Genomic DNA, 70,308 nt, shown 5'->3' on the forward strand with positions numbered 1-70,308 from the left:
CTCCCAGCCTAAGGTCATGCATATTTGGGAAATCCTCAGTCATCTTGCAAAAGATTGTGGATTAATGGTTCAGGTATTAGATTCATTAAATTATATCAAGCATGTAGCCAGCAAATGAGCTGGATGTATAGAACAGCTAAGGGAGAAAGGAAGGGGGCGGGGGGGTGGCATTTAACTGAAGAAAAGCCTGAGCTGATCTGTCCTGGCTGCTGACAGAAGCTACCTGCTGCTTCCACGTAGCCCTCCAGCAGTCCCCTCTATCTGCTTCAGGCGTACCCAGCTCGATTATCTAACAACTTTGCTCTTTCCTTAGCTATGCAGTGGTGACCTGGTGCCATTCTTCATGTACAAATGTCCTTCTTGCCACCTGCTCCTATGGCTTTTTGTATTTATTTTTAACATGAAACGTTTTTCTTCTTTGGAGAAATTATCCAAAGGACCGCTTGCTTAGCTTTCAGGTAAATCAGTGGAAATAGCAGAATTCAGTTTCACAGCGGGTTTTGCTGTAAAGAGACCGGAACCAGCTGCCTTGCTGTCGTCTGTGAAATCTGCTTGCCTGCGTCCCCTTATCCCCGAGAGTGGGGAGGGGAAGCTCAGGGTGGGATTTCTCCCTCTTCGGTTTGCGCCGCAAGACCCCTCCTGGGTGAGCCTGCTGCTGGCCTTCCCTTTAGAAAGAAACTGAATAAAACACGACGTGATGATTCTTGTTAAATAATGCATGCCTCCCTGGGTGCAGGGCGGGCCGGGCCGGCGCGGGGCCCCGGCTATTGTCCCGCCTCCCCCATTGTTGCGGCGCAGAGGCTTTGTGACGTAGGGTGGGGTTCGGCTTCTCTCGCCACTTCAGCTCCCAGCGTGCACTGGGGCTGCGGGGCGGGCTCTGCCGCAGGGCATTGTGGAACTTGTGGTTTTGCCCGCGTAGTCTGTGGTAGGGCATGGCGCCGTGGGGCATGCGTTCCCAGGATGCACCTGGAGCCGCGAGGCATGCTGGGACTGGTAGTCATTCCGTCCATTTGCGCCAGGCGCCCGGCTGGAGGGGAGGGGCGGGGCGCACTGTCTTTCCCAGAGCACCTCGCGGCGGCGTGGGCGGGGAGGTGGCTGTTATAGGGCGGCGCTGTGGGGGCGGCGACTTCAGTGCCGAGTCGGTGGCCGGGCGGGCGGAGAGCGGCTCGCTCCGTGTGTCCCTGCCTCGGCATGTCTGACTCGGGGGGCGGCGGGGGCGGCGGCCCCGGCGGCGAGGAGGGCGGCATGGAGGTGTCGGGCTCCGCCGTGCAGAACGTGGCCGACGTGTCGGTGCTGCAGAAGCACCTGCGCAAGCTGGTGCCGTTGCTGCTGGAGGATGGCGGGGAAGCGCCGGCGGCGCTGGAGGCGGCGCTGGAGGAGAAAGGCGCCGTGGAGCATATGCGCAAGTTCCTCTCCGACCCGCAGGTCCACACGGTCCTGGTGGAGCGCTCCACCCTCAAAGGTGAGGTGAGAGCCGGGTGCCGCCCGGCCCGGCGGGGGGCGCTGTCAAAATGGCGGCGGCGGCCGTTGTCTGCCTGCCGCGGTGGGAGGGGCGCGCTGCTGCCGCCGCCACGCTGTCGCCGCGCCCTCCCGTCCTGCCTCCGCCGCCTCCCCGCGTTCCCGGGGGAGGGGGGCGCCCCCAGGCCTGCGCGGGGAGCTACAGCCGCCGCCCGCCGCACTGCGGCGTGCCCGCCTGCCCTGCCCTGCCCTGCCCTGCCCGCCGCTGCCGCCGCCCGTTTAATGGCAGTCAGCGCCTGGGAAAACCGGCGGCCGCGGTGCCGCCGCTGCTCCGGCCGGTGTCAGCAGCCGGGCTGCTGCGCCGGCCGTTGCGGACTGGGCTGGTCTCTGCAGACGCTGAAGGTCCTTGTGTTTGTTTTCCGAGTCTGGTGCTTTTAAAGTTCAGCTGCTCGGAAGCGGCAGGGCAAACGCATGCTGTGTCTCTAGGCGGGCTGCGAGTGCGGTTGCTGTGTTCGCCGCATCTGTGTAGCGTGTTCTTCTTGCAATAGCACTGAAAGCGCTTCTTCAGCGTGCTGTAGCCGCTCCTTGATACTGCTTCCTTTCTGCTGTGGAAATAACCTACTTCTTGGCAAGACGCATAACTTGCCAGGAACTAAAAAAAAATGAACTGGGCTATAAAAAGTGCTGTTTCATGGTTAAATTGCAAGACTGCAAATTCATAAATCAAACAGTAGAGTGTCTGCAGTGTCTTTGTTAGCTAGCAAAGTCTGGTGACCAGACTGCTCATAAACAGTTCTAGGAAACCTTGTCAAGGGGTGCTTTAAATACTACAGCTAAGCTGACTCTGATTTGAGAAACACTTTTTTATCATTTACGTGCTGCTGTTACAGACTGTATTTTTTGGGAACATCTTTTTACTGAGTTTGTAAACAAATCTATCGCTGAACAGGTATTTCTTGTGACAGAATCTAGCCTAATGAACGATAATAAAATAGAACTACGCTTCATTAATAGCACAGACTTTTAAGCAAGATTTTTAATCTGCGTGTGCATAACCGTCTGTCAGTTTGAGCTTTCAGAACTTTAGTGCTAAACTGAATCTCTATGCCCCGTGGCTGTTGGTTCAGCCCTGGTAGATGCACATCAAATGTCAATATAGTCAAACTTCAAATTGCATTTTCTGACCCGTCATCGGCCACAGTGTAAGTTACTGGCTCAGTTCCTGCACACGAAGAGAAGCTTAAAGAAGGTTCTCGCACTTGCTTACCTCTCCTCTCGCTGTAAACTTGAAGCATCCTGCCTTTGTTTGTCTTATTCCTGTTTCCACTGATTATTCTCCTTCTTCCCCTCCCAAAGTCTGAAACTTATTTTTCAGTGGGGATAATGCTAGAATTTCTAAAAGGAGGGAAAAAAAAATCTTTCTGAATTCATGATGCAATGTTTGGCAAGATTTAAAGGAATGCTTTGGATATTATTAGGCTATGCAAATGATTTCTAAAGTTCTTCCTCTCTTTCAAGAGGTTAATTGTCTTTAGTTCAGATTGAAAATGATAATGGGGGCAACGGTGATCTGTTAGCTCTAAGCTTGTGGGTTGTATTATCACATGTGTGTGATTAAAATCAAAGTGAGACACTTATTATATGTTTTATAAGTGAAATACTAATTTATTAAGGGCTAAAGCCATTTCCATCAGTGTCATCTAGTTTAATAGTAGTTATTTGGGGAAAGTGGGTTTCCTGACTGACAGGAACCCTTCTAACTTAGCTTATTAGGAACGTACAGCTGGGGTGTCCAGTTGGGGTGTGTCCCTCAACAGGCAGTAACCTGCACTGAAATCACTGCACTGCAGCACAAGTGCGAGCATCCCCAGCAGTTACGTCATCGTACAATAGCTGTGTTAATGCCTGAATGCTTCCCATGGGCTTTTATTCTGGTTCAGAGACTTTTATTTTCAGACTTTCTCTTTAAAATTGAAAGAAACCTCTAAAAGAAAAAAGCAGCCGCTTCATGTTCTCACTGAAGCGTAGTTAATCCTGGTAGCATATCTTTACAAATGCATTCTCTGTATTGCAGAAATTTTCGTTCTGCTTCACAGGCAGCATGTGGGCTACGTTTAGGTTGTTGTAGTGCTTTTTATTTATAAGTTCTTTATAATAACATAGAAAAGATAATGGAATTGTGCTAGAAAACCAATGAACCCACCTGGGTTTGAGAGGTATTGCAAAGCTCAGTTTAACTTCGGCTATTTTGTATAATAAGTTGGTATAGAAATTAAAGGTTAGATAATCTGGTTGTAACAGAAAACGGTCAAAAGAGGGCAGGGTGACGGATGCCTTAAAATATTTCTTACATAGCTTTTTTTTTTTTTTTTTTTTTTTTTTTTTTTTAAACAGAGGACGTGGGAGATGAAGGGGAAGAGGAAAAAGAGTTCATTTCCTACAATATTAACACTGACATTCATTATGGAGTAAAATCAAACAGGTGAATTATTAAAACAGATAGTAGCATTTTTGTCTTATGAAAGTGAAAGCTACTGTAGTTATTGACACAGTCAGCCTGATAATTAGTGTTTACCTAATGCTTCATATAGTGTTTTTATTCAGGTGGTCAATAGCTTTTCGGGGTGGAGGCCCTGATAAAGTAAGGATGTATCCTGAGACTGAAAGGAATAGACTTTAGGACTTCAAGCTCTGAGGTTAAATAAAAGAAACAAAGGCTTGTTTGTAACATACCTACAACTAAAGTTCAATAATCTTCTGTTATTGTTTGACCACTGCATGTTTGTCACTTTCCTGAATGCATATTTGACTTCCTGAAGCGTCATGAGAAATGGTATGCCTCCTTACTGTCCCCATAATGCAGAGTGCTTATTGATAGCTCAGTTCAGCTGAATGCTGAAGTATAAAGATGTATTTATTAGAAGTGTTGTTTTTTTAAGCCCCTCAAAATCAAGATTACAAACGACGATGGTACAGCTTAGCCTGTGACTCCTATGAGCTAAATCTGCAGTCAGATTAAAGCTATTCTGATTGTCCTTAAGTTTCAAATGTCTGTTTGGTAACTCTCTTCTCTAATCTTTCTACAGCCTGGCATTCATTAAGCGAACACCAGTGATCGATGCTGACAAGCCAGTGTCTTCCCAACTGAGAGTGCTCACTCTCAGTGAAGATTCTCCTTATGAAACATTACACTCTTTCATTAGCAATGCTGTTGCTCCCTTTTTCAAGTCCTATATCAGAGAATCTGGCAAAGCAGACAGGTAGTTCCATATAAATACTTCACTTCTCTGCTGGCAAATTAAAGTAGATGTTCAGTGAAAGAATAAAATAGTGACTATTCAATGCAAGTCCTGTGTGAAAGTCTTTAAGCCAACAGTTTTGTATAAAGCTGTTGCTGATTCTGGGGAGGTAGTTTGGATGGCTTGAATGTTTCATATATGGTTTTTGTTTTGGCTTCTTATATGGGAACATCTGTGCTCTTTCAGAGATGGGGATAAGATGGCTCCTTCAGTTGAGAAAAAGATTGCAGAACTTGAAATGGGCCTGTTGCACCTGCAGCAGAACATTGAAATTCCAGAGATTAGTCTGCCAATTCATCCGATCATTACTAACGTTGCCAAGCAGTGTTATGAACGTGGAGAAAAACCAAAGGTTACAGATTTTGGTGAGAAGGTTGAGGATCCAACTTTTCTCAATCAGCTCCAATCTGGAGTCAATCGCTGGATTAGAGAAATACAAAAGGTAAAAGACACAAGTACCAGACTAGGTGGTAAGAACTTCTCTGTAGTAACATGAAAAATTCCTTTGCGTATCTTCTTTGCAGTTTAACAGATAAAATACTGCATGGATATGCTGGGGATCTGAGACCAGTTTCTGAGCCACCAGAGATTTTAGGCTAACCTGATTTGCAGGTAGCTGAGAACATGACTAGCTTATCTCTGCTGGAACAGACTCAATTTGCACTCTGCATTGCACTGAGAAACTTGTGAAGTTGGTAACAATTTTTAAAATTGGTGCAGCAGATTGAGACACAGGTCTTGGGGTTTGGGGCTTTTTTCCCCTCATGCTACAGCTTGTTACTTCCCAAATCGTTTGGTTTTCCTGTGGAAGATTATGACTTTTAATAGTTAAGTCGAAGATAAACAGTTCTCTTAAACGGTTGTTCCACTCCTAGTTCATATTCTCGTATACTCCTGGCTGTTACTTTTCAGAAAAACCCTGCTGTTCTACTCTCACTTAGAAACAGCATCCCAAATAGCATTATTATTTTTCTCCGTGGATACAGTAAACGCCTGTTGCTCGTGGACAAGTAGTTCCTCTTACTCCAGAGGATGAAACACTTGATATCCTTGCCTGGCTCATCTCTCATTCAAAATCCAAATAAGACAGTGATCAGGAAAGTGGAGAGAGAGCTTTCGGCTGTGGTGAAGGTATTACACGAAGGTCCTGCGACTGACTTTCCAGACATACTGGAATTGAACCTTGACTCTTGTTGCACTGTTAATTCCTATACTTCTGGCAGAATGATTGCCAAAGCTGTTAGGTTTTAATACTCCAACATCAATTAGGTATTTTGTATCTCAACTGTATTTAATAGTAGAGCGAGCTCTTACAGTGGAAGCGTGTAAATTAAATGCTTGGGTTTTTTTTTTTTGTTTTGTTTTTTTTTCTTCCTTTAAGGTGACCAAACTAGATCGAGATCCTGCATCAGGCACTGCGTTACAGGAGATAAGCTTCTGGCTTAACTTGGAACGTGCTCTGTATCGCATTCAAGAGAAACGCGAAAGTCCAGAAGTTCTTCTAACTCTGGATATTCTAAAGCATGGCAAACGTTTTCATGCAACGGTCAGCTTTGATACAGACACAGGTAAAACAGCGGTTCAGTACAAGTTCTTGCTACATCCAACAGAACTTAACAGGTTATCGGCGTTAACACTGTAGAACAAAGAGTGCTTTTTAGAGTAGCCTTAGTCAAGTTAAAGCTATTGTCTTGTACGGATTGGATTAACAAAACGATAAACTAAGTCAAAATCTCCTCTGTTGCATTTAGGTCTTAAACAGGCTCTGGAAACCGTAAATGACTATAATCCACTGATGAAGGACTTTCCTCTGAATGACTTGCTATCCGCTACTGAGTTGGACAAAATAAGGCAGGCCCTTGTTGCAATATTTACCCATTTGAGAAAAATTCGAAACACAAAATACCCAATCCAAAGGGCGTTGCGTTTAGTGGAGGCTATTTCAAGAGATCTGAGCTCTCAGCTGCTTAAAGTGCTGGGAACCAGAAAACTGATGCATGTTGCCTATGAGGAGTTTGAAAAGGTATGTTCATGGGTGTCGCGACATGAACAGGCTGTGTTTTTGCGTCGAATAGTGACTTTAAGGAAGCCTTTCACTTGTGAGCTAGAGTTCCTTTTCTAAAATTCTTTTCAGGTAATGGTTGCATGTTTTGAAGTTTTCCAAACCTGGGATGATGAATATGAGAAGCTGCAAGTTCTGTTGAGAGACATTGTAAAAAGAAAAAGGGAAGAGAACCTGAAGATGGTGTGGCGTATCAATCCTGCTCATAGGAAGCTCCAAGCTCGTCTTGATCAAATGAGGAAATTCAGGCGTCAGCATGAGCAGCTGAGGGCAGTTATTGTGAGAGTCTTGCGACCTCAGGTAATACTCTTAGTATTTATCAGAGAGAAGAGCAGTGCAGCCTCTTGTCTCTTACGCGCTTCTTTCCTCTGCATCATTAAGTATTGCCTGTATTATATTGAATCAAGTGACTGCAAATGCATAATCTGAGGTTCCTGGCGTGAAGTGTTCAGTTTTCCTCACCTCTAGTGATTTTTATTGGTGTGCGAATACTTGAGCTTGGCTAAACGGCAGTGGAAAATGAGATTATGCCACACAGTAGTGGAAGTTTATACGGTAACTGTTTTGCCCCGTTCCTAGTTGAACTTCAATCTGAAATGGAGCTAAAACTTTGTTTCAGTACGAATTTGCACATTTTTGCAATGCCTGTTAGAACAGGCTGTGTTCAGCTATTTGTAACTAAAATTTTAAGCATCCAACTCACTCAGCTGTGGTTTTAATCCAGGTGACTGCTGTTGCCCAGCAAAATCAAGGAGAGGTACCTGAACCTCAGGATATGAAAGTAGCAGAAGTCCTTTTTGATGCTGCAGATGCTAATGCAATTGAAGAAGTAAATCTTGCTTATGAGAACGTTAAAGAAGTAGATGGTTTAGATGTTTCGAAAGAAGGTACAGAAGCATGGGAGGCAGCAATGAAACGATACGATGAAAGAATTGATAGGGTTGAAACAAGAATCACTGCCCGTCTGAGAGACCAGCTTGGTACAGCAAAGAATGCCAATGAAATGTTCAGGATCTTCTCTCGGTTCAATGCCTTGTTTGTCAGACCTCATATTCGAGGTGCCATTCGTGAATATCAAACACAATTGATCCAGCGCGTAAAAGATGACATTGAGTCTCTTCATGACAAATTTAAGGTGCAGTACCCCCAAAGTCAAGCTTGTAAAATGAGTCACGTTCGTGACTTACCTCCTGTGTCTGGGTCTATAATTTGGGCAAAACAGATTGACAGACAGCTCACCGCTTACATGAAGCGTGTTGAAGATGTCCTTGGCAAAGGCTGGGAGAACCATGTCGAGGGTCAGAAGCTAAAGCAAGATGGAGATAGCTTTCGCATGAAGCTTAACACTCAGGAGATCTTTGATGACTGGGCAAGAAAAGTTCAGCAACGCAATCTCGGTGTGTCTGGCCGTATCTTCACCATTGAGAGCACTCGTGTTAGAGGTCGAACTGGAAACGTCTTGAAACTGAAAGTCAACTTCCTTCCAGAAATAATTACACTTTCCAAAGAAGTCCGAAACCTGAAGTGGCTGGGTTTCCGTGTTCCCCTAGCAATTGTCAACAAAGCTCACCAAGCAAACCAGCTCTACCCGTTTGCTATTTCGCTCATTGAAAGCGTCCGTACGTATGAGCGAACGTGTGAGAAAGTAGAAGAGCGTAATACTATCTCACTTCTGGTTGCTGGCTTGAAGAAAGAGGTGCAGGCTTTGATTGCAGAAGGAATTGCGCTTGTGTGGGAGTCATACAAACTTGATCCGTATGTGCAACGCTTAGCAGAGACTGTCTTCAGCTTCCAGGAAAAGGTTTGTTTTACCGTTTATCTTTCAAACTCAAATTTTTCAAACTCAAACTGCAAATTTTTTACGTTCTCACTTCAGTAACGTGTGGTTAATCACAGGTAAAATTTGATAGCTGATGCCCTGATCTGTGTTGTCTCTGAAGCCCTTCATTTAAGTAGTTTGTGGAGATAGCGCAAATTGTCCAACTCGGTGGATATTTTAGCCCCACTTCTCAAACTGGTGAACTTGCTGCTTCTAAATAAAGAGAATTGACTAACCACGTCTCCACAGATATTGTTACTTTTGTCGAACGTGTCAAACTGAGCTTTCCCCTTTTCCTAAACTACTTCTTTAGGTGGATGATCTGCTCATAATTGAAGAGAAAATAGATCTGGAAGTGCGATCACTGGAAACGTGCATGTATGATCACAAGACCTTCTCTGAAATCTTGAATAGGGTTCAGAAAGCTGTGGATGACTTAAATCTTCATTCATATTCCAACTTGCCAATCTGGGTCAATAAGCTGGATATGGAGGTAAGTTTCAGACCAAGGAGTGAGTAGTATGTTTTGAGAGGAAGCACTTTCTTCAGGCGCGGATTAGTTGGTGTGCTCCTCTCCGGAGTCACCTAAGGAAACTTCTGTCTGTCCATTGTCGGGGGACAAGTCACTGGAACTTTCTTCATTTTTTTGGTGTGCAGAAGATGCAGCTACTGTTTGTTTTCAGCTGTCGACTTTTGGGATCAGTGAATTCAAGGAGGGTTTCTTACCTTTTGAAGAAAAAGATTTGATATAGCTTGAATGTCTGGAAAGATAGACAAGGGGTAGGTAAGGGGTGGTGCAGATTTGCTACGCAAACAAGCCTTGTCTTAATGGTGGTTTGGTACTGCCTGTTAACTTTCGTGTTGTTTGACGCTTTAGACCGTTTTCAGAGCAATTAAAATTGCTTAACTCTGTTAAAGTCTATGAGAATGGGAGAAGCTTTGAATGGATATTGGGTGGAAAATCTACCAAAATTCTTAAATCTCTTTGCCGACTTAACAAAGATGACCTTGGCTCTTTGAAGAGCCATAGTCAGTCTTCCTGATGTCAGAGTATGTTGATAGTGGGAATCCTTATGCAGCCCTTTCCCCAAATGTTTGTCGTTTCCCTTAGATTGAGAGAATCCTAGGTGTTCGTCTACAAGCTGGGCTTAGGGCCTGGACCCAAGTTCTTCTTGGACAAGCAGATGACAAAGCAGAAGTGGATATGGATACGGATGCTCCTCAAGTGAGCCACAAGCCTGGTGGAGAACCCAAGATCAAAGTAAATTCCTTTTTCCTTTGTTGCCAGTTATTCAACGCAAGAATTTAACGCATTATATCTGAGGCTAATAAGGCTAATGTGGAAGGTAAAAATAGTAACTGTTTTGTCTGCATCTGGTTTTGAAGAAATACTTGCCTCCCTCATTAAGTGCCAGTTACCTTTCAAAAGACTACTACTTGAGGTCCAAAACTCTTGGTCAGAAGTGTGGGTTGTGGTAGTATCTGTCAGTAGAACTGAACGTATTGACTGTTTCTGCAGAACATTGTACATGAACTAAGGATAACCAACCAGGTGATATACTTGAATCCTCCAATTGAAGAGTGTAGATACAAGCTTTATCAAGAAATGTTTTCTTGGAAGATGGTAATATTGTCACTGCCAAGAATTCAAAGTCAGAGATATCAAGTGAGTGTCTTTCCATTTAACTGCGCTTAAATATCTTAGTATGTTGCTCTAGGATTGAATCTGAGTGCACTAGAAACTCAGGTGTAAATCACATGTACAATTGTGGCTCTCAGGTGGGAGTGCATTATGAGCTGTCGGAGGAAGAGAAGTTCTATCGCAACGCATTAACGCGGATGCCTGATGGCCCTGCAGCCCTGGAGGAGTCGTACTCTGCTGTCATGGGAATTGTAACTGAAGTGGAGCAATATGTCAAGGTAGGAGGCCACGTGATGCTATGGCAAAGCTGAACATGGACTTTTATCTCAGTTTCCCTTTATTAAGGATGTTCTAGGGAACAAGAAAGCGTGTTTTTTAGAATACGCTGGAAAAGTTCTGAGCGTTGTTTTGTGAAATATCTTAATTAGGTTTGGCTGCAGTACCAGTGTCTGTGGGATATGCAAGCTGAAAACATATACAACCGTCTTGGAGAAGACCTAAATAAGTGGCAAGCCCTCTTAGTTCAGATAAGAAAGGCGAGAGGAACATTTGACAATGCAGAAACCAGAAAGGAATTTGGGCCTGTTGTCATAGACTATGGCAAGGTAAGAAATGGAAATTACTGTTTCTGTGAAAAATATTAAATTTCAGCATGGAGGTATAACAGAAAATAATAAAGCAAACAAACTGCTATTGCATAACTTTTCCTCAATTGTAGGTACAGTCAAAGGTGAACTTGAAGTATGACTCCTGGCACAAGGAAGTACTCAGCAAATTTGGCCAAATGCTCGGTCAGAACATGACGGAGTTTCATTCACAAATTTCTAAGGTAAGATCAGTCCGGACTCCCAATTTTTCACTTCCGGATCAACTTATAACTTCTAAAACGCTTGTTTGTTTCCCCGCAAACAGTCACGTCAAGAACTGGAGCAGCATTCAGTGGACACAGCCAGCACATCAGATGCGGTAACGTTCATCACATACGTGCAGTCCCTGAAACGTAAAATCAAGCAGTTTGAAAAGCAAGTTGAGGTATGTTTTAAAATAGGTTGAGTGTTTGGCTTGTGGCTTAAGTTAGTTTTTTATCTTTTTAACTTGCAATCCCTGTCTCCTGTAGCTGTATCGCAATGGTCAGCGCTTGCTTGAGAAACAGAGGTTCCAGTTTCCGTCCTCTTGGCTATACATTGATAACATTGAAGGAGAATGGGGTGCCTTTAACGATATCATGCGTAGAAAGGATTCTGCCATTCAACAGCAAGTAGCAAACTTGCAGATGAAGATTGTTCAAGAGGATCGGGCAGTGGAAAGCCGAACGATTGACTTGTTGACAGACTGGGAGAAGACAAAGCCTGTGACAGTAAGTGGTGACTATTTAGTGTTCATTCAGCAAGTGAAGCGGTTGCTGTGCGTGCAGCTAGGAGCAAGAGTTTGTTTTGATGCTTTTGTGCCCCTTCATTATCCATAACGTTAAAGGTTTTTGAGGGTTTTCTTGTAACTCGCCAGAATTGTTATTTGTTTTTTGGGCGGTTGTGTGGGGGAGTTTACCCTTAAAACCTAGGACTCTGCCAGGTGCAAAAAGCAAGGCAGCTTCAGTTACTTAACAAACCTTTGACTGAAACAATCTGTAGAAGGATGCAGAAGAAAGCAAGCTGCCCTTTTGTGGGGGGGGAGGGGGGAACCATGTTCGGTAAAGCCAAAAACTCCATCCGAATTTGGGATAAGACTTTTTTCTGGATAAGTATACAGCCTTATTGTCAGCCTATTGGAAATAGGAAATAACGGGACTGATAAACCAACACTTAGTACTTAGTCCTTACTTTTAGCATAATTCCAACTTGATTGTAGGATGTTGGAATTGATGTATCCCATGCAAACTTTAGGGAAACTTGCGTCCAGAAGAGGCTCTTCAAGCTCTTACCATTTACGAAGGAAAATTTGGTAGGCTGAAGGATGATCGTGAGAAGTGTGCAAAGGCCAAGGAAGCTCTGGAACTAACAGATACGGGACTACTCAGTGGCAGCGAAGAACGTGTTCAGGTAACAACCTGCTCATACAACTTGTTGATTTCACCAGGAAACGTTTTCAAGGCAAAAAACGCGTTTCACATCTGTCTCCCTTTTACTTAAGGGAGTTCCTCGTAGCTTGTGAGTTACTAGTTCCAACACGCAGTCTGCACACCTGTTGAGTTTTGGCCTTAAGAGACTGTCCATGGTCTTTTCAGTGACTGGCTTATTTTCACAAAGCTATTACGTGACCTGAGGTGCAAGAATTTCATCAGGGTCTCTGACTATTGCAGTTCTGTTCTACTGGCAAGATAACCGAAGGCTTTGGATGCATTAGAAGTACTCTGTTTAACACACGCTTTCCCCCGTCCTGCCCCCCCTTCTGCTTATGATTGAAGAAGTTAGGACTTAATGCTAATGGTTGACACGTTCTTTGCTTACAGGTAGCTCTCGAAGAGTTGCAAGATCTCAAAGGGGTTTGGTCTGAACTCTCCAAGGTCTGGGAACAGATTGACCAAATGAAAGAACAACCCTGGGTTTCAGTACAGCCTCGCAAGGTACTTCACTTCTGTGTAGATAAACAGCATAACTGCAGCAAGTGTACGTGAGTAAGAATTAGACTTCTTGTAGTAGACAGGCTCAGTTGTGCCGCACGTTCCAGATCACTTTCTGTGCGTAGGTACCCTCTTCAATTTCTCATGAGCACGTTTCTTTTAATGCTAAAGCTGAAAAAAAATGCACCGGTCTCTATCACAGCTTAAGTAATTCTCCAGGGAAGTTGGACTGTTGGAGTAGTTTCGAAATTGAGATTGGACTGTTTCTACAGAGAAGGAATTGTACTGTTTCTACATAGGCTATTAGACTTCAGTAGGGAAACCTCATGATATGGCTGGATGAACAGCATCGATATTAGCTCAGTGCTCAGAGTGACGTAGAGAGCGATAGGAACATCAAGCCTTCGACAATCCTGTCTCATAAATCCTAATCGGACAGAGAAAACCTGCATCTCCAGCTATAAACCAGCTGCATCTTACGCAAATAAATGTAAGGTTAAACGCAAGTGTAGAGCCATACAGTAGTTAGTATCTCATTTGAGAAAAATTTCTGTGAAAAATTATGGATGAGTGTGAACTTCTTAGTACAGCTGTGTGTACCGCACTTAAAGAAATACTTAATTACTTTTATCTCACTGGCAGCTTCGACAGAACTTAGATGGCTTGCTGAACCAGCTGAAAAACTTCCCTGCGCGCCTGCGACAGTATGCCTCCTATGAGTATGTTCAGAGACTTCTGAAGGGCTATATGAAGGTAAGTTACGCTAATTTCTAAAATCAGTGCATTTTAAAGTTCAAGGACGTAACTTGCTTTCTTGTCTGCTATAGATAAACATGTTGGTCATTGAACTGAAATCTGAGGCACTTAAAGATCGTCACTGGAAACAGCTAATGAAAAGGCTTCATGTTAACTGGGTTGTCTCAGAATTGACCCTGGGTCAGATTTGGGATGTCGACTTGCAGAGAAATGAAGCAATTGTCAAAGATGTACTGCTTGTGGCTCAAGGAGAGATGGCTTTGGAAGAGTTCTTGAAACAGGCTAGTATCACCTCTTGCGTGCAATAGGAAATCACAGTCTTTCCATCAGGTGGCTGATACTTGTATAGTAAACTTGTTAATCTGAGCTGTTGATGAAAGTCCTGAGACTCCATGGAGCTCTGTCTCTGTTTTTGGAAACAGCTTTAAGTTTGTCCAAACTTCCTCAGATGTAACTTGCGTTTTTTGGAAGCGCAGTCTTCAGTAATGACCACAAAACCCCCAGCGTGTAGAAGTTTTACCTGGTTGCATCGTATCCTTAATCTTTGTAACAAAAACTTGAGCATAAAACCAGAATCTTTGGGTAAAAAAAAAAAAAGTAAAAATGAAATTATTATAATACATTTGTACTATGTTAACTGTCTTGGACCAAAAATGATTGATGTCATATTTTAACGACCCTTTCCTTCAGATAAGGGAAGTATGGAACACTTATGAACTGGATTTGGTCAATTACCAGAACAAATGTCGTTTGATTCGTGGATGGGATGACCTTTTCAACAAAGTAAAAGAGCACATTAACAGTGTGTCTGCTATGAAGCTGTCGCCATATTACAAGGTAAAATGGGTAACAAAACTAAACAAATTCTTTACTTAATAAAATTTTTACTTCAAAATCTTCACTCAACTCTACCTTCCTCCCTTGTTTAGAATGTGTATTTGTCAGCACGTTTAGACCGACAAACAACTATAACTGCATATGCTTTTTTTTTTTTTTTTTTTGGTAACTCTTAAATGACAGTTTTTTCTAGTAACAATTATTAGCAAGTAAACTCCTGACACCCTCAAACTGAGTGCTAATATGGCATTTAAACTTCAGGTGTTTGAGGAAGATGCCCTTAGCTGGGAAGATAAACTGAACCGTATCATGGCACTCTTTGATGTCTGGATAGATGTCCAAAGACGATGGGTCTACCTGGAGGGTATCTTTACCGGTAGTGCTGACATCAAGCACTTGCTGCCTGTGGAGACCCAACGGTTTCAAAGGTAAGTTTTTTTAACTGCTTTGTTTTCCTCTTACCTCCCTTCTAGCACGTTATGGACAAGCCTACAACTTTGCAGCTTTAGTGTAGTGCTAAGTTGAAATATTAACTGTCGTCTTGCCTAGTTTGGCCGGATTTCAGCCCTGCTGTTAGATGTAAGTCCGTCCAGCAAACAAATGTGCTGAGATGCCTATAGACAACTAGGAGAGTAAAAGGCTTATAAAACAGGCTGACATACAATTTTTAGATGATGATTGTGGTTCAGGTGGTGATTCCCCGCTCTGCTCGCTAGTTCCTACCTCAGGGCTTCTCCAGCACTGTGGCTGTACAAAACAGGCTTAGCTCTGTTGCCTCAGCTTTTATTCTCACCATCAAATGGCATTTTTTTTGTTCTGCTTTTAAGTACCTCTGTTCATCCTCATTTGTTCCAGTGTCTTCCGTTCGGCTCAGAGAATCAGATTTGTGTTACTTTTAAGGAAACGAAGAAAGGCAGATCTTCAGAAGTGGAACTGATAGATTGAACATTGGAAAGAAGTTAGATTATTGTTGTCTTGAAGGTAGATGGAGCTACTGTGGGAATTTAGCCCTCCATTCCCTAGGACAGTCACAACAATTAGAGGGCTAGTGGTAATTTAGAGATGACTTTGGAGTTCGGTAGACTTCTGGTTACTCAGTTTGCGCTAATGGACTGTGTCATTTCATTTGCAGCATCAGTACTGAATTTCTGGCACTCATGAAAAAAGTGTCCAAATCTCCACTTGTGATGGATGTTCTTAACATTCAAGGTGTGCAGAGGTCCCTAGAGAGACTGGCAGACTTGCTTGGGAAGATCCAGAAGGCGCTGGGAGAATACTTGGAAAGGGAGAGGTCCTCCTTCCCTCGGTAAGAAGCTGACTTCCGTTGGCTCCTGTGCAGAAACATCAAATTATTTTACTTCAGGAATAGCGTATTATTTTGTAAAGCCTCTGCCAATTTGTATATGCATACGTATATTTAAATATATGAGCATAGCTATAAGTGTGTGTGTGTGTGTGTATACACACACGCGCACATATATATAAAAGATGCCATGACCGTATAAATCCCTGTTCTCTAAATACAGAATTCAGTCATCGCTACTTCTCAGGAATTGGAACTAAAACTTCTGTACTCGATCGTTCATGGCTGGTTGTGACTCAAAAGTTACTCGAGGAACTATTTTGGCTGTTTTCCGTAAACTTACGGATTAGATTTTTAACTGTTAAATTCTTGCATTTTGTTGAAAGACAGTGTCTAAACTGTCACAATCCAGTATGTGCATCATTGGTTCCAACTTCTGACTGTAGCACTTAGCTATTTGTCTCTCAGCGTCAGAGAGTGTAAGTATATAACTGCACGTGAGGCGGTACCATGTTCTCCCTACCTGATACGCTCAGTTCAATCCCAAGCACTGCTATGGGTCTTTCGGGGGCGGATAGGTATGGAAAGTGGCTCCGTAGTATGGAGCATGTATGCATCTTTTGCTATATAGCACAGCCCACTAGAGCTGAGACTTAAGCTTAGAACTGAGCTTTAACTTCTAGCGTATTTATGGTTCTTGAGCTCTAACAACATTGGGGAAAGGAGCATCAATTATCCCCAGATGATGGCCATCTAGGAAGCATCAATAAATAATAATTGATAGTTGCAGTTGTGATACTGATCTTATTTTATCTAATTAATAGGTTTTATTTTGTTGGTGATGAAGACTTGCTTGAAATCATTGGAAACAGCAAAAATGTTGCCAAGCTGCAGAAACACTTTAAGAAAATGTTTGCTGGCGTTTCTAGCATAATTCTCAATGAGGATAATTCAGTGGTTCTGGGGATCTCCTCACGTGAAGGAGAAGAGGTATAGCTGCAGTTGTTTTGCAGCAGTTTTTGTTTTTGTTTTAAATAAAAATGTATAAGTAGGTGAGCAAGGATTGACTTAAATCCAACTCTTGCAGGTGCTGTTCAAAACACCTGTCTCCATCACAGAACATCCCAAGATCAATGAGTGGCTCACACTTGTTGAGAGAGAAATGAGAGTGACCCTAGCTAAACTGCTTGCAGAATCTGTTACTGAAGTAGAAATCTTTGGTAAAGCAACTTCAATTGATCCAGCAGTCTACATCTCTTGGATTGACAAGTATCAGGTATGAATATGGAACACTTAAACATATTATAGTTGGGTTACTGTAGTGAGAAAAACTATCTGATGAGGACTTTTGTTACACAGGCTCAGCTTGTTGTCCTGTCAGCCCAGATTGCGTGGTCTGAGAACGTTGAGTCAGCCCTCAGTGGTATGGGTGGAGGTGGGGACAGCAGTCCTCTCCACTCTGTGCTAGCCAATGTCGAGGTCACGCTTAATGTCCTAGCAGACTCTGTGCTGATGGAGCAGCCACCCCTTCGCAGAAGGAAACTGGAGCACTTGGTAAGTAATAACCTTCTTTCATCTTCTAGGTTAGCAGGTGACTTTTTTTAAAGGTTTAGTGAAGAGATCAGCTGGTCTAAGTTTTTATTATTATTATTTCAGGAAAAAATGTAAAGCATTTTATGCCACTTTATCAAGCCCCGGTCCTGTAGGTGGTAATAGCTGCTAACTCTAATCAACTTAATGCATGATAGCATATTAGAGACTAGATCACTAAATTGATAGTCAGACAAATGCAGTCAGCATCAGTCAGTCTGTCAAATGCAGAAGCCATCAACTGACTTCCTCATTCAAAGGTAAAACATCTCATTATCTGAAGTGTCTCAGCTGCCCTTACGTGCTTTCGTTTGTAGATAAGGATTGAGAGGGAAGAAGTAAACTCGTCCTGGGCTATTCCTTTACAATGTAAAAGAAAAAATTTGGTCTCTTTTAGGAGTTAGTTCATAATTTCTGACAAGAAAATATCTAGTTTAGTGACGTACTGGCTTAACAGGCTGACTATGGACAGGACTGCTTTGCTGAAGGCTAGGTAAGTCCTTAACAAGAACAGTTAGTATAATCTCAATTCCGCCTTCGTAGCGTAAGGCAGATGCTGCTGATAAGTCATGATTTCCGAGTGAAGGCAAGTCAGTATGCTGTTCTAAAAAGCAATAGAATCTCTGGCTTTATTGGCAACGGGTGGCGTTTCTGTGGTCTAAGGAGTTGCTTTGCTCTCCAGATTACTGAGCTGGTACACCAGAGAGATGTTACGAGATCACTGATCAGAAGCAAGATTGACAACTCCAAATCCTTCGAGTGGCTCAGCCAAATGCGGTTCTACTTTGATCCAAAACAAACAGATGTGTTGCAACAGCTCTCCATCCAGATGGCAAATGCCAAATTCAACTATGGTTTTGAGTACCTTGGCGTTCAGGATAAGCTAGTACAGACTCCTCTTACAGACCGTTGTTATCTGACAATGACGCAAGCCCTGGAGGCAAGACTTGGAGGATCACCATTTGGTAAGTTTGTACCCAAGTAAAATTAAAACTTCAGACAAGTACATAAGCTCCTGTCCTCTCTCACTTAAAGCTTTAATGCAAACGTTCAGAACTCTCGTAACTAAGGTACTGAAGAACAGTCTTTTGGAGGAGCAGTGTTCTGGAGCTGTCCTGTAAGGGACCACATAATCTGCCAGAATGCAGATTCTGATGAATGGGTAGTGTTACCTCAGACCGTAAATACTGAAACATGTCTATCCCGTTTCAAAAACAGGTCCTGCTGGTACCGGTAAAACAGAATCTGTTAAGGCTCTTGGACATCAGCTTGGCCGATTTGTGTTGGTTTTCAACTGTGATGAGACGTTTGACTTCCAGGTAAATCCGTTCATTTTTAAAAACGTAGTCTCCGCTGACAAGCGTTACCAGTCTCTTCAGAATTCTAAAACGGCCAACGCTATTCACTTTCAAAAATAATTATCTATAACATTTAGCTAAGTGTTCATCTGTCGGTTGTACAGATGCTCTATAACAAAAAATGCGTAAAGCAAAAGTGGAGCAGTAAGTTGGGGAGAGGTTTAGGAATTGCGGTTCTGTAGGAGCAAGCCAGAGGGAAGGGAAGTAGTAGTACAGGAGTGGGGCTTGAGGTTGGTTTTAGGAAAGTAACTTGACCTTAAACTGTTTAGTTTGCATTGGTAGTACTGGTTTAACGGAGCAAGGTTGAATGAGAGGACGGGATTATCTAAGTAGCTGCATGGCTACCAGATTATCCTTTTGAGACATAACTGTCGTGTTTGCCTCAGCATATGAAAGATTACTCAAGACTAGGAAGACTTATGCAGGTATTTCAGAATTAACATATTCAAACTGAGAACTGGATGAAATGCCACTGTCAACTGTAACATGGCAGACATCTCAAAAACCAAACCTCTGTCAGATGTAAATATATGAACAACCGTGTAAATATGGGCAAGGAGTCATGGTCCTTCCTGGACTCTGCCAGGATGCCCATCTGATTTTTCTGAACAGCTGTGTTTGGCTCAGACCAAGGGTGCATTTAGTACCCCTAGTACTAATTATCTAGTACTACTAGATATTTGGTATCTAGTAATGGCTGTAAGAAAATACATAGGGAGGAATAAGATCAGGGAGACTGCGTGATAGGACTGAGGGCCGGAAAGGACTCTTCCTGCCTGAGTGCTGTCAGGATCAGGAAGTCCCAAGAGCTGGAATGGGTTACTTGCTATTCATGCCCCAATGAATCATTCTCCAGATATTCCTCTCTCCCCTTGAATCAATATATGCTTGCTTCTGCAGCGTTCTCTAGCAAAGAGTTCCACTGCGTTACTGTGCCCTTCATGAAGGGCACCTTCTTTTGTCTTTGTTTTAACTGTCCCGTAGTTCTTGTACTGGAAAAAACAGTGAACAGTTGATTCCTATCCATCCTAAACCATTCTGGTTTTTAGACCTCCATTCCTTTAGACTGCCTTTTTGCGGAGCGTAACTGTTGTTTTTTAGGTGGAAGCTATACAATACTCTGGCCATCCGTTGTGCTGCTCCTAAATGCTTTTCACTTCTGATGTCCTTTTTGAGATGAAAGTACTAGAACTGTACCTGGTATCCCTTGTATGGACAAGCAACGGGTTATGCAGTGGACTTGACTGTTTTCTGAACATACTGTAGCATCCTACGTAGTAACAGAAAGCAGTAAAAATTTAAATGTCCGTTTGAAGCTTTGTTACAACTGGTATAGTGCTATAAAGATGGTAACTCATGTACAAATACAGGTGCTCCTTGCTTTGGGTGTGTTGCGTGAGGTGCTGTTCTCTGCTTCCTTTGCCTGTGCATAGACAGGAGTGATCTTGGAACTTCAGTTACCTTTTCCTCTCCACATGCAGGCAATGGGACGCATCTTTGTGGGACTTTGCCAAGTGGGCGCGTGGGGCTGCTTTGATGAGTTCAACAGACTGGAGGAGCGTATGCTCTCTGCTGTTTCACAGCAAGTTCAGTGCATCCAGGAAGCCTTGCGAGAGCATTCCAATCCCAACTATGACAAGAGTATGTAACTGTTAATTTCTAATAGGGTTATACAGCATCTCTAAACTGACCTTCGTGCTGCTCTGTTGCTCCGTTATGCTTCTCCCAAACAATGCAAGAATGAAACTGCTTTCCACTGAAACTTAAAATCTTGAAGTGGCTTTCAGCTGATAAAAATCAGACATTTCGGTCGCAGTATAAGAGAACTTGCTGTTCATTACAGTAGCAAACTGAAAGAGTCGTACCAAAAGTATGACTCCTTAGTCCAGGTGGTCACTGACTCGCTTGTAACTAAATGCACTATGTTTTCAGCTGCACCACCTATTACTTGTGAGCTGCTGAACAAACAAGTCAAAGTGAGCCCTGACATGGCTATCTTCATCACCATGAATCCTGGCTATGCAGGCAGATCAAACCTGCCGGACAATTTGAAGAAGTTGTTCCGTAGCTTGGCAATGACAAAACCAGACCGTCAGTTGATTGCCCAAGTCATGTTGTACTCGCAAGGTTTCCGTACGGCTGAAGTGCTCGCCAATAAGATTGTGCCGTTCTTCAAGTGAGTAGCAAGTTTGATTCCCGTCAGTAAAAACAGAGTTCGTTGTTCAAATCTGTGATGTTCTTTAACTCATTTAAGCATATTGTGCAGTATTCGTTTTTGAATAAACAATGACGTACACTTTTTTGAATATCGTGTCAGTCTCTACTGAGAATTGTATTTTATTTTCTCTTTTGATTCTTAGGCTTTGTGACGAACAGCTGTCCTCTCAAAGTCACTATGATTTTGGCTTGAGAGCACTGAAGAGTGTACTGGTCAGTGCAGGTAATGTGAAGAGGGAGAGGATTCAGAAGATAAAGCGGGAGAAAGAAGAGCGTGGAGAAGTTGTTGATGAGGGAGAAATCGCTGAGAACTTACCAGAACAAGAGGTGATGTGTGTGTGAACTCTTAACGTTTGTGACAGAGTACAGCATGCATACTAACCAGAGCACATGCTTGCAGAGCTCTTTAAGCGCTTTACTTTGCTCGCACGGCGTAACGTTATGTTAGTTATGGAGGGAGTGATTTGATAGCTTAGAAGCGCTAGGTTAAAGAAGAGTTGAATTTAGAAGGCTGTGAATCCACAGTAGTGAAGGACTTGTTCTTAGGAGGTGGTGCATTCTTAACTCTTACTGGTGCTCAGTTCCTCTGCAGTTAATACCATAAGTGTATCGAGAAGGTGTAAGCAGCTATAGTTGTTCCAGCTGAAAACCAGTAGCAGTTTATTGTGTAGTTTCAAAATTGAAGCCCATCAGTGGTTTTTATCAATACCACCTACTGCTGTTGAGGTTTGTAGTAGACAGCAGCCAATTTGTAGTCTGGCGCTCTATCAGTGAAGTATTTAGTCAAGTATTGCTTGTCAAACTCATTCACCAGCGTGAGCTGAACAAAAAATCTTAACCAAAATATGAATTTCTTTGCAGATCCTAATCCAGAGTGTGTGTGAAACTATGGTACCGAAACTGGTTGCGGAAGATATTCCCTTGCTGTTCAGTCTCCTATCTGATGTATTCCCTGGAGTGCAGTATCATCGCGGGGAGATGACAGCGTTGCGAGAGGAGCTTAAGAAAGTGTGTCAGGAAATGTACCTTACCTATGGTGATGGAGAAGAAGTTGGTGGCATGTGGGTTGAAAAGGTAAATTGTAAAACTGAAAATGTTCTTGTGGAACTGGAGTTAATGTATGTGTAAGTCTAAACTTACTTTTTCATTGTGAAAGGTGGAAAACTTCCCCCCCCTTCCCTTAAGCAAGCAATAGAGGCTCAGATTGACTGCAGAAGTTAAGTCTTAATTGGTACATCCCTCCTTCTGTCACAGGTTCTTCAGCTGTATCAAATTACACAGATAAATCATGGATTGATGATGGTTGGTCCATCTGGAAGTGGCAAGAGTATGGCTTGGAGAGTGCTTCTGAAAGCCCTGGAACGGCTGGAGGGTGTGGAAGGTGTTGCTCATATTATTGATCCAAAAGCAATCAGCAAAGATCACCTCTATGGTACTTTGGATCCAAATACCAGAGAATGGACGGATGGCTTGTTTACACATGTTCTGAGAAAGTGAGTATTTAATAGCACAAAGGAAAAATGGCCGGTAGGTTTGTGCCCCAGATATCCAGCCCTTACTGAGTCTTCCCTCTCTATTGCCGGTAAAACCGCAGTCAATATTTCCTTTAATATAGGATCATAGACAACGTGAGAGGTGAACTACAAAAACGTCAGTGGATTATCTTCGATGGTGATGTAGACCCTGAATGGGTTGAAAACTTGAACTCTGTTCTGGATGACAACAAACTGCTAACTCTGCCAAACGGAGAACGTCTCAGCCTTCCACCAAATGTAACGATACTTCTTTTACGCAGTATTTACGTATAAAATTTACTTTTACATACAAACTTAATTGCTTTTACCTTAATCCATACTAGTGCCATCTTTCTCATCAGAAGCAGGGTAATAGTGATTGTGGGTAGTTGAGCTTTGGGGGAAACAAGCACTTCATGCTATGATTAATATGATCCTGTAAGACAAAATCCATATGTTATAGTAAAATCTAGGGTAACAGTAATATCATGGTGACCTTAAGACAGTGTTATGCTGCTGATGACTCTTCAGAGGCTTAGTATAAACTATTTTAAAAGGTCTGCTGTTTGTTTTAACTTCAAATTCTGTTCTAAATTTCTGCTCCTTAGGTGCGTATCATGTTTGAGGTGCAGGATCTGAAGTATGCCACTTTGGCTACTGTGTCAAGGTGTGGCATGGTCTGGTTCAGTGAGGATGTTCTTAGTACAGACATGATATTCAATAACTTCCTAGCCAGACTAAGAAGCATTCCTCTGGATGAAGGTGAGGAGGAAGCTCAGCGAAGGCGAAAGGGCAAAGAAGACGAAGGAGAAGAAGCAGCATCCCCAATGCTGCAGGTATGGGGCGGTGTTTAGAACACAAGGAGTATAGCGTACTTCAAACGTATTACAGCCTATGATAGAAGAGCTAACTTTTTTTTTTTTTTTTTGGTGAGAATATTAAAACCTGAAGCGTTTCAAACCGTTAATTACTTCTTGCTGCCTAGTAACCAGATAAGAAGCAAGTGCTTCTGTTTGTCTCCCCCAACAGATTCAAAGAGATGCTGCAACTATAATGCAGCCGTATTTCACATCTAATGGCCTGGTGACTAAAGCACTTGAACATGCTTTCAAGTTGGAGCATATTATGGATCTCACTCGTTTGCGCTGTCTTGGATCTCTCTTCTCCATGTTGCATCAAGCTTGCCGCAACGTAGCCCAGTATAACGCCAATCATCCAGACTTTCCAATGCAGATAGATCAACTAGAACGTTATATCCAGGTACATTTAATAGTGACTTCTGTATTTGGTGTGTCAGTATAGCAGCTAGATTTGATTTATTATTCGTGAAGCTTCATTCCATTATTATTATCAAGTAATGGCTGCTTCTGCTTTCCACAGAGGTACTTGGTCTATGCAATACTCTGGTCTCTTTCTGGAGACAGTCGTCTGAAAATGAGAGCAGAGCTGGGAGAATACATTAGGAGAATCACCACAGTGCCACTGCCGACTGCACCCAACATACCTATAATTGACTATGAGGTAAAAACTTTCTTGTGCTAGAAGTATTGCTGTTTTGTGTTCTTAGAAGCTTACTTTGTATTTCAGAGGTAAAACTGGGAAGTAAAGCACTGAACTGTCTTAAATCTTGCAGTTTCTGGCTTGTCGCTGAACAGTGGCCTAAGCTCGCTGTTTAGCTGTTTAACTAATCACATCAAACTTAATGCCACGAACTGTTCTGAGTTTGAAAAGTCCTTTTCAACTAACACTGAGCTGCATTCCCATTCTAAACTGTCCGATCGTGTTTCCGTGCTCCTAGGTGTCCATTACAGGTGAATGGGTGCCATGGCAATCCAAGGTTCCTCAAATTGAAGTTGAGACGCACAAAGTTGCAGCTCCTGATGTTGTGGTACCAACCCTAGATACGGTTCGCCATGAAGCATTGCTGTATACTTGGCTGGCAGAACATAAACCTCTAGTGCTCTGTGGTCCACCAGGTTCTGGGAAGACCATGACCCTCTTCAGTGCTCTCAGAGCCCTGCCTGATATGGAGGTATGTTTGTATGTGCATGTGTGAATCAGAGAATAAGAAGTCTCTGGCCTTGTTAAAGATTAGAGCAGCTTTGGCCTAGCATCCAAGTGATTTGCTAACCAGCTCTTCAGCGGAGCAAAAATAAACAATGTTTAGCAGGATCTAAATTCATGACTCAAACCCCTTATCCAGAAAGCTACTTCTTTCCAGTCCAGCCTCAATACTAGAGGAGCGTTTGTCCAGCTGGCGCTTAAAAACGCGTACTGATGTGCAAGAATAGCTCTTCTGCTTCGCTGTGCTTAGATGGAATAACAGTGATACAAAGCTGTGATGCTGCGTGTACAGGGCTGAACAGGAGGGGTTGCTGCACAGTAAATGGAGACTGCAGTGGGAAGCATAAGAATGTGGACAGTATCCTGAGATACAGGTGAAATACATAGTTCCAGTGCAAAAGCCGAGTTACAACATACCTATTTCCAGGAATCTTAGTATCTTTTCTTTCAAGCTTTAGTGTATTGTAACTATTTCTTTTTTCTTTACTGTTCTTTAAGGTGGTTGGACTCAACTTTTCCAGTGCTACTACTCCAGAACTGCTCTTGAAAACTTTTGATCACTACTGTGAGTATAGGCGTACACCTAATGGAGTGGTGCTGGCTCCTGTGCAGTTAGGAAAGTGGCTGGTGCTGTTCTGTGATGAAATCAACTTGCCGGATATGGATAAGTATGGCACCCAGAGGGTCATATCCTTCATTAGACAGGTTTGTTCTCCTTTGAAATCACCTATTTCATAATACAGGTATCTCCAGGGAAAATTAATGTTACTCCAATTGGGATATTTATGTATTTATTTTTCAGATGGTGGAACATGGAGGATTCTATCGTACATCGGACCAGACGTGGGTGAAACTGGAGAGAATTCAGTTTGTTGGTGCATGTAACCCACCTACTGATCCTGGAAGAAAACCTCTCTCACACAGGTAATGTATCTAGTAAATGTTATATAGCTACAGAGCAGGGCTACAAAAACAAGAATTGGCTAAGGAGTGTGCTCTTAATACGCTTGTTTAATACCAGCTGTGTTGAAGCTGTGTTCTTTGCTTTTGAATTACTACTAGTAGGTTCTTACCTTGCCAGCCAGCCTGTGGACTAATGATTGTGTTTCTTAAATAACCTATCTAAAGTAGTGTGGATACTTTAGCACGCTTTGTGACCTCAGTCCAACACTAAGGATCAACCAAACCCACTGTACTTATTGCTGAGAATTTTGAATTGAGCAGTGATTTAGTTTTGGCAAAATAAATCCAGCAGTGATTTAGTCTTGGCGAAAATCGTTGAAATACCGTAGACCGTTACCTCATCTTTGGGAATATCTAATACGCCGATCTCTTAGATTTTTAAGACATGTTCCTGTGGTTTACGTGGACTACCCTGGACCAGCTTCACTTACTCAGATATATGGAACGTTCAATCGCGCAATGCTGCGGCTCATCCCATCCCTTCGCACGTATGCAGAACCTCTCACTGCTGCTATGGTAGAATTCTACACAATGTCTCAGGTAACTGTTGAATACAACCCCAAATTCTGATTAGTCTTCCTTGTTGCTGAATCACTTCATCGCTTCATATGTACTCTTTGCCTTAGATATAGGTAATATGTATAAGAACTCGACTCATTGCTTGAACTGTGGTGGAAAACCCCTGAATGAGGATAGCATAGTAATATCTTGCAATCCTGTAAAAATGTGGCACAACTTCTGGATTAAGTAAGTAACTAGTGGTATCTGAATTTTCAGGAGCGGTTCACTCAAGACACACAGCCACACTACATCTATTCACCTCGTGAAATGACTCGATGGGTGAGAGGTATATTTGAAGCGTTAAGACCACTAGAAACCTTACCAGTTGAAGGCCTTATCAGGATTTGGGCCCATGAAGCATTACGTCTCTTCCAAGACAGGTAAAATAAGCATAAGATGGTAAGAAATATGCAAAACGACCAAACTGAAGCATGCTTAGTGCTAAATAGCTGAAATGCAATTTGGACTGCTTCCCTTTATTTGAATGTCATGCTTTTGGAAGTAGTCCCAAAGCTAACTAGACACGTGCCGTAATGGTAGTACTGCCATGTGAGGTGACTTATCCTCCCTTTACAGAGGAGTCGTAGTCACTGACCTTTCTTCTTTATCCAGACTTGTGGAAGATGAGGAGAGGCGCTGGACTGATGAGAACATCGATATGGTTGCTCTGAAACACTTCCCCAACATTGACAAAGAAAAAGCTATGAGCAGACCCATCTTATACAGCAACTGGCTGTCAAAGGTGAAGGCAGGGAGGAGAGAATCTGGGAGATTCTGGGAGACCACTGACTGGTCCAGCTCTTATGACTATGTTAATTAAGTGAGGGGCAACGATTATCATATTAAACTAACCCCTAAGAAGTTCGTTCTTTGATTATTTGAAGTGGATGCTACCGTAAATTTAATAGGTATTATGCCAATGATGCTACTGTAAGAGCTGTTATTTTATACTATTCAGTATAAAATAACACTCCCCCGGAATAGAGAGGAAAACTCTCTATTTAAGTGTTGCTGACAGACGTTGCAAACGGAATCTGTTGGATAAGACAGTAATCCTTGGACAACTCTTACATTTTAAATTTTATGGCAGACTTTCTGGTAGCGTGCAGATATCCTGCTGGGTCGGGGCAAAGGCCCGTCTAGCCTGCTACCTATCTCCGTGACCAATAGCAAAGGCCTAGGAAAGACTTTTAAAATAAATGTAGGAGGGCAAGGCTGTAGTGCTGCTTCCTAGTCTCTCGGGTGACTGGCAGCTCGGGCTCAACCTACTGTAGCGTTAGTAGATACAATGTTAAAGCTGGTGCCACCATCTGTAGTGCTCTTAGCTGTAGACATGCTGCTGTGCTAATTAGATGCGCAAGCATTCCTAAGCTTTTGTGTGGGATTGCAACATTAGATGATGTTCTAATACTTCTGCTTTCACCTAGTCTAAATGGATTCCGAAGTAAACTCCCGTAATCTTAAATTCCATACTGTACTGATTGACTGTTCTAGGACTATATTCCAGTGGATCAAGAAGAGTTAAGAGACTACGTGAAAGCTAGGCTGAAAGTCTTTTATGAAGAAGAACTCGACGTACCACTTGTTCTGTTCAATGAAGTCTTGGATCACGTGTTAAGAATTGACCGGTCAGTTGAGACTTCAATTGCCGTTCATATTAACGGTATCTAAAGAGTTGCTCTTAACGGTATCTTAAGAGTTGCTCAGAGTAGCCTGAGTTCAGACTAAATAAGAATGGAGCGTAATCCCGTTCTTGTCTACAGATCATCTAGCTCCAGCCTGCAGATAATAGGATCCTAGCTGGAGAGAGATGCGTTATCAGTTTTAGTGCTAACTTAGAAGTCTAGGTGCTCAAGGAAAAAAAATTTTAGTAAGCTGATAACACTGTCAACCCAACGTACTTGGTTACGTTCTTTTTCAGAATTTTCCGTCAGCCCCAGGGCCACTTGCTGCTTATTGGAGTCAGTGGAGCAGGGAAAACAACCCTCTCGAGATTTGTTGCTTGGATGAACGGTTTGAGCGTCTACCAAATCAAGGTTGGCATGCTTGTTTCACTTAAAAATTGTTAGTCAAAACTCGCACTTTTTAATAGGATTGCTTAGAGGTAAACATTTTGAAGCTAAAATAAAATGTTAATAACCAGTGTTTAATCTTACCAGGTTCACAGAAAATATACAGGTGAAGATTTTGATGAGGACCTGAGGACAGTATTGAGACGTTCTGGCTGTAAAAATGAAAAAATAGCTTTTATAATGGATGAGTCCAATGTACTGGATTCTGGATTTCTGGAGAGAATGAACACTCTTCTAGCCAATGGAGAGGTGAGAAGCCTCAAGTGAATATGTCAAGCATCTTTTTACAGCTATAAGCTACTACAAAACTATCTTTTCCAATTAGGTCCCTGGTCTCTTTGAAGGGGATGAGTATGCCACTCTTATGACTCAGTGCAAAGAAGGGGCACAGAAGGAAGGCCTAATGCTAGATTCGCATGAAGAACTCTACAAATGGTTCACCAGCCAAGTTATTCGCAATCTCCATGTTGTGTTCACTATGAATCCATCTTCTGAGGGCCTGAAGGACAGGGCAGCTACTTCTCCTGCTCTCTTCAACAGGTAATTGCTGCATATTCAAAATACCTTACAAATATTTAAACCGTTCTTGTTGGAGAGGGGCTTAACAGATGCTTTGTATTTCAGGTGTGTCTTGAACTGGTTTGGAGACTGGTCAACTGAAGCACTATACCAAGTTGGCAAAGAGTTCACAAGCAAGATGGATCTTGAGAAACCAAATTATATTGTGCCTGACTACATGCCAGTAGTGTATGATAAGCTGCCACAACCACCATCGCACAGGGAAGCTATTGTTAATAGCTGTGTGTTTGTTCATCAGACTCTTCATCAGGTAAGTTTTACAACAGCGCTTAGCTGGGGTCGATATCCAGGCCAGAATATCATGTGCCGGTTTCAAAAACAGGAAAAAAAAAAAAAAAACCCGTTTGAATAGATTTAAAATCAATGCATAATTTACAATTTCTTCATTCCTAAAGGCTAATGCTCGTCTGGCAAAACGAGGGGGCAGAACCATGGCAATTACACCACGCCACTATTTGGATTTCATCAACCATTACGCCAACTTGTTCAATGAGAAACGAAGTGAATTAGAGGAACAGCAAATGCATTTGAATGTCGGCCTAAGAAAAATCAAGGAAACAGTTGATCAGGTACGTATCTTTACAACTTTGCCTTTTACAAGCCTGGCAGGGCTACTAAATAGGTCTCCGTTAAGTCTGAATTCTCCCGTCTTGCAATCCGTCTCAGGTGGAAGAATTACGGCGTGACCTAAGAATAAAGAGTCAGGAGCTGGAAGTGAAGAATGCAGCAGCCAATGACAAGCTGAAGAAGATGGTGAAAGATCAGCAGGAAGCTGAGAAGAAAAAGGTAAGGGTCTTTGTTAAATCGCTGTGAATAGTAAGTATTTTTACCGATAAGCATTACAGCCTGCAGAGCAAGTACTTGAGGAAGTTCAGCTTCTAAAAAGCGGCTCTTTGTGCAATTTTCTCCTAGGTCATGAGCCAGGAGATCCAGGAGCAGCTGCACAAACAGCAGGAGGTGATTGCAGACAAGCAGATGAGCGTGAAAGAAGATCTTGACAAAGTGGAGCCGGCTGTCATTGAAGCTCAGAACGGTATGTCAGCACCCGGAGAGAGAATGCTCCGGACCTAAAACCGAAGTGAATGGGAACGTGTTTTAGTGGGGTTTGAGTTTGTCCTTTCTAGCTAAAGTACATAGGCTAATACTTTAGATGCCTTTATGGTCGGCTGCTTCATCTCTGGCAAGCTAGCTTTAGTTATTCAGTCTATATTTTCATAAAGAAGGCTCACAGTATGGATGACTCTGCTGATACCTTATTACTGCACATGTAAGATAACGGTGAAGCTGTGCCCTCATAAAACTGCAGAGTAAACATCGCTTACAGAGAAGCTTCAAGAGAATCATTTCTAGGCGGTAGGAGAGGCTGCCCGTGGCTGGTTGGCAAGTTGACGTTCACAGAAGCTCGTCTTGTGATACGATAGGCTGAATGTTATCCGCTAGTATCTACTGCTTTAATGACTCCGAATTCCTTTGAGAAACTCGAAACCTTTTTACAAATTCAAGATACTTTAACAGACTGTGCTAATTGTATGTTTTCCTCCTCCACTCGTCGTCTTTCTGGCGCTGATTAGCTGTGAAATCGATAAAGAAACAGCACTTGGTAGAGGTGCGTTCTATGGCTAACCCACCTGCAGCAGTGAAGCTAGCGCTGGAGTCCATCTGCCTGCTGTTGGGTGAAAGTACAACTGACTGGAAACAAATACGTTCCATCATTATGAGAGAGAACTTCATTCCGACTATCGTTAACTTTTCTGCTGAAGAGATCAGGTAAAATGCAAGTGTGAGTTATGCGAATAAACTATTTGCAAAGATAAGGAAGGTCTTACTGGGCTTTTCCTCTGTCCAAGTAATTGCTTTAGTAAACTTTGGCTTCTTTCGAGACTCACTCCTGCATGTAGTGAATGTGCTGGTGAGACAGAAAACAGGCTACCGGGGCAAAGGCGTATCATGCAAATCAGGACAAAAGAGCCGATTTTGCCTAACTTTGGCATAATTGCAAATTGGTACGTTCCTGTCAAAGCACTGTTACTAGTTGAAAATAGTCTTGTGGCAGTAACGGACCGGGTTGCTCAGGGTCTAGGAGGTCATCCAGTCTGACCTCTTAGCCGACCCTGCCTTTGAGCAGGAGGCTGGACTAGAGACCTCCTCAGTTCCCTTCCAACCTGCATTATCCTATGATCATATGAGCAGAGCTAGTAATTTGTGAATGACTAATTCCAAAAGTTTGTTAAAGGCTTTTTATCACCCTTAATTTCTGAAACAACATCTTGAACAAATTAAAACATCCCAACGACTAGTCAGCAAAACTACTAGGAATTATTCTTGCCACCTGTGGAAGGGTAGACCAGGAATTATTCTTGCCACCTGTGGAAGGGTAGACCAGATAACGGGATGCTCAGCACCTTTATTGTTGGCATACTATGTGCTGATACTGTCTATAAAAACTTTTCCCTTGCAGTGATGCCATCCGGGAGAAGATGAAGAAGAACTATTTGTCAAATCCAAGTTACAATTACGAAATTGTAAACAGAGCATCATTGGCCTGTGGGCCTATGGTGAAATGGGCAATTGCACAGGTAAAGTCACTGAACGCAACCTGACTTTGATGCTCTCAGAGTCTGAAGGCTCTGAATTTGACAATATTCAACTAAATACTGCAGGCTATTTTGCTCGAAAATAATCGGTAGAAGGTTTAGGCGAATGCATACGGGTTCTGTAGTACTGTGCCAGAGAACTAATGGTGAGTTGTGATGCATGTTTTGCGATCGGAAGCTTAGGGTTACAGTGCGCATTAGCTGATGCTTCCTTGTATCTAGTGTCATCCTTTAATGGTACGGGACAATTCTTTTGAGTTCCTAGCAGAAAAATGCTGGAAAATACACTGCAGTCCCCTTAATGAAACTTTCACAGTTTCTGTCTTGCTTCGGAGTGGGGCACGTTCCCAGGCAGCTTTGTCAAGGACTTCTAGGTAGGTTTTTAAGAGCTTGACCTAGTTTTCTAAAGGAATAGTCTTTTGGGGAGGAGCCCCCATGCTGAGATACCTGTGGATGGGTTTACTCGCCTGAGAACAAGCCTGAGAACAAGCATGCCGTTAGGTTGAAAGGTTTTTGTTTGTTTGCTTCTAAAAAGCTGTGCCTGCTATGAATGGCAGTGATATGTAGAGGTTAGCTTAAGTCCTGCTAATTAAGTCCTATCCTGACTGCTGTGTAGCTTGGCTGTGCTAATTTCTTTACTAAGAAAGGCAGATTAGGTCAGTACCGGTATGGAGACCCAATTGAGTATGTATTCAAAAACAGTACCGTACCCTAATTTAGATCACGTTTATGGAGTCTAATGCCTTGCTGTGAGCCTACAGAGGAGTAAAACAATCTTGCAAAAAGAGCAGTTACTTTTATGTCTGGACTTGGCTTAAACTAACGTCTTAAGGAACCACAGACAATCTAAGTTTATGTTAAGTAGCTATTAATTCTTCTACAGGTTGTAAGCACTTAAGCTTGAAAAGGTGCAGTCGATAACGTATGCCTGAATTGTTCTTATTAACGCATTTTATTTTAGAAAGTATAAAGCCCCCATTTACTGTTTACAGCTGAACTATGCCGATATGTTGAAAAGAGTAGAACCTCTACGCAATGAACTGCAGAAACTGGAGGATGACGCTAAAGACAACCAACAGAAAGCAAATGAAGTGGAACAGATGATACGTGATCTTGAGGCCAGTATTGCCCGTTACAAAGAGGAATATGCAGTATTGATTTCGGAGGCGCAAGCCATTAAGGCAGACCTGGCTGCTGTAGAAGCAAAAGTAAGACTCTTTTGTATAATAGTAGCTTTTTATTCTTTCAGTTTTGATGGTCAGAAATTGAACTGTTTCTGAAACTTGCTTTCATTGAACAAACCGCGCTGCTTCTACCAGCACACCTGGGCTATCTGTTTCATCCCTGGGTCTCATGAAGCTTCTTAAGCTATTGAAACCTTGCTGGAGTTGGAAATACCAACTCATGTTGCCAGTTGGCCATCCCGACAGTGCACATCAGGCTTAAAATAAGTGGGAAGCCCTTAGAAGACAGAAATAGTCATGGATGTACTGTACTATCTTAACCGGACTTTACACTTTTAGAACTTCTCGATGTCCTTGATCTAATCATTAACGTGTTGTTATTATTACGCGGGTACTTGCACTTTAAGCTCTTCAAGACAGCAGCGGAATACCAACGTAATAAATTGACACTGAAGTGAAGAAGCACAGATTAATGCTGAGCTTTTCAGTTTAAGTCAAGCCTTGACTCAATGTAACTCTGCCCAGAGACATTAAATAATGTGACAGTGCATCATCTAAAGAGACTGTGTCACCACTTTTTTCTAGGTAAACCGTAGTACAGCTCTTCTGAAGAGTCTCTCCGCTGAACGTGAACGATGGGAGAAGACAAGTGAAACCTTCAAGAACCAAATGTCCACTATTGCAGGAGACTGCTTACTTTCAGGAGCTTTTATTGCCTATGCTGGTTACTTTGATCAGCAGATGCGTCAGAACTTGTTCACTACGTGGTCTCACCATTTACAGCAAGCGAATATTCAGGTAAAGATAGGGTCACCACGACAATGTAATCATAAATCAGATGACTGTAATGGTTTAAAGCTCCATTCTGTACTTAGAAGTGTTAAACTTTTATAAAAGGATATCTTGTAGAGCTGCGTTTACTCAGAATATCTTCACTAGCTAGTTGGAGAACCTTGAGTCAAATTCTGATGGTATGGCACTCTTCAGTTCCGTACAGACATTGCAAGGACCGAGTACCTTTCCAATGCAGATGAGCGGCTTCGCTGGCAAGCAAGTTCTCTACCTGCAGATGACCTGTGCACTGAGAACGCCATCATGCTCAAGCGATTTAATAGGTATTTCATTCTAAGATACAGAATTCTAAAACAGTGTTCTTGCAGCAGGCAGACTTTTGAACCTATCAAGGAATCACGGTAACTCCTTTAAAGCATGGAGTTTCACTGCTGTAAGGAGTTTTAATGTTCGTGAAAGTTACTCAGCTACTTGAAAGTAAGCACTCATCTCTGCTTGCGTTTTTACTGTGCCTAGCTGTTCAAGTAGCTTGGCTTAAACTGAAGCTGCTTTGTTGCCCAAATACAAACTGACCTTTGAAAACTCCAAAATGAAGTAAGCCATTGAACCTGGCCAACTTATTTCTGCAATATACAAGTCTTTACAGTTGAAACTAACTAACTTCATAAAACTGCTTAAAGATTGTCCCAACCCAAATGATGGAAGCGTTTTATTACTAACTTAGGTATCCGTTGATCATTGATCCCTCTGGACAAGCTACAGAGTTTATCATGAACGAATACAAAGACCGTAAGATAACTCGTACTAGTTTCTTGGATGACGCTTTCAGGAAGAACTTGGAAAGTGCACTGAGATTTGGCAACCCGCTTCTGGTACAGGTTAGCTGCGTGATCATGTAGAAACTGCTTATAAGTCTTAAATTCTGTCCCGTGTACTAGAACAGTTTGGAATTGCTTTGTTAATAACATGCAAGTAGTTTCATTTTCAAAGTGTAATTTAATGAGATAACCAATACTGAGTAGTAAGTGAGGTATTAGTCCCAAGACAACTATAATAAGCGAGGTAAGCAGTCAAAAGGAGATAAGTGCATTTCCCTTTTCCACCATTTTACGGTCGAATGCTGCTGTTCTTAAATGATCTGTCTGTGCCTCCAGTCTATAAAATGACTTAAAACCTGCATGTCTGTTCCTTTGTTCCCATATACTGTCTTTTCTTCTGTGGAGGACATCCTAGCTAAAATAGTGGCTAATATCACTAGTTACCCAGAATTAAATCTACTTCGAATAGCAGGAAGATGTTTCAGTAATAAAAGTAGTAGTCAGTCCTTCCTACAGTTGTTTATAATTTCTGAGATGAATTATTTTAGTTTCTTAGTACAGAAGTGGGAGAGAACAACTGGTTAGCTTGAAGATGAGGATCAGTAACTGTGTTGCTTGTGCTGCACACAGGACCTACTATACGTCAAAATCAACACAACTAGACCGTTAACCACACAGATCATTAACAGTCCTGTTACAGCCTAAACTCTGTTAAGATCCTGTATGGTCACGGCCTAAACTCTGTGCTTGTGTAGCTACACAACAAACCCAAAGTGGAAATACCTCCTGAATGTGGTCCATGTTCCCAGACGACTGCAAATGGACTAGTGCTTAAGCCTCAGTTGGATCAGGATTTTTAGCTTGAGGCGTTTGCAAAGGAGTACCAGACTAACGCGTTCCTGCTTTTAGGATGTGGAGAGCTATGATCCAGTTCTGAATCCTGTTCTGAATCGTGAAGTCCGGAGAACCGGAGGCAGAGTTCTGATTACCCTGGGAGACCAAGATATCGACTTGTCACCATCCTTTGTTATCTTCCTCTCCACCAGAGATCCGACAGTAAGTAAAACTCCGAGCTATCCTCTTTGTAGAAGGGGTATGTCAGAGAGCTGAAGAACATTTCTCATGTTTACTGTGATAGGTTGAATTCCCACCAGATCTCTGCTCTCGTGTTACATTTGTGAACTTCACAGTAACTCGCAGCAGCTTACAGAGCCAGTGTCTGAATGAGGTCCTGAAAGCTGAAAGACCAGATGTTGATGAAAAACGCTCTGATCTCCTCAAGCTTCAAGGTATGTTTCTCAAAACTAAAATAACTTCATCCTGTTACAAAAGAACGCAGTGATTTAGCTTTCATACAGCTGTGAAGTATCTTTATAGCTGATACACTTGCTTTTTTCAGGGGATCGAATGGCAAAGCATACATAATTCATATAATCCACGAAGACTAAAAGATCTGTACCATATGTAACCTAGCTTTTGTTCTAATTAAGGTGAATTTCAGCTGCGCTTGCGTCAGTTAGAAAAATCCCTGCTACAGGCACTCAATGAAGTGAAGGGACGTATCCTGGATGATGACACCATCATTACCACTCTTGAGAACCTAAAGAAGGAAGCAGCAGAGGTCACTAGAAAAGTAGAAGAGACTGATATTGTCATGCAAGAAGTAGAGACTGTCTCCCAGCAGTACTTGCCACTTTCTACAGCATGCAGCAGTATATACTTTACTATGGAGTCACTGAAACAGGTAGGATGAGTTCTTCTCCCTACCAGAAGCTTCATGCAGTTCCTGTTCAAAGGTAACTGTGTAATTGCAGCCCTGGCCGCAGCGTTGCACTTTTGCGGGCATAAGCTATTAACTGTCAAACGGCAGGACTCTTCAGAAAGGAAACTGAACTCAGCTCCCTTGTCTTTCAGATACACTTCCTGTACCAGTACTCTCTCCAGTTTTTCTTGGACATCTATCACAATGTCCTGTATGAGAACCCAAATCTCAAGGGAATTACAGACCATACTCAGCGTCTCTCAATCATTACGAAGGATCTCTTTCAGGTTCCGTATTCTATTTAGTAAACGTGATTCTTTAATCATTTTTAGAAGGTTAGTGTTCAAGCCGCCTTAGACTACTAACATTACTCTTCCGTTGGTAGGTGGCTTTCAATAGAGTGGCACGTGGCATGCTGCATCAAGATCATATAACGTTTGCGATGTTGCTGGCCCGGATTAAACTGAAAGGGACTATCGGGTAAACGTTTGTTTCCTCACTTCACTTTAGTTGAAAAAGCGAGGGATGTCTTGAAGTCAACACCTTGCTCAAGTCTTCTCTTCTCTTAACGTTAGGGAGCCTACATACGATGCAGAATTCCAGCACTTCTTGAGAGGGAAGGAGATAGTACTAAATACTGCATCTCTCCCAAAAATCAATGGTTTGACTGTAGAGCAAACAGAAGCAATGATGAGGTTGAACTGCCTTCCTGCGTTTAAGGACCTTGTTTCAAAGGTTCAAGCCGACGAGGTAAGTGTTGATTTTGGGTTTGCTTCTGTGCTGAAGCTGTGTTAGCTTTTTAGGTTTTCCCTTTGAGAGCTTTGTGATACACTGAGGTCATATCTTTGATAGAAGAGCAAATTGTCCTAAGAATACGTTTGTGTTCTAACTTGCAATACCGCGTCCTCGGAAACGTGTGCATATCCTTAAATAGTACACTTAACTTCGGTGCTCTGTCTAGTTTTTATGTTAAAAGTTGAATTCTCTTTGCTGCCTCTAATTTTTTCAACAGTCTAAAACCCTTCAGCCTGGAGGGAAAAATAATTTATGGCTTAAGCTGGGATTTGGTAGAAGTCTGTAGAATCGGGAGTGCTGGGGGCAACGCAAAATTAGAGGACAGCAGTGAAATGATTAGACAGATGCTTCGTCCGTTTTGCTCTTTAAATAATTTGAGTTTTAGAAGTGGATTTTGATTTAAAAAAAAAAACAAAAAACAAAAAAAACCAGAACTCGGGGGAGAAATTCACTGAAGAAAAATCAGTCAAGAACTACTAAATGTGAATGGCCCGAGCACAGCCTTGCTCAGTCTTACTCAGACCACTTCTGTCTAGAAGCCCGGGACAAGATGAGACTGTATTGACGGCTGGACAAGATGGGGGCTAAATTAATCTTTGACTTCAATTAGCATCATTTGACTAATGTTCTCCTATAACAGTGCTTCTGTTTAACAGTGTTAGCCCTGTCCTACTTCACAAGACTTACTTGTAGATGGAGGCTCAAACGCTACATCTGTTACTCAGTTTAAGTTGTTGTTCTAAAGGTGGCTGTTAGGACGTGGACATTAAAGGGTAAAAAACCTTACGAACTTGCGGATTTCATTGATTAAACACTTAACTACTTATTTGAATTTTTAAATTAATAAAGGGTTTGAACTTTGCCAAGTTCAGCCATACCCTGAGCAGCCTTTACTTCCGCCTGAAAGCTACTGTATAGCTGAGCATTTCTGCAGTACGTTATATAAAAATGCGAGATTTTAAAGCTGAGGTGGAGGACCTCTGTAGTATCAGGAGCGGGACCTGGACAGAAGGCTTCAGCTCTATTACCCTTGTACAGCATAGAGCCCTTGCAGCAGACTCTTAAAGCTGTTAAACTCCAAGTTTTGCAAAATCCAGTTTCAAAATTTGCATCTTCTTCCTTTACAGCAATTCTGCATCTGGCTGGATAGCAGCTCACCAGAGCAGACTGTACCATACCTTTGGACTGAAGAAAAACCTGCAAGTAAGTTGAGTTGCGCTATTGTCCACATCAATCCTAGCGACTTTTAATCTAAGAAAGAAGTACTTAGACGTTAAGGAAATTCTGAAGTAGACCTTAATGCCTGGGAAAATGATGACCTTGGGATTGTGGGAGAACCTCAATCTGCTGAAAACACTTCTGTAAGCCGCAGCCACTACGCTTAGTTCCTGCTCCTTATTCTGTGTTCTGATTTTCCACCGAGTATAACATGTCCTTCCACAATCTCATTAGATCCCATAATAGTTTGGATTAACCTTAGTCATTGCAAGAGTGTGGCTCAGTACTCTAAAAGGCTTCAGCTTTGACACAGGTTTTCTGAGGACTAGATCTACTAGAATATTTTCTTCTGCGGTTTTTGTATCTAAGCATGAAGTCTTAATTCTAGTTACATTAGTTGCTAGTGCTAATTTGTTAAGAGTTGCAACTGAAGGGTTTAACTACTGCCCTTCAGCTCTTCCCCAATCAGAAAGGTAACATAAGGAAATGGTTGCCGGTTGTGATTGATTATTCAAGGCTCGTTCCGGTAAGTGATTTTCTAAATTAAGCATTCCAAGCTTCGATTTAGTAGCTACTGTAAAGCATCTTGGCAGTAGACTCAAACTCTAGGTTATCTGTCGCATTTACGCAAGGCGAGCGTAAAATTTCAAAGATTAACAGAAGGCTAGATTTTTTGAATCAGTGAAAAGATATAAAGTGTTCTTTTGTCACTAGAACTTAATACCACTTTGTGGCAATGCAAAATCATTTCTTGGCGATACTTCTAGACTGTAGATTTTGTAAGACTGTCACGTTTCAGTAGACCCCCAAAAGCATCCTGTTAATACAGGCTTCTAAAGGGCTTGCAACACAAGAAATTGAACTGATAATTAAAACATCATAGCAACCAGCTGAAGACAGTAAGCTGCTGCTGACCGTCAAAATGAAAAGAGAATATGAGCACTCTGTTAAGAAGTTGCAGCAGATCTTTCAGAGGGATATTTTTTTCTCTAAACATCCAGTCTTCTGAACAAGATGCGAAACACTGAAAGAAGAATTGAAAAGAGGAAGGTTATTGGGTTGCTTTCTGACCTGTCCATTGAATGTTTCTCCCCTTTTCAGCTCCTATTGGACAGGCTATTCATCGCTTGCTGCTGATCCAGGCCTTCCGTCCGGATCGTTTGTTGGCAATGGCACATACCTTTGTTTCAACAAATCTTGGGGAGTCTTTCATGTCCATTATGGAGCAGCCTTTAGACCTGACACACATTGTAGATACTGAGGTAACCTGACTTTTTTTGAAAGGCTTAAATCCCGAGATAGACTTTGCGTGAATTGCGTCGTGAGTACGCTTATTCACTGGGATATTTCTTCCATTTATCTTTCTCTCCATGGTACAAGGAATAGACTGTGTTCCTATTTGTTCGTGCTACTTTGAGTTTACGTCATGTCTTTAGCTGGCAAAGGGAAGAAAGACTGAGCTTAATGCATTCTTGTATTTGTGTAGTGACTGCCTCTTATCTTATCGTTTTAAACTTCCTGGACTATAGGTGAAACCTAATACTCCTGTGTTGATGTGTTCTGTACCTGGCTATGATGCCAGTGGTCATGTTGAAGACCTTGCAGCTGAGCAGAACACACAGATTACTTCTATTGCTATTGGTAAGAGCCCACCTTGTTTCATCAGCTAAGCATAAATGGAATTGGTAGTGGTGAGACAGTTAGCTACTTTTTGTCTTCTAGGTTCTGCGGAAGGGTTTAACCAAGCAGATAAAGCAATAAACACAGCAGTAAAATCTGGAAGGTAAGTTCCGTCTCCTGTTTAGCTAGAATACTTCCTAGCAGAAAGATAAAATGTGTAGAATAATCTGTTGGCTAAACGGATAAAACCGTGAGGGGGGAAAAAAAAACACCCGGGACCATCTCCGTATTTCAGTTCAGAAACAATTTAAGCACAGCTATTCACAGCTTTTATTTGATTTAAATGCTTTCGGGAGGAAAGGTAGGTAGGTAGCATCTGCAAAACAGCAGAGTTGGCCCCTTTCCAGTAGGCATTCTATGTGGAAGACAGTTAAAAGAGGGAGGAAACCTGTAATATTAATATCAGATTCTGTTACTCTGTATGGTAATTATGGTCAGAATCCATAAGCTGTAAGCTCAAAAGCACTTGTTCTGTTTCAAAACATCACAGATGGGTAATGCTGAAGAATGTCCACCTGGCTCCTGGGTGGCTGATGCAACTAGAAAAGAAGCTGCATTCCCTACAACCCCATGCTTGCTTCAGACTCTTCCTTACAATGGAGATTAACCCCAAGGTAACGCTGATCTGAAATTTGATGCTCTGGTATTGTAACTTCCTACCTTTCTTTTAATTGCTTCCCCTACCCTCCCAAAGAAAAGCAGGACTTCACCGTGTGTGTGTGTGTGTGTGTGTGTGTGTGTGTGTGTGTGTGTGTGTGTGCTGACAATGAGGTTTTGAAGCTAGCACAAACTGTGCCGCTGAAGGATTGAATTTAGTGAAGGCTGAAGGAGTTGGGTTTGAGTTTATTGACCTTCTGTCTTTCAGGTGCCAGTGAATTTGTTACGTGCTGGCCGGATCTTTGTGTTTGAACCTCCTCCTGGTGTGAAGGCCAACATGTTGAGGACTTTCAGTAGCATTCCAGTTTCAAGAATGTGCAAGGTAAGGCTCAGGCTTGTGTGGGTGAAGGGAGGAAATACCTGAATGTGTTCATGAAGATCTTGGTTCAGAAAGATGATTTTGAATACTCAACTTGCATAGCGCATTCTGTCTCAAAGCAGTAAAGTAGTTGTACCCTCTGGTGAGAGGGTGCGTTCAGTTTGGCAGAGGTGTACTGTTGGAGCTGACATTTTCTAGCCTTTTAGCGGACTTCAATATCAGTAATTTACTTGAGTAATAAGTGTTTGTTTGATGTTTGTTTTTTCTTCCACTTCCTAGTCTCCAAATGAGCGTGCTCGTTTATATTTCCTTCTTGCCTGGTTCCATGCCATTATTCAAGAGCGTTTGCGCTATGCTCCCTTGGGTTGGTCCAAAAAGTATGAATTTGGAGAATCTGACCTGAGATCTGCCTGTGACACAGTAGATACGTGGTTGGATGATACAGCAAAGGCAAGTAGTCTTGTGTACTTAAGTAAGGTAATACTTAAATTAGTTAAGATCTTCTAAGAGGCGATCTGCTCTGGAAACGTTTAGTAACTTACGTGAGTAGGTTCAAATAATCCGGTGGCAACTTAACCTTCATTCTTTTTAAATCCGATCCCTCTATCAGAGGGGAGGTGAAAAGGATTGTTTCCTGCTAATTAAATTACATTTTACTCATAGGGCCGCCAGAACATTTCACCTGATAAAATCCCCTGGTCTGCATTAAAGACACTGATGGCACAGTCTATCTATGGAGGTCGCATCGATAATGAATTTGATCAGCGTTTGTTAAACACTTTCTTGGAACGTCTATTTACCACTTTAAGTTTTGATAGCGAATTCAAACTGGCTTGCAAAGTTGATGGACACAAAGATATTCAGATGCCAGATGGAATCAGGTATCTTCTTCATATCCTCCTAAAGCTCTTTTTAGAAAACAATGAGAAAAAGCCCTACCTACCTAGAACCTAAACTGTATCTCTGTGCTGGAATTTAGCTGCGTAAATACTTATCTCGGGCAAAGAACTAGCTTGCCGTTCTGATAGGGTACACCTTCTAATGAATACCCAAATTCTGTCTCATAGGCGTGAAGAATTTGTCCAGTGGGTTGAGATGCTGCCAGATACGCAGACACCGTCGTGGCTGGGCCTGCCAAATAACGCAGAGAAAGTTCTTCTCACCACGCAAGGTAAAACCAGAACTTAACCTGTCTACGTGTTAATCGTGTGCGATTTTGTTAAAACTGAAAAACAGATGAGATATCAAATCCTGCTGAAGAAGTGATAGCTTTCCCCTCCTCCCTCAACATAGTTGGTTTAAACTCTGCCAGGTAAGTCACCTTAGCATTCTGAAAACGGACCCGATGCTTGTGAATTCAAGAACCAGTTACGTTCGGACTTCTAGATGTCAAGCTCCCATCTTGGTGCTGGGAAGTTTTGTCAGCTCTGGAGCTTCCTGCCGTTTGACAGTTCTGACTCTGAAGTCTAGATTGGTTCTTGCACGGGGAAGGATATTTTCATCTTGATCCCACTGCCTCTGTGTCTGGCTAACAGCTTATCTTCTGGTTTAGGCATAGATATGATTAGTAAAATGCTGAAAATGCAGATGCTGGAAGATGAGGATGATCTAGCCTATGCAGAAACTGAGAAGAAGACAAGGACTGATTCCACATCAGATGGTCGTCCAGCCTGGATGAGAACACTGCATACCACAGCTTCTAACTGGCTTCACCTTATCCCACAAACTCTAAATCATTTGAAGCGGACTGTGGAAAACATTAAGGTAAGCACTCAGTTTTGTCTAACGTGGCCTTTGTAAGTGCACAAGTCCCCAGTGCGTTGGAGCGAGTGCCTTGCCATTGCAAGTATCACTGAAACTGCTCCGGGGGAAGACGGAACCTGTATCGATGCTGATTCTGACTGCTATGGCTACATAATGCCCCAGCGGGTTTCTGGTAACGCTTGTAAAAGTTTATTCTGCGTCTTCTGGGGAGTTCTTTTAAAGAAATACAAAGTCACAGGTACCGCTCTCTAAAGCTTATCTGCTCAGGAAGCAAGACATAAGTACTTTTTGTTTTATTTTTAGCACGCTGACAGCTACTTAAACGCTGTATTTACAGCCAGTGCGCACAACTGCTACAACTTGATAATGGTTGGTGGGAGAAGGGAGTAAGGCAGCAGCTTCTGCTAACTGAGAACAGAAATTGCAGGGGCTGGGGGAACGAACTTTGAGATCTGGGCGATAGCAACCTAAGCTCTCACTCTGGAATAAACTCCACGGTTGAGTTAAGTCCACGACTGACTGACTAACTGCTTCTTGAGACCTGCTCTGGGATAATAGGTGGGAACGTTTTGTTGCTGCTTAAAGAAAATCCAGAATTGCCTGGAACGAGCTGCAGCAGGCAGTCTGCATTAATTCTCTCACTTCCCTGCTCCTTCAGAGGGAAGGAGATGGTGAGTTGTTAAAACGGTCTCCGCAGTCGCTTTCTGCACCACAGATTGCATTTTCAAGTTTAATGCTTTTAGTGTCACTGGCCAGCCCATGCAGTTTGGGTAGCTTCTTGTGGCAGGATAGTGTAGTGCTTCCGCAAGAAGCTTGTACTTTGATCTGCAACTTACTCTGAATGTTTTGAAAATCAGGATCCCTTGTTCCGATTCTTTGAGAGAGAGGTGAAAATGGGAGCGAAACTACTTCAGGATGTCCGTCAAGACCTTGCAGATGTGGTTCAAGTGTGTGAAGGAAAAAAGAAACAAACTAACTACTTACGTACACTTATAAATGAACTGGTGAAAGGTAAACTAACTCAGACTAGCACCTCCCGTTGTTCTGTTTGCCTCTTGCGCTTTGAGAGTTTGAAGGCTCTTATACTTAGCAGCTTAAGCCAGAAAATCAGCGGTTGGCTTTAGCATTTGACAAAAGCTTAAGTCAAGCTTTGAGTCAAGCTTAAGAAAAATGTAAACGGCTTGGTTTAGAATTTCAAGTTGAGATAGATAATGGCTAAAGCCTAAGGGCTTGTTTGTACTGTTGAAGTCAGCAGCTTAATTTCTAAGCTGAAAATTTACCAAATGTTTTTGAACTGTAGTGGAATAAAGTTATTCATACCACAAAGCAAATGATTTCGCCAGTATCAAATCTCCTAGCAAATGTCCAAGGTCTGTAAACTTCTACTATTTCAAGACCACAGGTAAACGTGCAATTTTCTATGTATAGAAAGAATGCTGCAGACATAGGCATCCTACGCCTAGTAACATTAAGATCTGCTGTTGAGGAATACCGTTCCGAAGTCAGCTTTGAACAAAATAAATGTTTTCTAAAACATTAACTTGATCCCTTTCTAAAGGGCTCAAATCTGCAAGTAAGCTTGAAGGTCGTTTATAGCAGTGTATAGCTGTGTATAACTGAGGTTGCTAGTGGAGGTCTTTTATAACTGGATGCCATTTTAAGTAAATAATAAACGTGAGACTTTGTAATATTGAAAAGTGCTTTCACTTACTGACACACCTTTTGAAATAGCTACTTAAGGCTTGGACAAAGATCAGTCTCTATTGAGAGGAAAATAAATGGGTAGAATGTCAAAATGGTGCATAATTTCAGCTGATAGGCAAACAAAACTTAACTCTGATTATATTTTTCATAGGTATCTTGCCTCGCAGCTGGTCTCATTACACAGTGCCAGCTGGTATGACTGTTATTCAGTGGGTGTCGGACTTCAGTGAACGCATTAAGCAACTGCAGAATATTTCCCAGGCAGCTGCTTCTGGTGGAGCAAAAGAACTAAAGGTATCTTGTGCTGACTTCCCCTAGAAGTTATATTTGAATTCAAATGGAGTTATTTACTTTACGGGGTCTCCATATCAAAGACTTCTAAGAAGTTCCTCTGACAAAATAGCTTCAATCAGTGTTCCCTGAAACGTGCTTGTCGATGTTGCTGAGCTTCTCCTATCTCAAAATAGTGAGCCTTGGCAAGCTAAGAGTTCATATATAGATGGAGGGAAACTTAGAATGGCAGGAATTGTAGCCCTGGAGGAAAATACGGTGAATTTAGCAATTGGGTAGTGTTCCAATAGCAACAGGAGAACACGTGTGTAAATTGAGATTTCTGAAGTAATGTTTATGGTAAGGCTCAATAGCTTAAAAGTTAAATTAAATACTGACTGTATCTAGATGCTGCAGCCATACATGCTAAAGCAGTTGGTTTTGTTCCCCCCCCCCGCCCCTTCTTCCTTCCCTCTACTTCAAATTAGAACATCCATGTTTGCCTGGGTGGCCTGTTTGTACCAGAGGCTTATATTACTGCTACAAGACAATACGTTGCCCAAGCAAACAGTTGGTCCCTTGAAGAACTCTGCCTTGAGGTCAATGTTACAACTACACAGAACGCAGTACTGGATGCATGCAGTTTTGGAGTCACAGGTAAACTTGTGGTGGAAAAGGAGGAGGTCCTTGCTCTAAAACCTTTTCAGAAGTTCCTCGTATTAAAATGGTCTGCATCAAATGGGAAAGATTGTCTCTTTGGAAAGTGTCTAACCCTTGCAAAGTTGTCTAAAATTAGTTTGATATGAGTGAGTAGGGAAGTACTTACAATGCTAACAAAGAAGTCTCAACAGTCAGGTCAACACAAATTTCTCTCTTTTGGGGTATCAAATACCTTGTCTCCCACTTAGTGAGCTTAGGCAGCAGTGAACATGAATGGCCGTAGTTTAAAGCATCATCTTGCAAACTTGAATGGGTAACTTTGTCTCAGTTAGCGATATCCAGGGAGACTTGCTTTGCCTGGATGTATGGCAGCTCTTAGAACTAAAGCATATTTCAATTTACAGGCCTAAAGCTTCAGGGAGCTACCTGCAGTAATAACAAACTGTCACTTTCAAATGCTATTTCAACTGTACTGCCCATAACACAGCTCCGCTGGATCAAGCAGACAAATGCTGATAAAAAAGCAAATGTGGTAAGTACTGAGATTAAAAAAATAATTTTTAAAAAAAAACTTACAGTCAGATTTTTCTGTGGTTCTCCATCTAGGCTTTTTGTTTTGTTTGTTTGTTTGTTAACTTCCCTGATATGTTATAGCTACTCTCTTTTATCTGGCACCACAAAAAAAATTGCTCATTTCTATTGTTCTCAGGGCAAATCGGTGGCTAAGTTCTAGACTGGCCGCAAACAGACCTAGTCAATACTGTGTCTTGCCTTTGTAGTTGGGTAAGAAGAGGGAGAGGCATCCAAGAATAGTCATGTTACTCGGGCCAAAATTTGAACTTGTACATATGAAGAATGCTATGCTTTAAAATGAACTTACTGGGCCTGGTTTCCATCTGGTAGGCACTTATTTTGGCTAGGAATTAGTCTCAGGTAATTCAGTACCTCATAAATACCACCTAGTGGCATAGGTACTTCTTTGCTGTTTTCAACTACCTTGCATAACCCTTCTTCTGTATTCACGTTTTTTTTCTCCAGGTTACGTTGCCAGTTTATCTGAACTTCACTCGTGCTGATCTCATTTTCACAGTTGACTTTGAAATAGCTACCAAGGAAGACCCTCGTAGCTTCTATGAACGTGGTGTTGCAGTTCTCTGCACCGAGTAACAAGACTAGTTTTGTAACCTCGTAATGTTGTGGTAATTGTCAGTCTTCTATGTAGTCTTCTCCAGTACTTTGTATATGATACGGTTAGGTTGTCAGATGGATTTGTGTAAAGTTGAGTAGCAAGAAAGAGAGGGGTATTGAAAAGCTGATAGACTAAACTTGTTTGAAGGAAAATGGGATGAGATTTTTAAATGGTTTCTGGAATGTGTTATATGTGATGGATCATACTACATAAAATAAAATCTGTAGCAAGACTATGTGACTGTTTCTGGAAATAACTGTTCTTAAGGTGATTTTTGTGGAAAAACTGTCTGTAATCTTAGAAAATAACAAGTAATGAATTGGTCAACAGTATACTTGAGCTGCTGAGCTGCGCAAAGATATTCATTTAGCAAACTCCAGGCAACGAATCTGGTCTCTAAAGGGTGGTAGAAGAAGAATTTTGAAACAGTCTTTTAACAATACACAAAGCCTGAAGTGACTTGCTATAACATCTGAATGATATTGAATGAATTACTGGAACAGGCTCTGGTTGGAATTTCTTGTCTGAGATAGCAGCCAGATGCTAAAGCGTAGAAGAGTACCACCTAAACAAGCTCTTTCTTGAACACGTTGTGTATACACAACTGCTGAGCTGCACTCAGAAGCTAGAGCATTCTAAAAGAGACTTTCTTATCCTATCGACCAGGATGATTCCCCTTTTCCTAAGCTTGTAATGAGGGCTTCAGTTTAAGCCCGGGAGAAGAGTATTAAATGCTTAAACAAGGAGTTGTGATGATATTTCAGAGACTCAAATACAACTGTTACCAATTGATGGCAACTAACAGTGCCTGTCACTTCTGACCACCCTGTGCAGAACAAAGAGCTAGCTAACAGCACACCGTATACGACAGTGGCTGATATTCAGTATTTAAGGAAACATGAAGAACGCAGGTGCATATCTTTCCAATCCCAAACCAAACTGCTCAGTAGCTCCTCCTTTTCTGCGTTCTCATTTATGAAGCAGTGACTTGTCAAACCAACAGTCAACGCTGCCCTGTGCTGCGAGGAAGATTAATTCTTGCTTCAGCCTGACACCTGGTCATTTTAGTTGATGCCTTCCATGCTATTAAAAGAGAGAATACTTGCTCTCTGCCCTCTCCATGTTCTTAATTCCTGTAGTTATCTATCTCTGTAGGCTGAAGTGGCCTGGCCTTTTTCTTCCCTATGTCAGATGGATCCCAAACCGAAATGCCAGCATGTAGTCCTTGTCTGCTTCTTGTAGCTCTCATATCCCTTTTTAAGGAATGGGGACTTGAACAGCATGCATCATCCGAGATCAGTTTGGTCCATAACCTACTAGCTGTGTTCAGTTTCAGCTTCTATTAGGTCTTTTTCTATTATTAGCTATTACTTAGTTTCTGGAATTAATATGGTCACTCTCCAGGATCACCTCAACGGTGTTGCATAGAAATGAAGCAGATAGATAGATAGATAGAAGCCTGGAGGGTATCTACTCATTAGAACCTGGATATATGTAAGCTGATATTTCACACCATAACTGCTATCCTAAGAGCATCCAGCTACTAGCAGCTCAGCTAAACTTCAGCGGAAGCTACAGCTACTATAAATCTTCACCTAAGCCTTACAGCTGGTGCCTGCCCATTTCATCCATTTATAAAATACTAATGATTAGAACCAGACTGTCTCAAATAATATGCTTTAGGGGGTGCTAGAGCTTCCCAAACTATAGTCAGCTCCTTGTATGCTAGGTTGTAGCTCTAGAGCTAAATTACTGGAAAGTGTCTTTTCAGTTCAAAAGTGTGTCAAGAGTTAGTTTCACAGCCTGAGCAAGCAGGACTCTGCATAAATACTGTCCCATGTGACTTTCAGGCAAGAAATAAGTAAAAGGGGAGTTTTTCTTTTTTTTCTTTTTTGGCCGCTAAATTATTTATTCTCGATACAGAACTAACAAAGCTGGTTTAAAATCTCTGCTAGGTGAGTTTAGGATTCTCCTTGGCTGCCGTTTCTGAGGATTAACAGTTCAGTTTTATTTCGTTTCAGAAGAGGTGGTAAAAGACCATTGAGCAGGTAGATAGCTAAAACTTAGACCGGTGCAACCTCCTTAATAGGAGGCTGAAGAGCTTGGCTGTCTTGTAATGCAGTCTTACTCCTAGGATGAGCTGTGAGCTCGTTGCACTACCTGTGTAAGACTACAGTTGCAAGGGTTCTTGTGCAATAAACCTCACAACTGTCTTTCAGGAGTCGAAGACGGTGTTCACCTTACACACTAAGGTTGAATGCTAGCCCCAACTTAACATTCGTTGGCCTGCGACTAGCCCTAACGGCAAGGGTAAAACTTACTTATGTCTTAGGGTCTAGGTCTCGGAATCCTACAACAACTACTCACTTGGTCTAACCACTTACTTAGTTTCCCAGTTGATTAAGAACTATCTATCTACTTCTCAACTTGGCAATAAAGGAGAAGAGCTAAGTCAGTTTCTTTAATGAAACAAATAAATAGATGTTATTAGTCTGGTACAAGCTAGGTGTTAAGTAGTATTGTAAGTAAGTAGCTTGCCACCTTTATTAGTATAAAAAAGGTCTGTAAGTAAGTTACATATCTCTCTACCAGTCGTGCAGAACGCATGGTTGTACAAACCCATTCCAGGCAGTCATTTTACTTTTGTAACTAGTAGTTCCCCTTCCACATGTAGGAGACTACCTTAGCTGTATGATGATGAACTTGCTTAATTATCTCATCATACAGGAGGGAGATCAGAGATACTATTTTTGCTGACTGACTGGCCTTCCATCTGTGTGTACCGCTTCCGCAGCTCTTCAGCAACTCTTCTCATTAAGGAAAGAGAATGCCTTCAGCTAATGCATTGGCTTTTACATTATAAACTCCAAACTGGCAGATATACTGGGAATACATTCTTGGCAAGAACAGCTTAGTTAACAGCACAAGTCAACTTACCAGTTGACTTGGGGAGCAGGGGGAGGGGGGAGAAAGTTAGATTGCCCTAGTTCCAACAATGCGATTCAATTGCCTGCAGTCAAACCCGTAGGGTCATTCATCATACAGCTACTTTGTGCTTGTCAGACAAACGAAGAGCAAATCACTGAGTGAAGCAGGTGAGTGGTAAGCTTCAGAAAATGCACAGTAAAAAAGAAAGCTCTAACTAACTACTGAAAATTAATTGCAGCCATTCAGTCATTCTTCCCTGCCTGCCTTCCCAACGCACCCTTTCAAGTAATAGTTGTTGAAATTATACAAAAATAAAGCAGGTACCAGCAGGCACTACATACCAGAATCTGCTGCTTCATGAAGCATAGGCAAAGTAGCGCTCGGGCACAAAGCTTGGCTGTGGCTCTGCAGACACACCTTAGCTGGTTTTCCACCTTGAGCTAGTTTATTTAAAGCTTGTGTAGTACTGTCTGCGAAAGAAGAGCTGTAACTGGATCACTCTTCAGAATGGTTTTGCCTGCTCTAGTTTATTCACACCTCAGATTAGGTTGCACGCAGTTTCTTTCGTTGTTTTTCACCAGCACCATCTGACACGAGAAGACCTTGTTTTCTCTTAATTAGTGGCTCTTTGCACATCGTGGTGTCACAGTCATCTGCTAGCATGGGCTGTGGAGCACTGTTGTCTGAACTTGCAAGGAAAGCTGCACAGGCTGGCGGATTAACGCTCACGAGTAAGGAATGGTCTTGGGTCAGCCACATGGAGGTAAGCGCTTCTGTGGCTCTAGTCAGTTCAGATGGTTGTAACAGGTTTCTCGGGAAATCTTCCTCTTGGCTAGGAAGTTCCATGGGTGCTTTGCGGTCATTTACTGTCCAGGTGCGAGTTTCACTTATACCTGTTTCTGGGCAGTGCCAACCTGAAGGTTTAGAGGAAAGCCCTCCATCTTCTGAAGGATAAGCATCCTCAAAAGCCACTGCTTTTGGAGTACTGTTCACCTGTGGTGTGACTTTTATACTATTTGAAGAATTCCAGCTACAGTCAGAGTGAATGGATGCATCTTCTGAATCGCCATCATAAGGATCTAAAAACTAAAATAAAGGTCTCTCTAAATAGCGTGGATGCTTATGTGTCTGAAGAAAAATACAAGAGATTAAAAGAGTGGGCTTTAGCCTCACTGTACGTTAAGATGTAATAAGATACAGACTTACTATTTAAGTCATTCTGCTTATCCACACATACCACTCAAAAATTAAAATACAGAGTGGGTAAGTTGAGAACAAGGCTACTGAATAATAGCTACAGTTCATAAACCTACTTGCTGTCCCTTTGCATTCCTTGCCTTCTTGAGTCCTCCAGCGAGTGGGCTATGCAAGACCTATTTAAGAAAAGTTCAGATAAGCTTACAATACATCTTCCTGTGGATTATTGATCACTCCAATTAAAACTAGAGCCTACAAGGTTCTGGAGAAGAAAAGGACAGATTGTCCTCTTGCTAAAAGATGGAAGAAATGTGTATCAGGCAGTCTAACTTTTAAGGCCTTGTAGGAAAGTAGCCTAGAATAGAGGGAGCGAGGAGAGCTATGGCACGTCTTCCAACACCTAAGACACTGCTACAAAGAGACTGATGAGTATTTGTATACCTAATAACCAGAGGAATGAACTAACAGTAGAGGTGATGTAATTTATGGGTTAGAGAGCTTTCCTCTAAATTAAGTCACCTTTTGTTCTTTTATATAGGGATATTCTGAAATTCACCTTCATTAGGCACTTCCGCGACGACTTGAACTCCCAGCAGGAGTGATGTAAGTTTGCACAGATGCTAATGGAAAAAGCAAGCTAAAGAACTTCAAATCTTGTATCTTCCTTATTAGCGGGATTATGAACACCTGCCACCCTTGGGAAAGTTCTGTATCTTAACACGTAGCCAAACCACGTCCTTTGTATCAGAGTCAGTATTACTGCTATATTCACACTGAGGTTTCAGGCTTCTTTCCTCTGTGCTTAAACAGCAACTTGTCCAGGCCCAGTTAAAGAACTTTCTTCATCAAGTTGTGTGTTGGATAACTACAAGATTCTAAAATAATGCTTATAGTCTAGGTCTATTTAAAGAACAAAACAAATTAAAATACACTCTCCTCCCACTCCCCCCCCGCCCCCCCAAAAAAAAAAAAACCCACCGGGAAGCCATCATGCAGGTAAGGATGCCATTGTAAAAGCAAACCACAGGTACAAAGCAGTCACACAGGAAGAAACATTCAGTGCAAAGTAATTGCTCCTTTACAAAGGAGCTGCCTCAGCTGTTCAGAGAACAAGCTGACAGCTGCACATCATTACTATGTCTGCTTTTGGTGGAGACAAAGAAGAAGGTGAGTTTATCCATCCAGCGTTGCAGAAATCCAGCTGCACTAGAGCTTAACTGCTAAAAGTTCATCACCTTCTCAGAAACAACCCAGTTCAGCTTTAAGTACTTTTTAGTCAAATGTAGCACTGCGTTGCTATCTAAAGCATTGGCACTTTCCTTCCCTCTCCCCCCAGAATCAGCTTTGCTAAACTCGGTAACAGCTGTAAGGAAGAGCCTGATGAACAGAAAGGGGCGTCTCCCTTCCCCTCCACCACTTTTACAGCCACACAAAAAGGAAAAACGCTGAACACATCTTTGACTCTCCCTACAGAGACTGCAGGGAGTCTTGAGAAACCTGTCAGGGGTAAGAGAATTTTACTACCGTCGTAAAACGGTTCCGGGCATCAGGCCTTACCTCAGCATTGGACTCAGATTCAGACTCCGTACTTGACTCTACTATGCACTTTTTCTGCAGAGGAAGAAGGGAAAGAAATACTAATCTGTAACTAGAAGTTACCACAGCTTTGGACTGATGCTGATGTTCTAGTGCAAACTGCTAATGTTATGTTGTTCTAGGTTTTCATCGCTTGAAGCCAGCATGCCTTCTTCATTTACCTCATATACTTCATTTGTAGAGCTGGTTGGACTGTGCGGACAAGATGCACAGAAAAATAAGAATTTCTCCCCCACCCTACCACCCCCCAAGAAAAAAAACGCAGTGGGACGCTATTCAGAACACCTACCGCACTTACTAGGGACAGCTATTCCAGCTTTGAAAATAGCTTTGCAAAAATGCATTTTGAATTGCATTGAGAGTTTTTTTTTTTCCTTTAATAAAATCATATGTCTCAGAAACATAACTGCAAATAAATCACTAAAGCTACATTCTCAGTTTTCTGGGCATCTTGCTATAGAGATCTTGCAAACAAAAAAGCCCTTTATTCTACAGGTGGTAGTATAGGAATAAATACCATTCCCCCTTCCCTTTTGTTTCTTTGCAGGTGATGCTATTTAAATCAATTTATTCACATGTGTTCTTCATCCCCTACTTTCCACCACTGTTTGCTAATAACAAAACAACTAACACTTTCTAAACTGTACTTTAATGTGGAGATATAGAAGCAGCAATTAGAGAAAAAAAGTTACCATATATTTATGTGCCAGTCTTTCTATGTGGTCTGTACTTTTAACAGAATCCTTCATTTCCTGAGCATCTACTAAAATGGGAAGAGGGTAGGAAAGCACATTAGAGAAATTCTTCTAATGGATGAGTTACCCAGACATGGTAACTCCCTTTATATTAGAAAGGCTTGTTAATCCTCCACAAAGTCTATGTTAAGTTATTAGTTTAAAACAGCTTCTGTTTTAAAACAAACAAAAAGCCCTGATCTCCTACTAAGTCAATGACTTAACTCATGCAGTATGAGAAAGAAATACATATTTAAAAAAAAAAAACAAAAAAATTACACTCTGTAAAGTGTCTTTTTTTTTTTTTTTTTAAAAGACACAACAAGTTTTCTGATCCCTCAAAGAGATATTTATACTCGAGATATCAAACTCGCCTAGACTGCCGACAGGAAAACACAAAGCCACCTGCAGAGTCAGCCCTTCGCCCACGTCCACCCACCCTTCGTGGCCGGTCCCACGCTCCTCCCGGTGGGGCTCCTTCTCCCCATACCGTCCACGGGCTGCCCAGCCCCACGCCACTTTCTTCGCCGTGGTCTCTTCTCCACCGAGGCCATCCCGCTCCCAGCGGCTTCAGCCTCCTCCACCCTTATAGGCGCCGGCTGCCTCCACCCCCACCTGCTGCACATGCCCTCACCGCTCCCAGTCAGCTCCCTCAAAGTGGAAGTTTCTGGTTTTTCCCCCCCTCCACAAAAGTAGGGAAGCAAGGAAAAGGAGAGTAGCGTCTCCCCATGAAAACTCTTTGTGCCCTTGTTAGAGGACCCAGACTACTTTTCAAAATAGCTCTAAAAAAGCAGGTTGCGTGAAAAAGTCTATAGCGGAAATACACAGAAAACAGCACGGCAGTTTGCATGGTATAATCGTTGCTTTTTCTTTAAGTGTACATGCATACGTGTCTGTACGTAAATATGTATGTATACATACTCACACCTATTCACAGTTCGGTTTGCAAGGCCTGGCAGCCAGGGACGCATCACTCCCCAGTTCTCACAGGTTTATTTTCTGTAGCCCCATTTCGCTCACACAACCGTCGAGGCTGACAGAAAACGGTCAGTCTCCCTCCTGCTTGTTGTGCCGCCGCTCACCTTCCCACCCCTTTCACCTTTTCTAGAACTTTTTCTCACAGAAATTGATCACTGTCATCAAAATAAGTTTCTTTGCTAAGAAAGAGAATGACAGTTTTGCTATCTTTAAATACAAGGAACAGTATTTTTTCAGATTTACAGGAGAACTATGACGCAGGTCCGTTTCTCACAAAGAAGCGGAACTGGTTTGACCCGTTAAAGACGCACATCTTAGCAAACACATGGCAATTCTGCCACTGAAGGCTACTTCACTACTCCCCTTCCCTCCTCCTTTTTAGGAAAGGATTAGAAGCTAAGTATGTTTTTACATTTTCAAAGCAAATTCCTGTTCTTTCCATTATTTTCTTCCGTAATACCTACCCTTCCTGCATCTTCCTGTAGAAAGATTATCACTGTTATTTGAGATTAACTCAAAAAAGAATATTAAAAGGCTCAGCAAAACAAGCGCGTCTCACCCTGGCACCAGTGAGCGGCTGTCCCTCTGAAAGGTGCCGGGAGGAAGTCCCTAGAGAGCTAAGCGTAAGAGCAGCTGCACTAAGAGCAGCTCACAAACACTAGAAGCCTTCCATTTCACTTCTCCCACCAGCTGAGCGGCACCGTATCATCCATACCTCTTTTCTTCCCAAACCCCTCTCTTTCCACGTCCTTACCTTCCGTTTCTGGGCAAGGACCACCGTGACAGTTACTTCCTCTCTTTGGATTCTCCAGCTGCTTCCACAACAAAACAGAAACTAGTCAAAAACCTCATTCAGCGTTCCCCAATTCCTCTCACCAGTGAAGTGAGATTTGAAAAGTGCTATGTCGGTGCCTGCGGTGCCAGCTGATTTGAATGAGCGCCTATGTTCCTTAATCACTTGGCACTTGGCTTGGAGTTATTCCTCCCCCAAAAGCCTGCCCAAAATCAGCTACTGATCCTTTACAGGCAACACTTGCTATTACATGGCCCTGTGAACTGGGGCTTAAATTGTTAGTTTGAGAGGGATTACAGGTGAAATTGAGAGTATAAGGTTGAGACCAGGGCTCACGAGGAAGGAATCTGTTCCAGCTATGATAACAGCTAAACTGTTGCTGGCACCAGTCTGTGCAGGGGGTCAGTCATGCAGAACAGGTGGAGTTAGGCAACAGATCACCAGGGAAGATTTTGTGTTTCTGATTTCCAAAGCACATACATAATGTGATTATCAAGACAACTTTCCAGCTTTCTGTCGTATCTAGCTGGTGCACTATTTTGGATACGACCCGTGCATTAGATATGCTTTGAGAACACCTCCCAGATCGAACTCGAGGAAATTTTTCTAGTGGATAAATTCATCTCAATCAGACAGAGTTACGACCCCCATGCCAACAAGCTCCTTGGCCCTGCCAATAGGAAAAGAGTCTGAACACGCACAGACACACAGTAGTACTCTCCTGCAGTACTTGATACGTGAGATGCAATGTACTCAATTAACTAGGAAATCTCCTTCAAGGAGCTTGCTGTGTATCTACCAGAAAATGAGTCACATCTCACAGCTGCTATGCTGCACTCACCATTCACTGCAGGGGCCCTTCTGGTAAAAATGTTAACCCTTTCTCTCTGCAGTTCTGGATGAAAAGTGTGAAAAGTCCAGCTCACCCAGAGAGAAAAGAGCTAGAAAGATCCTGGCTGTTAATACTGGCAGAGGAGTTGGCTGTAGCATACTCCAGTCAGTCTCCATGGTGAGGAACCTAGAATATCACCTCTGTAAAAAGTACAGTTCTTTCACCTGAAGGAAAACGAATACAAGTTTGAAACAGTTACAGGGTTCTTGAGTGAAATGTCTACTTCTACAGCTCTCCAATATTTCTTACCTCATAATTTAAAGCTCTGAAACCAATACAGTTGTTTATAAATCGGATGACCTACCATACAGAATATCCTGGTCCAGCTGTGGGGGTAGCCTGTGACACCTAATGAATGCACCAGGAGCTGTCAGGGTTAAACCTCTGAGGAAAGGCACAGGGGTTGCTCCTACCGTTTCTACAGCACAGTAGGAAGGCGTACAATTACAAAACCATGGGAATTTTCGTCAAGTCCACTGTGGCATTCTAATCAAAAGAAAAACATTTCAGTTGAGCCTTACAGTGTTGTGGCAAGCTAAAAACAGCATACCACAAAAACTGCAAGGTCTCACCTCACACTTCATGAGTGTTCCCACCCATGAGCAGTGCAGAAAACCTTTCAGACTCTAACTCCCTGTTAAAATCAAGCTGTGAACAATAGAGTAGAAGTACAGTTTGCAGTGGTTTTGCATAAAAGTAATTGACTTCTTTATCTTTCACTTCATACACGTTTGTATATAGCGAAGCTGTGAAACATCATTTCCGCTCAGGATACAAGGGCCAGAGATAAGATTTTCATTTTACAGGAGCACATGCTGATCATCAGGTCCTGAAATAGAATGCAATGCCAACTGCTCCTTGGAAGGTGTTTTGGCTGTCTCGGGTCCCTCAGCCACCTCCTTAAGTACGAGATTGTAATTAGGATACGAAGGCGGCAAGGAAGGTGATCAGAGCGTGAATGCGCAGGATCCATTTCCAAAAACCCAGTTACAGGCTAGTAAAATGAATTTTTTCTACAAATGGCCTCTGTACACTCCCACTCAATTTGATCACTAATTATATCATACGAAAAAATGGGATTTCATAAATTAGTAGGACCCAGTCCTAGCAAAAGCAACTGTGATTTTAAAACCTTAATTCTACTATACAACCTCAAACATTGCACAGAGCTATGTTATACTTTGGATAAATTCAGAAATTTTGCAGTGTATTAATAACAGGTCAGGGTCAGTATTGGCAACATTGTTACAGTATTACAGTAATCTGTAATCACACCTACATTTAGGTCATGTGAAGGTTTTTTTCATTTGTTTTTCACCAGTGCATTCTAAAATTGGCAGAGTTTGCTCTTTGTTCACACTATGTCACCACCCCACTCTGGCAGCATGGGCTGTTGCATAGCAGCCCAAACAGAGTTCTCCGGAAATCCCATAGATCTTGAAGGTTCAGTATCCGTGACTGAGGAACATTCAGGTGTCTGTGGCCATATAGCCTCGGCAGTAATTCTAGATTTCTGAGATAGTTTGTGTGATTTCACTAATTCTTTTTTTTTTCTTTTTCTTTTCTTTTTTTTGAAAAGCCGTTTTCTTCTTACTGATTGCTTCCACTGGTGTTTTAAAACCGTTTACTGGTTTCATATAAACATCACCGTGGGATTCCATAGCCGGAAGGACTGAGTTTCCAGGTGTAAGAATGAGTTGTTGCTCTTCTAAATGGAAAACATCTCCCAAAGCTATTGCCGCTGGCACGTTGGGTATCAGTAAAGGCTTCATTCCTTTGTGATGTTTACCGCTAACGAAATTCATACTGCAGTCTGAGTGATCTACCTTTTGAGTAACCACAATAAGCATCTAGAAACTGAAATAAAATGAGACTAAGTAAATTAGATGAGTCCTATATTGTCGTGTCCATTTCCTACCAAAAGAACCCCAGAGATACAGGCATGGAAGTTTTCCTGCAGACGTACAGCTGACAATACTGTCTGCCTTCAGGGCCAGCAAAATCAAAGCAAGAATGCTGGAAAGCATTTTAGGAAAGTTGAGCATAATCCCAGCGATACTTTGCAGGAAAGACCGTCAACAATTGTCATTTCAGAAATCACTCTGGATCTTTTTATATACCTTCTGCTCTACAACACAAGTTTGTTAACAGCTCTTTAAATATTACTTCAGGAAAAACTAGTGAAACAGACAGACAGTACTCGGAAACACCTCTCCTCAGACAAAAAGAAAATACTGTGTTGTTTCAAAAGCTATTATGGAAAAATACACGGAACGTATTTCCTAGCATAGAAAGGCAACCCAACAGTATCATTTAGAATCAGTCATAAATTAGTAAGAAAAAAATGAAATAGTGACATGTACTGGGGCAGCGTAAAGCATTGACAAAGTATTTGGCTGTTTTAATGGCCTAGCGATTCAAAGCAAGAGAATCACGTGCAGTGGTAAAACCCAAAGCCTTCCAAAGCAGAGCTACTATAAAAACTGTAACCCGGATCTCCCCAAATATCCTTTGCCCCCGTAACCTCCCCTTTTCTCATCACCAAATCCAAACAGCACCTTAGTATGAAAGAACTTGCTTCTCTGTCTCATCTTCATGCTGCTGCTAAGGACACTGAATGCCTCTCTGGTACGTTTACGTCTGCTCCTCCTTGGATTCGCCTTAGTTATTCACCAGGGTTTTTTTGCCCTAATGTTTTAAAAAAATGCAACGTTTTATACAAATTACCGGTTACGTAATGTAGCATTAAAACAATAAAAATTATTGTCTGCAAATAGTTTTCATCCTTAGGTATGACTTATTTAGAATTTTTCTGAGGTAAGGTTTGTTTTGTTTTAAACGAAGAACATTTAAACAAGATTACTACATAATGAAGTATCAGAAACAGACAAACCTACCTGAAGTTCACGTCACTCTTCATCATTCCCTCAGTATTAAGCAAATCCTGACAGGAGAAGAATTTCAGTTAGGCACAGGCAGAAGACCATCTGAAAATGATACATGTGCTGAAAAGTTTCTTCTGTGAAAATCAAAAGACCTCCAAATACAAATTAAGAATACCTCTCAGATCCAACTGCAAATGAATGTTACTTATTTACCTGAACAGACTCTTCATCTGTAAGACCTGTCATTGCCTATGAGCGCTTTTTCTTATACAGCAGATAGATAGTGCTTATACCCGTGGACTATCAATGGTACATTCTAGATGTATTTGTATTCTACGAAATAAAATCGAATCCCCCCTCATTCATTACATGACAGATTTCCTCATTTATTCTGCTCCTTCCCCTGACATTTGAAAATGCATCAAGCTCAATTGCATTGTTCCGGTTTCCAGGATGATGCAAAACCATGTCTCCTTTCTGTGGCCTTCATCCGAACTCTAGACTGTAGTGGGTGCAATGGCGGGCGCCTGCCATTAGAACACCAGCACTTCAGCTTGCGAGGTTCAAAAATCCCAAACTCGTACGTGGTGCAGGTTTTCTTTCAGAGAGAGCAGTAGAATCGAACGCTTCTGAATTTAGTATCCCAATGCCTTAACTCCTGACTGACTTCTGAGAAAGACATAGCATCAGTAGCAAAAAATTCTGATGAACCTGAAAGAAACCTTTGATAGCTGCAGAATCTCCAAACTGGGAGGCAAGGAGAGAGCATAATTCCAAGCTACGAAAAAAAGGTTTCTTGTAATCACACATTCAGAGTGGATGCCCCCAGTGTTCCGAAGCTCAAATAACAAGAAACGTTTTTAATATTGTCATCTAAGTCTCCGCTGAGCTTTGTTGTGCGTTTCTGCTTGGAAGAAACGAACTTGTAGACCCTAAGCAGTACTGTACCGTGAGCCTTTCTGTAGGGTCAAACAGCCCTGAAAAAAAAAAAAAAAATTACTAGTAAGAGGTCACCCCTGCCTTTCCTTAAGTTCCGTTACGGTGCTCTGCAGCTCCGTACCCTTAAAATAGTAACAAAACGTGAGCTACAGGAAAAAAAAAAAAATTTACTGGGCCTTGTTGCAACATAAAGGTACTTGAGCAAGAGAACTGTTGATTATGGGGTCATTAACGTACTTCATAATATGTATTTCAGCAAAAGGATGACAAATGAGAAGGGAGCTCTACGTTCTGTGCAAAAGCAAAACCTGTTTTGTCATTGCAACCTTTTTGCAAGATTTGTAATGTCTGACTGCTCTGATAGCGCAATGCAGGAAATAGCTCTAAATATCCACTTGCACTCAGCATTTCTGAGCAAGTTATACATTCACACTGCAAAAAATACTGCAGATGAACTACAAGCTTCACATGAGGTCTTTCAACATCCATCAGTTTTCAAGGGAGGTGAAGACTTGAGGCCATCACTTCACTGACCAAGAGTAGAAACGTGTCTTCACCATTTCCTAACTCTCAGATCTCACCTTACTAACCGGAGGACGCATTTTGGCAATTTCCTGTGCTTTAAGGATCTTGTATAACACTTCAGTTACAAAACTCACATATCTTAACATCCCAAGGACTTTTAAGGTCTTAGTTTTGGGAGAATTTTATCTGATAATCAGAATGAATTCTCACAACTTTGAAATGTAATAAACTGAAATTTTAAGTCTCATGATTTTTTTGGCTAGTTCTACTAAATAAGGGTTTGTGCCAGTGAGAGACTTTGGAGAAATTACCTAAAATAGACCGAAAGCAATCAACCCAGTAACTTTTAACATTTGACCATCACCAAGACAAAAGTATTTACCTCTTGATCATTTCTATCATCATGCCCCAAACTGCAGGTTAGTGCTGATGGACCGACATTTTTTGACTGTACAACTCCTCTTAGAAACTGAAGGACATCATCGGTTTTGATGTCACATTCATCACTATGGCAACAGGAAGCAAATGAATGTGCAGAACAGACATCTCATCCTATTAACGCTGCTTAAATAAGAGCAGCAAAGATTAAAACTCAGTACGTGCCAACTAGAAATACTGACGTTAAACACTGAAGACAAGTAGATCTTACCTCGTCCTCAGGCTGGAAAAAAAATTGCTTACTTTCTCGTTGCCTAAGAAAAACGTTTATGTCTACCTTTTAATATCTCTTACCTTTACATTGCTCACCCGGCGAGTTTAACCTTTATTAACTTAGTAAGCACCAAATCTTTTCCGCAGTCTTTCTGAGGTGCCTCCAACGTGAAATGATCTTGGACATTTTAAGTAATGCCACAGCAGGATAACGATGGAAGACAAATGCATCACATGGACTGAGCTAGGGCTTTTTCTTAGCCGTTTTCCCAGATGCCAAAAAATTAGTAATTCTTTAGTAAGAGTGGGAAAAAGCAAATAAACTTTGGGCACATGAAGAGGCACTGGGAACTGTGAGGAGTCTTTTGAAAGGCACGTTACTTCCAGAAATTTAGGAAATAGATGCCAACGTTAACTGCTCTCTGTCACAGTGCAAAATTTCAGCATCCATAGCCAAGTGTTGAGTATTGAAGTAGTATTGTATGATCTAGCACAAGTGTGCTTTAAAGGATAAAGTAAAAAGGTTCAGCAGAGCAGTTGGTGTAATCGGGAAAAACAAAAGCCTTCAAGCATGTTAGGCCTTCAGGGATTACATAAGCAGTACTGAAGGTGTTTCACATCTTCATGTTCTATTCCACGTTCCTAATTTCGTGTTGGAAAAGTCAAAATGATTTACAAAAAAAATAACGCATAAATCCACTAAACCAAAATACACTGTCGGACTCTGTAACAAGCTACCAAAAAGGCCTCTTGATCAATCATCTAGGGAGGACTGCATTAACGTACCTACTGATCTAACCTATGGACTGGGCATACGTTAGGCTTCCCTCACCTGCAGAAAAATGCAACTTCTACTCAAGTGTGCAATACACTGAGGAACCCAGGACCAAGAAATAGTGCAATAATTTAATCTCCGCAGAAAGCTGACCGTTTTAGATACCTAAAAGATATGGATTAACAAAGCTACAACAACATTCAAAACCAATTTCCCTGTTAAACTTACCAGGTACCTTACCCTGTTACACCCCCCCAAAAAAAAAAAACCTAAGACCTCCCACATGCAGATTTTCTAAAATGGTTAGGAAATAAGTGGGAACTCTAAGAGAAGGAACCAGGAAACTAGACCAAGACCTGTCAGAGATCAACAGGGGCAGGCTGCTCAGAACTTCCCCTCCCCTCCCCACAAACTGGGAGTAAAACGGAGTTATCTTCCAACGTGTCTCCAAGACAGTAAATTCAGAGTTCATCAAGCACCATCTTGGCACTTTATTGCTAGGTGATGCTTTAACCTCCACCCCACACATTTACAGCCACTAAAACGTATTTCACTGTCCACTTGCTGAAGGAGCTATTGCACTCCTACAAAACGTAATGGAGGACTATCGCCAACCCTTGGCTGTTTCATTTGTACTTAAGCTTCAAATACCTACCTAGAACACAGGCTGAATTGAGAACTCAAGTTTGTTGCAAATACCAAAGGTTATCCAGCTTAAGCAAGTGAGGAATTTACAATTCATCTACAATAGGCACACCTGGCAGCAAGGAAAGCTTGCCTGGGTTTGCTGTCAACCACCAATTCCTTCCACCACTCTCCACTGAGGAGAGGGACCAGGCAATACGTAACTTGGCCCAACTTTGTCATTTCTAAAGAACAGAAAACATTCGTATGATACAGTACTGACTGTTACCATTACAGTGCACAAGTCTCGCCATCACTGAGGTACAGCATCAACTACGCTTGCAGCTGCAGGAGCCTGGTTCCATTAGCAAGGTCCTCAAGAAAGGGCTTAGCATCACCGTATTTTAAGTTAAACCTGCTGTGAAGCCAACAGTCACTTTGAAAACGTCTTGAGCTCCTCGAGAACTGGATCTACATTCCTGCTCTTAGCTTGCGGGGGCCGTGTAGATTTAGAAGACAACAGCTAATCCCCGAGATTCCAAAGTAGCAACCAATGCTTAGGAAATCAAGCTTTAGTTCCCAGCGTTAACAAACAACTCGGGGACCAGATTCGTTCATAACACTTTTATTCTTACAGTTCTAGGTGTGAACTGTACATGCAAAGTTGCATAAGTCACAATAGAGATTTACAGTGGATTCTATTCTAGGGTAGAGTGCAATCCAGAATCCTTATACAGTATAAAAAACAACTTTAAACATCAAGACCTTGTTAGGAGCAAAAGGGTTAAAGCCTCCCCAAGTACTTCAGCTCTCATGGATACCTAGTTACTAGGTACTGTACGTTAGGATATATTTAGAGTTGAAGAGCTGCAGAATGTTTATTAGAACTTTGCCATCCAGATGTCATACCATCTTTAATGTTACTTCTTTCCCACATTTCTGGCAATTAAGAATAAGTCAAAAACCCTGCCACCTGCAACCAGCTAATACAGACAAAAATAACTACTCCTTGCTTGCCTGTCTAGGGTTGTACAGTGTTAAAGAAAATATTCCCTCAATGGCATTTTGTATCTCACATCAGCTGAAAAAGCAATGTAACAAAAATAAAGGTATAACATCTTTGAAAATAAATATAAAGAGGGAATGCAGACAAAGTGTCAAAGATTTTTTTTTTTGGCAGGTAACATTCATAATATACAAAATATAACTTATTCGTATTAGCCAAGGAAACATTCATGAGTTCCTGTAAACTGTTTTAATCCACCTCCTCCATGCGTGATGTGTCATCATCTCCTTCAAGAGGTGGCATCTCCTCAGTAACCGCTGGACTAGCTTCTTCTGCAGCAGTGTCATCTTCATCAATGCCTGTACAAGAAAGAGATGTTCAATTAATGCCAGTCTCAAAACTCCAGGTCTTGGTTTCCTTGCCACTTCAATACCCAAGGACCCCCCCACTTTCCACAAGCTTGTTACAAAGACGTACCAACACGTTCCACGTGATTTTGAGACAGCGAGTGCCCCGAAGCGCAGGCAAGACAAACCAGAGCTTAATGGAAAGCAAAGAGATTTAACTCACCCAGGCCAAGTTTGATCATTCTATAAATGCGGTTGGCATGTGTCTGAGGGTCTTCTAAACTGAAGCCAGAGGACAGGAGAGCTGTTTCATACAGCAAGATGACAAGATCCTTCACAGACTTGTCATTCTTATCAGCCTCCGCTTTCTGCCTCAGTGTTTCAATGATGGAATGATCAGGATTAATTTCAAGGTGCTTCTTTGCTGCCATGTATCCCATTGTGGAGTTATCTCTTAATGCCTGTGCTTTCATGATCCTCTCCATATTGGCAGTCCAGCCGTATGTGCTTGTTACAATACAGCAGGGAGAAGTAACCAAACGATTGGACACCACCACCTAGAGAGGTGAACACAAAACAGGAGATGCAATGCTTCAATACTTCACCTGAACTAGTACACTCATTAACATATGCAACCGCAACATTTCCAAGTTGCGGCTGTCATGGCAGACAGACTCATGAGGTCAGAGCTGAAGAATTTGCAATACAAAGTCCACGTATCCAAGAGAAGTATCTCATTTCACTAACGACTACGGTGGTTAAGCGGTATGTTCTGCAGAACGACTGGGGCTCTCAGAAAAAGGTTATCACAGAGATGGCATCTGAGCCGACTTCCTCTGAAGTAGCCTCCTTTTCAGATAGTCCGTTTGCTAGATACGGACAAGGTGAATATTAGTATTACCTTTTCTACTTTCTTTTCAAGGATATCTTTCATTATTTTGCAGAGGTTTTCAAACTTTGCCTTTTTCTCCTCTTGTTTCTTTTTCTCCTCTTCATCTTCTGGAAGCTCCAAACCCTCTTTTGTTACAGAAACCAGGGTCTTGCCTTCAAATTCCTTCAGCTGCTGCACACAGTATTCATCAATAGGCTCAATCATGTAGATGACTTCCAGGCCATGTTTGCGGAGACGCTCCACAAAAGCGGAGTTAGCCACCTGATCTTTCGTTTCACCTGCAAGACATGAGAATTCCAGGTTCCGTTCACGCCTCGGCACTGCAACGTGGCCACTCTTTTCGAGACCGGCCTATATAAATCTCCGCTGATGCTTCTCGGTCAACTCGGGGGGGGGGGGGGGGGGGGGGGGAACAGGGACATAAACAGATCTGACAGGCTGAAGAGATCAGGCTGGCTTCAAGAGCCTCGAGCCTTTCCACACCGACATCACAGCTTCAAGTACTTAGCTGGTTTTCAAATACATCTGCATTTCCTAGGATGCTAGGGCAGAACTGTGTTGCCCTTTCCTGCCAAAGATGGCGAACAAGAAAATGAGAAGCCCTAGATAGCCTAGTTTCTGGGCATTCACCTTTTGTCAACAGCCTTTAACATCTGCTGACCAAACTACTAACAGAACTAGTAGTTTGACCTTTAAGATCTGGAACAGAATTCAGATACTCTCAGGCCAAAGAGCACTCAAGTCAAAACATTCGGCAGAAAGTTGCACGGCAAGTTCTGTCTTCTCAGCAGAGATACTAAGGCTTCTCTTATCACGGATCTAAATTTTTGCCTCAGCTAGTGATCTATGTGCAGTGCCACTTGGTTGCACACAGACTGAAATCAGCAACTTTTTACAGGGTACACTGCGGCATCAACGTTTTCCCACTTAAAATGTAAGGTTGTTGCTTTTTCTCAATACATGAAGAACCACCATCCCACACAGAAACTTACGTACTTTTCACAGACTTCCTGTTACCAACTCACCAGTAATGTAGTAGACGTGTTTCTGATTTTCCTTCATTCGAGTGCAGTAGTCTTTCAGAGAAACCATTTCGTCACCAGATGCAGATGTGTAATACCTCAGTAGTTCTGAGAGTTTCTTGCGGTTCTGGGAGTCTTCATGTATACCCAGCTAAAAAAAAAATCCACAGAAATAAACTACCAGACGATTCCTTGAGACAAATACTAAACTGAGACAGTTTAGTATTACAGGAAGATACATTAACACAACAGTAGCTTTTGCAGCCACTGCTGTTCATTAAGCAGGAAGACTACAAACCTTGATGTTTTTGGAGAACTGCTCATAGAACTTTTTGTAATTCTCTTTGTCTTCAGCCAATTCAGTGAAGAGTTCTAAGCACTTCTTCACCAAGTTCTTTCGTATCACTTTCAGGATCTTGCTTTGCTGCAGCATTTCACGGGAAATATTTAGAGGCAGATCCTCAGAGTCTACCACACCTCTCATGAAATCTAGAGCAAGACGACGAGAATTAACTTCGGAGTCCTCAGGGAAATCTCATTACCATTCACCACTTAAGTGACCTTTTGGTTTAACTTCTTGAATTATGAATTAGTATTACTGGGAAACACTCTTCTCCAAAATATACTTACTCAGGTATTCAGGAATCAGTTCCTCGCAGTTATCCATGATGAAAACCCTGCGTACATACAGCTTGATATTGTTCTTCTTCTTCCGGTTCTCAAACAGATCAAAGGGTGCACGCCGTGGCACAAACAGGAGAGCTCTGAATTCCAACTGCCCCTCCACAGAGAAGTGCTGTAAAAAAAAAAAAAAAAAACAACACGCAATAAATTTTTAAATGTTTATTTCACCGCAGTTTGTATGGCTTCTACTTAAGCAGCCTTTCAACATCTCTTCACAAATGCAGAAAGCCAACAGTAACTAACCCAAATTCCTGGGGTGGGGGGGGGGGGGAAGGGATCCACCAACTTTTTAGTAGTAAACAAGATACTGGTCAAACACAAGAGAGCCATCTGGAAGTTCTTTTCAGTTGCTACCAGGTTAAGTAGACTGATTCCGAAGACATGCTTAGCTCCCTTATTCTACAGGGAGGGTCTACAAAAGATGCAGATTCTTACTAATGCCTCTATAATTATGGGTACATAAACAAAACAGTTAAGATCAGCCTCCCTATCCCCTTTCAACTTCAGGATTTTCAAAACTAAGGAACAGCTGCATTTACATTCATTTGCAATCTACTTTTAAGTGTAGGTTTGGTGAAGACTAAGCTACAAAGCAAGAAGTGAGCTGCACCTGCATTCACTTGCAATAGATTTGAAGTACAGATTTGATGAAGATTACAATCACAACCCTAACAGCAGCTAGCCAGACTAACTCTACCAGTAAGCGTAGCCATCACACAATGGACGTGTTCTAAAAACGGTCATCACTCCCCATATCGAGCAACCTATCCCAAAACAGCCAAGGCACTGGATCACAATGCAGCTGCATACTTTAGCAAGAATTTGACTGCAAGACGACAAACGGGCAAAAAACCTACTTTGACTGCCAAGTGGTCTTCCCAGTCATTGGTGAGACTCTTGTAGAATTCCCCGTATTCCTCATTGGTAATGTCATCTGGATTCCTGGTCCAAATAGGCTTAGTCTTGTTGAGCTCTTCCTGATCAATGTACTTCTCCTTGATCTTCTTTTTCTTCTTCTTATCGCCATCCTTCTTTTCTTCTTCTTCATCGGAACCAACATCTTCAATCTCTGGTTTGTCTTCTGTCTTTTCCTCCTTCTCTTCTTTCTCCTCTTCTTTTTCCTCAGCCTCATCATCACTCACCTCCTTATCACGCTCTTTCTCCACCTAGGATGGAGATCATTCATTCATTTAGAAACCGAAACGTTTTTCCTAACGGTCCTAAGGTAACAAAGGGGTCTAACAAAGCTCAAAAGTCCATGAACCTGGTGTCAAGTTTTCCCCCCAAATGCAACTAAGCACTCTGTCTTCTGGTGTGAGACAAAAAGTGGTATTTTGATTCACGTGCTTTTTTGGATAGCTTATGCTATTTCATTTTACTACACTGAATTTATAGCGTGCCCGCATCAAGACGCGGCATCACGCTCTCCAAACCACTGAGTTAACTACAAGCTTGGAGAAACACGTTTTTACTGAATTGTCTAAAAATAAAGCTGTAATTAACAAAACTGTATTTGATCAAGAGCTAAATCCAGGTAACAGCCATAAACAAGTTTTAGTGAAAACGCATGTTAACACAGACCACTCTTCTAAATTACAGATGAAAATTTCCTTTAGGGTGGTTATACTTATTATTTCAAAGAGAATACATACAAAGAGTGTAATAGGGTAGCCAATGAACTGAGAATGCTTCTTCACAATTTCTTTGATTCGCCGTTCCTCCAGGTATTCCGTTTGATCTTCCTTAAGGTGCAGGATAACTTTTGTTCCACGGCCCAAAGGTTCCCCTAGAAGGGAGTTTAGAAGTTTCACTTGTGCAAGAGCTGACTGGGCTTTGACAAATTCTAAAACATCCCTTGTACAGAAGGTATTCCTTTACCAGCAATTTCTTTATCAGTGGGAAAATTTAAGTGGCCACGTATAGGCACAGATTTATAGATACTTCAGTCAAGCTTATCGTAACTAGTAAACACCCAGGCAAAGGTTCTAAATAAAATTAAGAAAATTTTCACTAATTAGTCTGCTCACGTTATCATGAGAGTTGTAGGAGTCTACGAGAATACTCCCGTGTGCAAGCTAAAAAGAAGTTTAGTTTTCACCGTAAAACATCATTTAATGCAGCTATTCCCCCTACCACTTGGAAACAGTTAAGCAGGGTACACCGACACATGAGGAGACACACTGCTGGGGCCGTGCTTCGTCTGACACATGACGAGTACTACCCACGTTATATACTGGTGCTACTGAGCTCTACAACGCCTAGAGCAGGAACCTGAACGGCAAACATCTTTATGGCAAACATCTTTAGAAAACACACTTGAGCAGAAACCTGGAACACTTACCGTTATCAAGTCTGACAGTGAAAGATCCTCCAGCTGATGACTCCCAAGCGTACTGCTCATCATCATTGTGCTTGGTAATCACAGTCACTTTCTCCGCAACAAGGTAGGCAGAATAGAAGCCAACACCAAACTGACCAATCATGGATATATCAGCCCCTGCCTGCAGTGCTTCCATGAAAGCCTTGGTACCAGACTTGGCAATAGTACCAAGATTATTAACCAGGTCAGCTTTGGTCATCCCTATGCCTGTATCCACAATGGTCAGAGTGCGATCATGCTTGTTTGGAATCAGGTTAATTTTCAGATCTTTCCCAGAATCCAGTTTGCTTGGGTCAGTCAAGCTCTCGTATCTTATTTTGTCCAGCGCCTGTAAGAGAAGAGACGGGCTTTAACATTCCCCGACTACTCCTAACAGTTCTGGAAATCATACTGAAACAAGCTCATCTAGCAGCTCAAGTACTTACATCTGATGAATTGGAGATCAGCTCCCTCAAAAAGATTTCCTTATTGGAGTAGAAAGTGTTGATGATCAGAGACATCAACTGAGCAATCTCAGCCTGGAAGGCAAAGGTCTCCACCTCCTCCTCCATTGGTTGATCTTGAGTCTGCACAGCTTCTGGCATCTGTAAGAGGAGGTAAGGTGAAGCTCCACCCAAACCAACTGCCATTTGATGTCCATACCCATTTACAATCCAGGATAACAGCATTTCGAGATCCAGACACTAACAACACGGCTTCAAATACAACACTCAACACCATCGGTTGAGAAGAGCAGATTGCGTTTCCGACCAGTAACAATTTCAAGTTTTCCCGAATTCTGAGAACTGACTCCAGATTGAATCTGTGGACCCCGACTTGCATTAACCTTTAAGGATAAGGCAAAAGAACGTTACCGCTCCCCTCGAGAATCTGCGAATGAATTCAGCACCCTTATGTCCCCTGGACACAGTCTAAGCGCTGCGTGTTTTTACCCTATAGAAAAATCTTACTGACAGCTTGGCCTGGCGTTTTAGAGATACTGGTTGGATTATTCTGCAGTCCACTAAGTCTCAACTCGGAGTGTTTCCTTCTTCTCCCATCCAGCTTCTACTTTGCTCACGCAGCTATTATCTTCACAGAACCGTCTGGTTAAACGACTTCGTCCTACGCAGGCGCGTTACTCAAGCTTGACAAACAATCTGTTGCTTAGGAGGCCCTCCCCAATGAGGGGGGGCTCAAAAGCGTCCCCACTTCATCCGCTACAGGATGAATGGAGAGCAACGCCAAATTTCTGTGCCTCAACTATACCGCTGAAACAGTAAGAAACAATCGACAACTCGGTCAAGCAGCGCCTAAGGCTGCGAACACGCCGATCGGAACGGCCTCCTTTAAAAGACTGGCAAGAGAGATTTAGAGCCACTGCTTCCCGAGAGGCTCCGAGCAGGATCAGCCTCCCGGCGCGCTGGGCCGCGGCGCCCCCTACAGGCTCCCGGCAGAAGCATGAAAGGTTCTAGAAACTGCCAGAGCCTTCCTCAACCGCCACCCCCTCCTTCTCCCTCCACCCACTCCCTGACAGCACCAGTCCCACGCAGCGCGCACCCTCCTCCACGAACAGGGCGCATAGCTGACCACGTCTTTTCCTCTCTTCTTCCCCTCCCGGCACCCCACGCTTTCCTCATCCATTTTCCCTACAAGAACCGCCCGCCTCCATTCCCTCCATCTTGTGCCGCCATGGCCGAGCTCATTCATTGAGCTCGAGGCTTCCGCCCGCCCTTCCCCCGACCACCCCGCTGTAGCCGAGCCAGCGGGTCGCGGCACAAAGCGCCCCACGGTAAAGACGGAACCGGTCCCAAAAAGATAGCCCTCCCCCGTGATAAAACGGCCTACCCACGACCTAAGCCCCCCTCCCCCCGCCGTTTCTCCCTTTTCCTCCACCCTTTTTAAGGAAAGGCAGAAAAAACTCCGGCTCCACAAACGACAGCACCCCCCCCCTTCCTTCACCGAAGCCCAGACTTTGAGACCTACCACCCCTCCGCGCCCACTTTCCCCGGGACTAAGGCGAAAAAGGGAAAAAAGTCACCCCCTGCACCACGCGGTTCCCCGTTGTAACCCCCCCCAGCCCCCGCCCCCCATCACAGCACCGCGCGGAGGCATGCGCCAGCCGCTCAAAGCGGAAGCGAAAACGCGCTCTCCGGCGCCTGTTCGGGACTCAAGTGCTAACCATCCTTTGTGTGCCACCGCCTCCGCTCACCTTTGCAGGGGGGGAAAGGCTGCTAGTCTCCTCAGTCAAGCGGCGAACGCGCTCTACCCGCACCGTTGCGCCTCCACTAGTGCGCGCTCCCCGCCGCCCGCTGGGTTTATATAGGTCCGGCGCCGCCTCCTTCCAGAACCATCGGGAACCTTCACTGACAGGCACGGGGGAGGGGGCAAGCCGGCGGGCGGGAGGGGCACCTGGGGGCGGGG

General features: G+C 42.5%; 2 protein-coding genes across 2 annotated transcripts in view; one reads left to right on the forward strand and one right to left on the reverse strand.

Moving 5' to 3' along the window:
* Window positions 1-1,076: 1,076 nt before the first annotated feature.
* DYNC1H1 (dynein cytoplasmic 1 heavy chain 1) lies at window positions 1,077-46,292 on the forward strand. The gene is made up of 78 exons (XM_068947065.1): window positions 1,077-1,462; window positions 3,853-3,940; window positions 4,545-4,718; window positions 4,944-5,199; window positions 6,139-6,325; window positions 6,509-6,780; window positions 6,892-7,119; window positions 7,544-8,620; window positions 8,952-9,131; window positions 9,750-9,899; window positions 10,158-10,304; window positions 10,418-10,558; window positions 10,709-10,885; window positions 10,999-11,109; window positions 11,193-11,312; window positions 11,398-11,637; window positions 12,161-12,316; window positions 12,727-12,840; window positions 13,480-13,590; window positions 13,665-13,874; window positions 14,284-14,430; window positions 14,692-14,858; window positions 15,563-15,736; window positions 16,558-16,723; window positions 16,821-17,009; window positions 17,093-17,287; window positions 18,006-18,288; window positions 18,542-18,642; window positions 20,163-20,322; window positions 20,614-20,857; window positions 21,042-21,225; window positions 21,760-21,972; window positions 22,153-22,391; window positions 22,514-22,670; window positions 23,021-23,248; window positions 23,442-23,672; window positions 23,793-23,933; window positions 24,211-24,444; window positions 24,975-25,181; window positions 25,279-25,400; window positions 25,814-25,979; window positions 26,217-26,380; window positions 26,613-26,742; window positions 27,495-27,628; window positions 27,922-28,036; window positions 28,160-28,321; window positions 28,398-28,612; window positions 28,697-28,901; window positions 29,047-29,220; window positions 29,318-29,437; window positions 29,564-29,684; window positions 30,223-30,418; window positions 31,110-31,227; window positions 32,238-32,453; window positions 33,015-33,227; window positions 33,417-33,544; window positions 33,946-34,099; window positions 34,949-35,095; window positions 35,178-35,328; window positions 35,530-35,783; window positions 35,954-36,088; window positions 36,187-36,281; window positions 36,377-36,551; window positions 37,724-37,799; window positions 38,916-39,076; window positions 39,344-39,455; window positions 39,537-39,597; window positions 39,985-40,108; window positions 40,360-40,473; window positions 40,750-40,920; window positions 41,134-41,351; window positions 41,538-41,641; window positions 42,023-42,234; window positions 43,092-43,245; window positions 44,090-44,232; window positions 44,697-44,865; window positions 45,273-45,400; window positions 45,907-46,292. Exons 1-78 carry the CDS (start codon window positions 1,192-1,194, stop codon window positions 46,033-46,035), a joined length of 13,956 nt encoding a protein of 4,651 aa, XP_068803166.1. The 5' UTR covers window positions 1,077-1,191; the 3' UTR covers window positions 46,036-46,292.
* A 15,891-nt stretch (window positions 46,293-62,183) lies between these two features.
* Window positions 62,184-70,308, reverse strand: part of HSP90AA1 (heat shock protein 90 alpha family class A member 1) — an 8,332-nt gene continuing 207 nt past the window's right edge. The window contains exons 1-11 of the mRNA XM_068947067.1: window positions 70,097-70,308; window positions 68,331-68,489; window positions 67,867-68,233; window positions 67,178-67,311; window positions 66,383-66,691; window positions 65,472-65,637; window positions 65,140-65,330; window positions 64,845-64,992; window positions 63,829-64,097; window positions 63,151-63,484; window positions 62,184-62,939 (exon numbers count right to left, since the gene is read on the reverse strand). The exon at window positions 70,097-70,308 is cut by the window's right edge and continues 207 nt beyond it. Coding sequence (XP_068803168.1) covers window positions 62,830-62,939; window positions 63,151-63,484; window positions 63,829-64,097; window positions 64,845-64,992; window positions 65,140-65,330; window positions 65,472-65,637; window positions 66,383-66,691; window positions 67,178-67,311; window positions 67,867-68,233; window positions 68,331-68,489; window positions 70,097-70,308 — 2,399 coding nt within the window. The 3' untranslated portion in view covers window positions 62,184-62,829. The remainder of the gene's footprint in view (window positions 62,940-63,150; window positions 63,485-63,828; window positions 64,098-64,844; window positions 64,993-65,139; window positions 65,331-65,471; window positions 65,638-66,382; window positions 66,692-67,177; window positions 67,312-67,866; window positions 68,234-68,330; window positions 68,490-70,096) is intronic.

Source organism: Struthio camelus, chromosome 5 (genome assembly GCF_040807025.1).
Source record: "Struthio camelus isolate bStrCam1 chromosome 5, bStrCam1.hap1, whole genome shotgun sequence".
Lineage (NCBI taxonomy): Eukaryota > Metazoa > Chordata > Aves > Struthioniformes > Struthionidae > Struthio > Struthio camelus.

What these genes read in the sequence shown, in the direction of transcription:
- DYNC1H1 (XM_068947065.1), top strand. Translation starts at nt 1,192, where the DNA reads ATGTCTGACTCGGGGGGCGGCGGGGGCGGCGGCCCCGGCGGCGAGGAG. An exon ending in AGTTTGAAAAGCAAGTTGAG is followed by an intron (nt 11,313 to 11,397) that starts GTATGTTTTAAA and finishes TGTCTCCTGTAG; the next exon opens with CTGTATCGCAATGGTCAGCG. An exon ending in TTCATCAGACTCTTCATCAG is followed by an intron (nt 28,902 to 29,046) that starts GTAAGTTTTACA and finishes TCATTCCTAAAG; the next exon opens with GCTAATGCTCGTCTGGCAAA.